General features: G+C 40.7%; 3 protein-coding genes across 4 annotated transcripts in view; all 3 read right to left on the reverse strand.

The window, feature by feature from the left end:
• Positions 1-31,943: 31,943 nt before the first annotated feature.
• On the reverse strand, positions 31,944-58,370 carry LOC132255553 (nephrin-like). Of its 2 annotated transcripts, XM_059751637.1 has the most exons (18): positions 57,959-58,369; positions 50,415-50,547; positions 50,150-50,358; positions 47,668-47,781; positions 46,102-46,302; positions 43,203-43,354; positions 42,568-42,712; positions 42,216-42,346; positions 40,234-40,393; positions 39,043-39,257; positions 38,752-38,833; positions 38,417-38,576; positions 36,538-36,677; positions 35,280-35,570; positions 34,438-34,625; positions 34,248-34,379; positions 33,225-33,410; positions 31,944-32,560 (listed from the first exon to the last, which is right to left on the reverse strand). In XM_059751637.1, exons 1-18 carry the CDS (start codon positions 58,059-58,061, stop codon positions 32,462-32,464), a joined length of 2,841 nt encoding a protein of 946 aa, XP_059607620.1. In that variant the 5' UTR covers positions 58,062-58,369; the 3' UTR covers positions 31,944-32,461. The 2 variants fall into 2 exon arrangements, with proteins under 2 accessions (XP_059607620.1, XP_059607621.1); XM_059751638.1 differs by lacking the exon at positions 31,944-32,560 and having other exon boundaries at positions 33,314-33,406; positions 57,959-58,370.
• Positions 58,371-63,290: 4,920 nt separating this feature from the next.
• LOC132255991 (sodium-coupled monocarboxylate transporter 2-like) lies at positions 63,291-64,727 on the reverse strand. The gene is made up of 2 exons (XM_059752168.1): positions 63,696-64,727; positions 63,291-63,641 (listed from the first exon to the last, which is right to left on the reverse strand). Exons 1-2 carry the CDS (start codon positions 64,725-64,727, stop codon positions 63,291-63,293), a joined length of 1,383 nt encoding a protein of 460 aa, XP_059608151.1.
• Positions 64,728-65,333: 606 nt separating this feature from the next.
• LOC132255992 (sodium-coupled monocarboxylate transporter 2-like) overlaps positions 65,334-72,089 on the reverse strand; it is an 11,562-nt gene continuing 4,806 nt past the window's right edge. The window contains exons 3-4 of the mRNA XM_059752169.1: positions 65,755-67,112; positions 65,334-65,696 (exon numbers count right to left, since the gene is read on the reverse strand). Of these exons, the coding sequence (XP_059608152.1) occupies positions 65,334-65,696; positions 65,755-67,112 (1,721 nt within the window). The remainder of the gene's footprint in view (positions 65,697-65,754; positions 67,113-72,089) is intronic.

Here is a 72,089-nt window from a genome sequence, read left to right on the forward strand (position 1 = left end):
TTGTATCAATGAGTGAAGCTCTGAAAATTGCTTCTAATTAATTTTTATTGGAAACGTATACTTTCGCAACATCATCGAACACATTAAATATTCTCATCACAGCTTTATGTGCCATTTTCGCACTCTTTCGCTCCGCCACGTAATTTTGCTTCATGAATTTTTATCCGGACCGTCGGTGTGCGTGGATGGGGATTAAAAATCACTGGAAACTCTGTATTAATTTTCATAGGACGAAACAGGACGTGGAAGAGTATCAAAATGCTGGATTGAATGGAGAATAGATGACTTTAGAATTTACAGAAACCTTTCAAACTCTGCTTTCAAATCACTTTTCACGAATGCCAACTTATTGATTTATGCACTATTAACGATGCAATGTGCCTAATGTAAACCATGATGAACTATGCTGTGGTGAAGGTCTAAACACAGCGATGGTTTTAATTAGCATCGGGGTTGCAATTGCATAATTTTTGCCACCACAAAAACACCCCGCGCAATGGTGAACGCGGAATGCCCTAGTGGGCTGGAAATCCCTTTGATGTCCTACGGATTGAAGTGATTACAACAAAATAATCAGTGTCGCACTGAATGTGGCGCGAAAAGCTTTGGCAAACTCGGCCATATTGGACGTTCATGTGAAGTTGAAATAATATTGCAAGTCTCAAGTATGAATACATTCTGATGCCGGTGAAGTAATTCACACAGATTAATTGCCACTTCCTACAGAAGCACTTAAAGTCAGACATGGGAATTCCATGTGTGAGTTTGAACAGAACTTTCCACTTGTACAGCCGGGCTTTGCATACGCGACAGTGTTCAGATACTCCCTCATCCATGGAGAGGCGCTCCACATTATCATTCTCACATAATTTCACCATTGTAATCATCCCGGGCTCATCTTCCAACCCACTCGAGCCCATTCGCAAATTGTCTCTGTTTTGCCAGTAACGCTTATTGATTGCCCGCAATAACAATCTATCAAGGGGTCCGTCGCGCTCCACCTCTCGTTCATTTGTCAGGGAAATTTGAGAGGCAAGCAAGAGCCAACCCCCGTGGAAAATGCTGCAAAAACACAATACATCACACAATTGACCCAAAATCCATTCGCCGAGCGCGTGAGCATCGCATTGAAAAGGAAACTGAAGTGGCAACAACTTGAATGCTTTTCTCCGTATTCAAATCTCGCAGTTGGATTTTTAATTCACATGTACTTTTTCACGCCTTGGTTCACACTTTTCCCACACACACACAGAGTTTTCTCTGCTGAAGCCCTTTCGTATTGCGAGAAATTCTTAGAAAAGAGTCATAAGCCGTGAGCGCCATTCCATACTTTTTTCCCGTTTGAAAACTGTGTGAGGAGAGCTTATGTCGTGTCCTTTTCTATTTACTTTTTTATAATGGGGAAAAATCATCGGATTTTCCGCACATGAAGGCGGATTTGCACATGCATCCGACTCTTCTCTCACTCGCAATGTTATATTGACAGACAACACCGAAGCGATATCGCATTCGTGCGAGAATTCACAGAATGTTGGGAGGAAAATGGGAATCAACACTGCATCTTTCCTTCACGGAAAAGACCACCCCTGATGTGGCATCCCCGTCACTGCGGGTCGCCCGGAGGGGCGAACAAGTGCTGCAATTTGCTGGCAGGAAAGCCACTGAAGGCGGGGCTCTCGAGTGGGCGGAGCCAGAGGAGAAAGTGTCACAATTTGAATTTAAACGAATTTAAACCACGAGAAAGACGCTTAATCTCCCCTTTGGTATCCCACATCGTCTCCTCGACATTCTGCCTCTGCACCTTCTTCTTCCTGTGTTGCCGCAGCGCAAAGCTTTGGGCGAAGATGTAACTGAGTGAGGGAGTGAATTGAAAATGCGATGAAAGCACATTTTCGACAAGATAAGAATAAAGAGTAATTGAGAATGCCACTGATTGGTATTTCAAATTCAACAAACGAAACACTATTCCATCCACTCTCTCGGCCCAAAATCCCGGTGAATCTCGAGAGTTGGCTCGAATTTGAGTTGCGAAGTGATTTCTCTTGAGTGCAATTTTCCCAATTTCACCCCCCCAAAAAACCCGCACCGCAATTTCGTATCGGGTGGCAACATGAATTGCTTACATTTCTGGGGGCAAATGCAAGTAAATTGATATTAAAATCAGTTTGCACACACATACACACATCTTCATGGTGATGTGCATTCCGCACTTCATTAGTCGGTGGACCGATATTGGGAATTGATGAAAACTTATATCGCACATGTATTATTCAAAGCACTCTCGTGGTCACAATGTTTCATTCAATTAGAGTGTAATTAGATGTGTGTCAACATAATTCCACGGAAATTTAATTATGCTGTTCTGTGACGTCCATTGTGCATGGCATGAAAGCTCTGCGGCGCATCCTGTTGGTCACTGATAAAGCTGCAGTGTTTTCCATTCGGGAGTATTGCGATATATCGCAAATTGAAATTTAAAGCCCCAATGAACACAGTAAATACACCGCAAGTCATCACAAACGTGTCATTTTTACATACAGAAATTTCTCTGGGATGATCGTGAAGAATTGCTCCTTTAAATTCTGCCACCACGATTCACTGCACGTGATGGCATTTTGCCCAATCAAAGTGAGCAATCACGGTGATAGTTTCAGCAGGATATCCTCCGTGAGTTGTAACCTGAAATTAGCAATTTATGTGGAATTCCTCCTGTTATCTTGTGCTATATTAATTTCCTCAATAGACTCGCAGCATTTGGAAAGGCTGCGACGGTTGATTTTCCGTGATGCTTTGGCCCCGGGATTGAGTTCAATACAGAGGCCACATATTTATTTGGAGCGCCTCGATTTCCCACCCCGCGCCTTCGCAGGGTTGACATTGGGGGAGACAATTTGGCATGTCTCACGTATTCAGTGTGGTGGGCTAAATATGACGACATGGGAATCTAAATGAAGAATCTTATCGCTGATTCGCAACGACACAACCGTGAAACTTTCCCTCCATCAGCTTCCAAGTGAATATTTTGTTGTGCTCCACGCCGTCCCCCCATTGGCGAAAGGTACACCATGTCGTAAGTTATGAGTTGGGAAAATCGTTTCATGCCACCAACATCCCACTCATGAACATTGGAGGCAAATGTGAGCTGTTCCGCATCGCAAATAGTGACGCAATCTGCGGCTCTGCTTGGTCCATTTTTTGCGTGCAGACTGTGCACTGCTGCACGTCGTGTTCTTTCTCTTCTTCTTTTCTTCTATTTTGTCCTTTTCATACCTTCCTGATGCTTAATTGTTTCTCCTTGATATTCTATCCTTGATCTGTCTTTTGTATGTTCTGATGTCGTTGAGGTTTCTCAGCTTTCTTATCGAGGTTCCATTTCTTTTATGTACAGCTCAGCAGAAGTACTTAAGGAGTTGAAGTGTTGAAAAACCTACAATATTCCATTCCTATGTGCTTCTTTTACTGACTAATCTTTTTTTCTAGGTTATGTAACAAATCAAGAACCGATTTAGTGAATAATTTGCATTCTAGCATACCGATACTGCTAGTCATTGGCTTAATGAAGCATTTGCAAGCAATTAACAGTGCTTTTTTTTATCCTTTGATGCCAAGAAACAGTGCAAATTGTGTTACGATTTAACATAACCTCCAAAATGGTCACTTGCACTTGAAAAATGTTCATTTAGAAAACTTTCTGAGCAATTTTGACTGAGAATCAGTAGTTTTAAGATCATTGGCAAATTTTGAAGATCTCTTAGTGATATTTTGAGGTTATGGTCTGAAAAGACATCCAAAAAAGCGGTTTAAGTGAATTCTTACATAAATATCAGATGGAAACTAAATACAACAGAATCTTTCCCTTTAATTGGGACTCTTTTGATGCCAAGAAATACATCAAATTGTGCTAAGATTGTAAGCACAACAGATTTAAGGCATATTATCTTCCCTTTGGTAATAATTCTTGTTGTGTTTTCTCTGAAGCTTTCCGCGCCATCATTCTGCACACGAGTCTGTCTCTTCCAAGCAGCACACATGACTGCCACAAATTGTCACTGTTGCTGTGCGTCTTGGGAATGTGGATGGGGCAAAAGTAGTTATTTGATAATCACAACTGAATCCACCTGAACACAAATCCTACTAAATTATTAGTTGGAATTCCTCCGTCGCCCCTTCACGTTGCAAAGGTGTGTGTATGTGTGTTCACTAATGTGGAAAGTTCAGGACGATGAGAAGGTGGGACCGAAATGGAACTTTCCCAGATAATTATCAATTTTAATCGTTTGGATTAGTCACTACCAAATGATTCTGTAACCCATTCTGATACCCTTCTTCTCCTCAGGGTCGAGAATTTATGCACTCGTGTGAAAAGTGAGTCGTAAATTGGACAAAGTCCCGGGCGAATGTCTGGGGATGATTTTGCAATTTGACACAAATTCTCAATCAAAAGGACATTAATCATTTTATTAATTTCCGGTAGACCAGAGCGAGAGTTTGTCCTTTGCGTGCGTGAAAAGGCTGCGCGATGTTGAGAGTATTTTTCATATATCACTCGCTGGCGGATGAAAACAAGAAGTTTTCCAGTTTTCCTGAAATGCTGTTGGGGGAATTATTATGGTAAAATACAACTCATTATAATGCTATTCATTCGAATGCTTCTGAACTATTTTCAAGTTGTTTACAATTAATGTAATAAAATTATCACATTTACACACACAATTTATTCATATTCATTGCACTTGTTATTTCAAACAAGTTTGAAATATCAATGCAAGTTTGAAGGGTAAATCAACCTTAAATCACACGAATTTAGGGGAGCTTGTTTGGGCATAAAAAAAAAATCCTCCATGTTTTCATAAGCTCATTGAGTCAGACATGAAAGTTTTGATGATCGAACTCAATAATTATTGTTCGCAAAATTGGCTATTAAAAGCTCTCTATTGGGGGGTGTTATGAGCCCCTGTGCGGTCAAAGCTGCACAGAGAGAATTGAAGAGAGCACGAAATGAAATATAAAACATGTAATAAAATTGGGGATTCCGCACTGAAAATACTTGCAAATTGCAGTGAATTTAATCAATGGGCATCAAAATATACATGAACATTCACTATTTGCTTTTGATACACTGCCGCGCACGTATTTCCCGTCTCTCGCACGCAAAATATATGTACTTATGAACCCCATTTTAATTTGATTTTTGCCCCCAGAAGCGATTTTCCTGGGAGGAAAATCCCGCGGATTCAATCAATCCTCGGGAATGCTGATAGATCCCCGTGGCGCTGGGATAATGACGGGGTGTGCGTGGGGTTGGGGGCTGATGGAGACGCCAGAAAATGACATCACGAGCTGAGGCAGATGCACAGATAAGGCGAGAGTGAATGGGGTTGAGATCTCTTGAGGATTCTTGTGGCTTTCACCTCCACAAGCGAAGATTGTGGTGCTTATGCCAAGTGATTCATCGCAATGATTCCGATTTTGCAGTCTCGATTGATGATTTTCGGTGAAACAATACCCACAAATCCATCGAGGAAAAACCTCAAGGGTGGAAAATCAGTCTTTTGATTGCTCATCTGTCTTATAGACGAGTTTTCAGGGATAATTTTACATTGGAAATGTGATTGTATTCAGAAATGATTTAATAAAAATGCTGCAATTCTCAGCTGAATTCTTTATTTATGGCAATAAAAGCAAACTTTAAGTGCAAATAAAATATTTTTGCATGAACTCAACATGCTAATGACTAATATTATTGCTAAAGTCTCAAAATATTCATCAAAAGCACAATAAAAATTCAGAAACAAGTTGCGATTAAATTTTATTTTCATACAAATAAAACGTAATAAACTAAAAAATGCCACTTAGACATTATAGATGTTGATATTTTGCTTCACAAGATGATTTTCATGTGAAATTTGTCTCGTCAACATTATTTAGTACACCAGATTGTCGATCGAATACTGGAATAAGTGAAGAATAAACAGTCAAAACAGCATTAAAAGTGGAGGAAAACGAGCAAATGAAGTCTGAATTCATTTTAAAAAGCAAGACTGAAGTTTGCATAGCGAATTCTTCTTTGCAAGGGGAAGATAATGTGGCTAAATAGTGTACATCACTTCCTAACACTTCACAGATTCCGTGAGGAAAATCACAGACACTTTCAGAACTTCAGCACTTCTTAAAAAAAAGCGTTTTCCTTATTTTCTTCTCCCTTTTTGATAATATATAGATTTTTCTAACCGTCTAAAGTATCATAACCTCAAATTTAGAAGTTCTTTGACTCACAAAGACGCGATTTTTTTTTACTTGTGTGACTCTGAAAACTCAGAGAGAAACAGTATTTAAGAAATATTTGAAGTTTTCGGAAGATATTTTGATATGCTCAAATTTTCAAACGTTCTTTGGAATGCACTTTAGAACATAACCTCAAAATACTTAAAATAAACTTATTCTATAATTTTTAAAGGCTAATCTGGGGATTTTTAATCTGTTATAATTCGATAACAAACAGAAATTTGCTATTTCAGAGTAGAAAGTCAATCAAACAGCTCTTGAAATAGACAATATTGTATTCGGAAACAGTGTATTTTAGAGGTTATGATCAATCTCAGCATAATTTAGACAGTTTAACATTGAAATCTTGTGATTTTTATCAGATTTCATTCTTATTGTGCCAGTAAATTGCAAATTACACCAGCATAGACGCAAGATTAAATGATTTTTGAAAATACTGAAGCTCTGCCACTTGCAAGTACTTCAACTGAACTGTACACCACTTCTGATCACAATATCTCCTCCTTGCGCCTTTCGAATGACATCGGATAAATCAATGAATCAGTGAAGAGTGAAGACATAAATAATCGGAATATTTTTCTTTCTTTCCAATAGAGACAAGAAGAAGAAGCTATTAAATTGAATCCCTTTTAAAACAATATTCTCGGGCGTGCGATAGTGAAATAAATTTTGTAATAAAGAGAGTCGCCTTTCCTGCAAACTTGCAAGATATCCAATGGAGAGTGAGAAGAAAGAGTGCGAGAGACGAAAGTTAATAGAAGCTGAAGTTCCAATTTGTGTTCTTCATGGCTTGAAGAATTGAATGGCAGAGACAAGGAGTGATATTGCAAAATATATAAAGTGAAGATTCCACTTTCTGTATTTCTGTGTAATTTAACATTCGATATAAGACATTTCCGCTTTTATTGTCTTGTACTTCCTGGACTCCTCCAAGCGTCGGACATGTCAATAGAGGGTGGAAATGTAATAATATAGAAAAGCCATAAAATCGAATCAATGGCTCCTGTTTGGTGGAAAATCCTTCACATACAGCAGCCTCACAATGCTGGGGAAGTGCGCTCGGGTTGGAGGAAAATCATTTCGCCCGCTGGTCAATTTTCTGTTTTGTTATATTATAAACCCATAACACGGTTCAACACTTTTTCACTGCAATTTATGGTTGTCGCCAAATACAACATACACACACATACACACGCTCACAACCAACTAGACACCACTTTTATCCTCTCGTCCATTCAGCCACACAGGGTGTCTCGCACTGACAGCTTTGGCGGAAGTTGCGTCGACGATTGCGGAAATGACTCGCGCTGCGGTTATCTCGCTGTCAATTCTGCGAAGAGAAGAAGGGAAGAAGTCAGACAGGTGCTTATGCTCTGGACAGCGAAATTTCCACCCTTTCACGCGCTGCACTTTGCGCGAATTGCCCTGTGCGCGCTGTGCGAAAGCTCTAGAATATTTGTCGTGCTCGTGTTATTGACAATGCATCGTAAATCATCTGCATTGTGAGAGTCACTTGCCAAGCTCTCCACCTCCCAGGATATTGAGTAATAAAGTCAGCATGATTGAGAGTCCAAAAGTGCAGCACAGAGTGCACAATGTAGCACAAAAGCTCGCCATAATCGCCGATCTTGTGCGTTCTGGGCTGGATTCTGGGCTGTTCCTCCGACTTTGTCGGTTGGTTTCAAATTTAACGACGCGCGTGGGCCTCCTTGTCGTAAAGCCTGTCGGTGTGAATTTTAATGACTGTTCTGGGTGATAAAAAAAAAGTGTTGTCGAGTCAGGATTTTTTTTGGATTATAGGGAAACATTGCGACGCGAGGGGAAATTGTGTCCTGAGCCTCGTGATGCGCAGGGATGATAGAAAAATAATTTCCTCCTGGAGTCAAGATGCGTGAAGACGATGAGGACATTACAAATCCCTCACTCATCGTCTCTCATTGCATCTCCGTGGAATATCTTTCCGCTCCATTCGCAAGTTGCTATATAAATATTGTTTATGGCCTTCTGATCGCAATCAGAAGTCGCTCTGGCGAATCAATTTCACCCCGCCAGAATCTTCGTCTTCTCCAGGCGGAATAGAAGAGTTCGCAATGTCACGACACCCACGCAAGTTCCACTTTTGGGGCCCTCAAAGGATGCAATGAGACAAAGGGAGACATTCCAGAATTTCACGTACACATTCCTCAAGTGAATTTAATTTGTCTCCCATTATGCAATATACGTCACTTTGGAGTTCCTGTGATATTCACAATTGACATCATCGCGAGAAAACACTTCAAAGTCTGGACAAATCGTGTTGAAAGAGTCAAAAGACTCGCTGAAGGTCTCTTCCAGAAAAAAAACAATATAAGAAACTTTATAAACTATAAAGTATTTTTGTAGACCGAAAGATGTACAAGTGTTGCTCTTCAGTTACTCTCCAACATTGCATCAGAACAAGTCAGAAAATTGAGATGATGGAAGTTGTGGACAAAAGTCAATTCACTCTCTTAGATTATTCGTTCTTCGTGATTGTGTTCTTTGTTTCCGCCGCGATCGGACTTTATTATGCCTTCAAATCGCGCAAAACCGCATCGACAGTCGACGATTATCTTCTTGGCGGCAGAAATATGGGACTTTTCCCTGTGATTTGCTCGCTAATAGCTACGACAGTCAGTGGGACATCTTTCATAGGTATCCCAGCGGAAGCTTATGCCTACGGAAGTCACAACTGGGCATACACAGTGGCTATGGCAGTCATGCCTTTGGCAGTTCCATCGATTTTCCTGCCTATTTTCGTGGAATTGAAACTGACTTCAAGCTTCAAATACTTCGAACTGCGCTTCAATCGTCGAGTGAGACTTCTTGCAAGCTCCATTTTCCTCTTCACTGGGCTTATTTTCCTTCCACTGACTGTCTACATTCCGGCTTTGGCCTTCCAGAGAGTCACTGGCGTCGACACTTACGTCACAGTCGCGACGCTTTCGCTGCTGTGCGCTTCTTACACCGCGATCGGCGGATTCAAGGCCGTGCTCTGGACGGATGTCGTGCAACTCTTGCTCATGATCGCGTCGTGCGTCGTCGTGGCCGCGATCGGAATACGAGCCGTCGGAGGAATCGGAAACGTCTTCGCGGCCGCCAATCGCGGAGGAAGAATTGTCATTGCGAACATGGACTTGAATTCCAGAAGTTCTTTTATTGGATATCTTTCCTCAACACCACTGATTTGCATCTACCACTTTGGGTTATGCCAACCCATTTTACAAAGATATCTCTCATTGCCTAATCAAAGCAGAATGAGAATATCGGCATGGGTACAAGCGACAGCTTTTTCTATGTTTGTTGTATTTGCTTCCTTCTTGGGCATAATTGCTTACGCCAACTACGAAACCTGCGATCCGGTAAAAATAGGTTTAGTAAAGAAAATGGATCAAATTATTCCACATTTCATCCAAGAGAAGGCGTCATTATTTCAAGGATTCAACGGAATCTTTATTGCTGGCGTTTTTGCTGCAAGTTTGTCAACAACTTCTTCGTATTTGAACGCCATGAGCGGAATTATCTTCGAAGATTTCGTCAGCAATTGGCGTCCAAACATGAATCAAAACAGTGCGAACAGAACAATGAAGATTATCGTCATCATTCTGGGAATTCTTCAAATTTTTTTTGTGTTTTTCGTGGAGAAAATGGGAATGATTGCGCAAATATCAACTCAATGTATGGCATTGAACACAACAGCACTTCTTTCTCTTTTCATACTTGGTGCAATTATTCCTAAAGTTAATAGTGTGGTGAGCTATTGAAAAAATTAGGAATTTGAAGTGAGCGAATGATTATTGTCCAATTATTAATCTTTCCAGGGCGCTCAAGCTGGAGCTTTGACTGCCATTTTGAGTGTTCTGACTCTGATTATTGGAAGCATCAACAATAAACCCGAACCAACTCTTCCTTTCCGAACCGACGGTTGCACTGATTCTTTTAACTCAACGATCGCAAGTTTTCCTCAATCTTCAAGTGATCAAGAAGACATTTTCTGGCTGTTCCGAATCTCTTTCGTGTATTACAATTTAATTGGACTATTCATAGGCATCAGCGTTGGATATTTGACAAGCATTTTAACCGGCGGAAATACAGTTGAAGATCAGAGACTTTTGGCACCTTTTCTGCGAAAGAATGTGCTATCTGAAGAAGAAATCAATCTCAGACATACTGAGTAAAAAGTCAAACATTACTTAGTTGCCCTTGTTTTTGGGCAACATAAATTTTCTCATGACATATTAAATAATGAAAAAATTCGTATTGTAAATCTTACACTTTTATTTATTCTCTAAAGACAGAATGCCAACACTGAGTTATTAAAAATCATTTGGCAAAAATGAACTTTCATGAAACATAACTGAATATATGTCAATGTAAAATTATAGAATAAAAGACTTTAACAAAAATTTTATTCTGAGCAATAAAGTTTTTTCGTTAAAATATTGCAAAACAACAAGTCTATGGCGTTAGACATGCGCGCAAATACAAATATTTCTGCAATGTTTAAGCACTCAGTTGCTTCTCGCCAGCGCATTAGAACGGATCTGAAGCGCAAGATGATGGAAGTTGTGGACAAAGGTCACTTTAGTCTTTTGGATTATTCCTTCTTCGTGATTGTGTTCTTTGTTTCCGCCGCGATCGGTCTTTATTATGCGTTGAAATCCCGTAAAACCGCATCAACGATTGATGATTATCTTCTTGGAGGCAGAAATATGAGCATTTTTCCGGTTGTTTGCTCGCTAATCGCAACTATTATAAGTGGATCAACAATTGTGGGAATTTCAGCGGAAGCCTACGCTTATGGAACTCATCCTTTGATCTATGCTATGATTATAATCGTCATACCTTCTATAGTTCCACAAATTTTCTTACCCATTTTCGTGGATTTAAAACTGACATCGAGCTTCAAATACTTCGAACTGCGCTTCAATCGCCGAGTGAGACTTCTTGCAAGCTCGATCTTCCTCTTCACTGGGCTTCTCTTCTTGCCTGTGACAGTCTACGTTCCGGCCTTGACCTTCCAGAGAGTCACTGGCGTCGACACTTACGTCACCGTCGCGACGCTTTCGCTGCTGTGCGCTTCTTACACCGCGATCGGCGGATTCAAGGCCGTGCTCTGGACGGACGTCGTGCAACTCTTGCTCATGATCGCGTCGTGCGTCGTCGTGGCCGCGATCGGGATCCGAGCCGTCGGAGGAATCGGAAACGTCTTCGCGGCCGCCAATCGCGGAGGAAGAATTGTTATTGCGAACATGGACTTGAATTCGAGAAGTTCGTTTACTGGTTATCTTTTCTCAGTATCGTTGACTGGCATCTACCTTTTCGGATTAAACCAGACCACATTGCAGAGGTTTCTCTCATTGCCAAGTCAGAAGAATATGAGAATATCGGCTTGGATGCAAGCCGTTATATGTTCCTTGTTTGTTGTATTTGCTTCCATCTTGGACATAATTGCTTACGCCAACTACGAAACCTGCGATCCGGTAAAATCAGGTTTAGTTAGGAAAGTGGATCAAATTATTCCACATTTCATCCAAGAGAAGGCGTCATTATTTGAAGGATTCAACGGAATCTTCATTGCTGGCGTTTTTGCAGCCAGTTTATCAACAACTTCTTCGTATTTGAATGCCATGAGTGGAATTATCTTCGAAGATTTCGTCAGAAATTGGCGTCCAAACATCAATCAAAACAGTGCGAGCAGAACGATGAAGATTATCGTCATGATTCTGGGAATTCTTCAGATTTTCTTAGTTTTCATTATTGAGAAAATGGGAATGATTGTTCAAATAACATCACAATGCTTATCGATCATTACCTCAGCAATATTCACTCTCTTCTTTCTCGGAGGAGTCGTTCCGAAGGCTAACTATTTGGTAAGGCTTTATGAGAAATTGTAAGTAAATTTACTAGAAGTGTGAATCTTTCCAGGGCGCTCAAGCTGGAGCTTTGACTGCAGTTCTGAGTGTTTCGATTCTGATTTTTGGAAGCATCAACAATAAACCCGAACCAACTCTTCCTTTCCGAACCGACGGTTGCAGTGATTCTCTGAACTCAACGATCGCAAGTTTTCCTCCGTCTTCAAGTGATCAAGAAGACATTTTCAGTCTGTTTCGAATTCCCTTCATTTACTACTGCTTCATAGGAACGTTTTTGGGCATCAGCGTTGGATATTTGACAAGCATTTTAACCGGCGGCAATACAGTTGAAGATCAGCGACTTTTGGCACCTTTTCTGCGGAAGAAAGCTCTAACAGAGGAAGAAATTAATTTTAGAGCTCCAAACTGCTAAGCAAACTGTGAGAATTGTAACTCTTGCTAAATATTTGTCGAAAGAAGGTTTCACTTAAAGCTGTTCGTGATTGAAATTTAAGCCCAGGCGCTTCACCACAATTGCTGAGTGTTCTTCGGCAAATCCTCGGGGGCAATCTTTGAACTTGCTGTCGTGTCTTCTGGGCCATTTGCTCGCCACTTTGGAGAGCTCAGCGGACCTGGTATACAAATTTCTAATAAAGTTAGACCATTTATCACGACGGCCAAGGGGTTGGGCGGGAGACAAGTGGCGAAAAGCCACCCCATTTCTTCGTCAAATTAAAAGAGCACCGCTCGTGAGGATTCATGTTGAGAATTTTCTAACCAATTAATTCACCCTTGTGGCGTCATCATTTTCACTTTTCCCCTGTTGAACATTTCTCCCAACGCTTTGGATTTTCTTAGCATAGTGGCATAATTAATTTCTGGTTTCCACCAATGAAATTTCATTCAATTAACCACCACCTTGATTAGATCTGGCGTCAAATGGTGAAAATGCCCTGTATGCAGGAAATTCAATTACCCCTGCATAAGTTGATTAGTTAGTACCTGCTCAGTGTCGCTAAATTGTGCCATTTTCCCCACTGATTCGCCCAGTCGGATGATACAAATTCTCAACAAAGTCTGTCTCTCTGGATCACTCTGCATCATTAAATTTCTATTCCACTTGATTGAATCCTTCGTGCTTTCCTCCCTTCCGTGGGTTTTTTTTTTATTTTCAATCGCCCTTTTTGCCGTGCTTTCTTCCTCTCAATTTGTGTCGGCGCCCAAGAAGGGGCACAAAAAGAGGCTCCTTAGCGCGTGAATGTTAATTTATCTGCGGAAAATTCTGCAACAACCCCTTTTCTCTCTCGCTCTCGCTCTCTTGAATTTCCCACCCGAAAATGTATTCACTGCAGACTCAGGGCTCCTGAGCGTGTATAAATTTCACACACATCAGATAACTCTTTATTATTCCTTTCCGGCATAATAATGCCTCAACATCACATGAGAAAATAAGATAAGCATAAAATATGGGGGATGAAACTGGCCGGCGCAGTTTCGGGCCTTCAGGTGAGACGCGCGCGGGAGGGTGACTCTGAATATGGAGAAACAATATGCTTAACGGTCCATTATTTTTATTCATTGCAACCCCCGGGCGCTTCCGGTGCCCGGAGAAGTCCAATAAAATTTCATGTTCAACACACACTCCATTATCGCAGATCGACAGAATGGCTTGGAAGGTGTTTAATTTTGATGGTGTTTCCTTGCTGCTGATGTGATTTGCATTCATTGTGCGAGGCAGAGAGAGAGAGGGCATTGATAAGAATGATGCTGTGCAAATGCTCTTTGAGACAACAGCTAAGCCGTAAAATACTTGGCAGACTTTCTTCGTTTGCACACTGGAGCGCTGCGCTCTTGAGAACTGCAAACTTCTCAAAGAAACATGAAGGAGTTTATGTTGCAGAAGAGCGCCAAGCGGAGATGAGCTAATCAATAACCATAACTCTCCCTTTGCTACCAAGGGGGAGATAATACGGCTAAGTAGTGTACACTATTTCCTGTCACTTCCACAAATTCCGTGGGAAAAGCACAGACACTTCCAGAGCTTCAGCACTGCTTAAAACATGCATTTTCCTGCTTTTCTCTTCCGTTTTCGGAACTTTATAAATTTTTCCAACCGCCTAAAATATCATAACCTCAAAATTAGGTCGTAATTGTCATAAAAGACTTGATTTTTGCTTGTATGACTCTTAAAAAAAACTCAGAGAGAAACAGTATTTAAGAAATATATTAAGTTTCTAGCGGATTTTTGATGTGATTAAATTTCTAATCGCTCTTTTGAGCACACTATTGACCATAACCTTAAAATTACCTAAAGAATCACTGAAAGAAATTTATTTGTGTACTAAAATCATGCGGAACAATCGAAAATTCACTGATTTCCACCAATATTGCTTCGTTATAAATTGATAATGAGATGAAATTGGCAATTTCAGAGTAGAGAATCAATTAAGCAGCTCTTGAAAGACAATTTTGCGTCCTGTAACTATATTTTAGAGGTTATGATCAATCTTAGCGTAATTAACACAGTTTAACATTTGATTGCAAACGCTCAACTTTGCTAAGGAATTTGAATGATTCCACTTTAAGTGCATAAATTGGCATTTTTCGATGTTATTCAGTCACTAAATTTAACTTAAAGTTAATTTAGATACTCTAGACAAGCACAAAAATTTGTTTTATTGCGAAGAAAATAGTGTATATATTTTCAAAGTATTGCATTAATTCACTTGTGATCACAATATATTCCCCTTGTGTGTTACTTCATTGTCGAAAACAGTGGCACACGATGAAGAAAATAGAACAGCGCCTGTGGCAATGAAAAATTCATGATTTTTCTACAGCATGAGAAACTTTCCATCCAATTCATTGAACCGTGCGCTCGTGTGAAGGCGGCCCCAAATCCTGGTCATATGTTGCCGGAATGCGACGGTGGGGGCGCCGTGTACATTGTTAAGTGATGAACGAAGGCATATTTAATGCTCGCCCCCAAAACCATGCTAATGTCATGTTACAGTTCGCTTCATTAAAGATATTCACTGGGTGAGCATCACGGGTGGGTTTTCCACCCGGCGAAACTGCTTTATTACATTGCCACACTCGAGCTCAAATATTTATTAATGTGCTGGTTATGTAAAAACCGTCACACAGCCTCGATTCTGGGTTTGTCTTGATTGCAGGAAGTGTTATTAAATTTCCCGACCTCTGGCGCTGCGTGAAAGCTTCCTGTGATGCTTTGATCCACAAGAAAGCGATGGTTTTGCTTAGGCTTTAGAGGCAACTTGTGTCGATGAAATTGATGCTCACAAAGCTTATGTCGGTAATTCCTTTATTCTGAGATTAATTTCTTCCTCTGTTGGAGCTTTTTTCCGCAGAAAAGGCGCCAAAAGTCGCTGATCTTCAACTGTGTTTCCGCCGGTTAAAATGCTTGTCAAATATCCAACGATGAGGCCCAAGGCTGTTCCTATGAAGCAGTTGTAAATGAAGGAGATTCGGAACAGCCAGAAAATATCTTCTTGATCACTTGAAGACGGAGGAAAACTTGCGATCGTTGAGTTGAAAGCGTTCATCAGAGAATCAGTGCAACCGTCAATTCGGAAAGGAAGAGTTGGTTCGGGTTTATTGTTGATGCTTCCAAAAATCAGAATCGAAACGGTCAGAACTGCAGTCAAAGCTCCAGCTTGAGCGCCCTGGAAAAAATACACTTCTTTCAAGCCTTCTTAGTTTTTTGAATCAATAAAAAAACATACCGAACTATTGGCATTAGGCATCATTGCACCAAGAATAAAAAGAGTTATTAAAAATGAATTAGCTAAGGCCATACATTGCGATGATATTTGAAGAATCATTCCCATTTTCTCTATAATGAAAACTAAGAAAAATTGAGAGATTCCCAAAATCATGACGATAATCTTCATCGTTCTGTTCGCACTGTTTTGATTGATGTTTGGACGCCAATTTCTGACGAAATCTTCGAAGATAATTCCGCTCATGGCGTTCAAATACGAAGAAGTTGTTGACAAACTGGCGGAAAACACTCCGGCAATGAAGATTCCGTTGAATCCTTGGAATAAGGACGCCTTCTCTTGGATGAAATGCGGTAGAATTTGATCAATTTTTTGTATAATTCCAGCTTTCACAGGATCACACGATTCGTAGTTTGCGTATACAGTAAAACTTAGAAACGCAATAAAGCATATAATCAGTCCAAATGTTACGGCTTGCACCCAAGCCGATCTTTGCATTTGTTTGTGACTGGGCAGAGAGAGAAACCGTTGAAGAGTAGTTTGATTTAGTCCAAATTGGGTGATGCTTATTATTGACGCTGAGATAAGATATCCAGTAAAGGAACTTCTCGAATTCAAGTCCATATTCGCAACAACAATTCTTCCTCCGCGTTCGGCGGCCGCGAAGACGTTTCCGATTCCTCCAACGGCTCGTATTCCGATCGCGGCCACGACGACGCACGACGCGATCATGAGCAAGAGTTGCACGACGTCCGTCCAGAGCACGGCCTTGAATCCGCCGATCGCGGTGTAAGAAGCGCACAGCAGCGAAAGCGTCGCGACGGTGACGTAAGTGTCGACGCCAGTGACTCTCTGGAAGGTCAAGGCCGGAACGTAGACTGTCACAGGCAAGAAGAGAAGCCCAGTTAAGAGGAAGATCGAGCTTGCTAGAAGTCTCACTCGGCGATTGAAGCGCAGTTCGAAGTATTTGAAACTTGACGTGAGTTTCAATTCCACGAAGATAGGCAGGAAAATTTTTGGAACTACCAAAGGTATGGCAATTAAAGTCACTAAGTATATCCAGGTGTGACTTCCGTATGCGTATGTTTCAGCTGCCAATCCTACAATCGTCGTTCCACTAACCGACGTGGCAATTAACGAACAAATCACTGGGAAAATGCTCATATTTCTGCCTCCAAGAAGGTAATCATCAATCGTTGATGCGGTTTTGCGCGATTTGAAGGCATAATAAAGACCGATCGCGGCGGAAACGAAGAACACAATCACGAATAACGAATAATCCAAGAGAGTGAATTGACTTTTATCCACAACGTCCATGTTGCGCTTCTGTTAAGTAGTCAGAAAAGAACTGCTTGCTAATCATTTTGCGATGTCTTAAATAAAGTGAGACTTTGTGATGTTTGTATTCAATTAAAAATAAGTCTGAACTTTGTAACACTCATAAAAATGGTTTATAGGCATATTAATCTTTTTCAAATGGTTTCGTTATTGTTTTATATTATATATTTTGTGCTTAATTATTTTACTCTGTATAATTGTTGTGTAGTGTGTAACTCTTCGAGCTGAGAGTGTTATTATGATGAGAAAAGTCTGTAATTTAGATCTATTTTTAATAGTATTATGACAATATATGTGAATTAAGTAATCAACCCAGCATTCTTTTCTGTATAACAATAATAAGGAGAATTCTATACTTATCGTATTGCGTAGATATGAAATTCATCGATTATGTCAGTAAGATCAACGAATGCTATTTTATATCAAATTTTTGCTAATTAGTCTTTTAATTTAAGAATTATTTCTTCTTCACAGAGAACTTTCTTCCGCAGAAAAGGTGCCAAAAGTCGCTGATCTTCAACTGTATTTCCGCCGGTTAAAATGCTTGTCAAATATCCAACGCTGATGCCCAAGGAGGTTCCAATTACCGCAAAATAATTAAAGGGAATTCGAAACAGCCAGAAAATGTCTTCTTGATCACTTGAAGATGGGGGAAATCTTGAGATCGTTGAGTTAAGAGAATCAGTGCAACCGTCAGTTCGGAAAGGAAGAGTTGGTTCGGGTTTGTTGTTGATGCTTCCGATTATCAGAGTCAGAACACTTAGGATGGCAGTCAAAGCTCCAGCTTGAGCGCTCTGAAAAGAATAAGAATAACTATATGGTCATTTGCCTATATTGAATACTAAAATCATACCGAACTGTTGGCTTTAGGAAAAAGCACACCAAGAATGAAGAGAGTTAACATAAATGAAGAACCCAAGGCTATACATTGAGCTGTCATTTGTATAATCATTCCCAACTTTTCGATGAAGAACACCAAGAAAATCTGAAGAATTCCCAGAATCATGACGATAATCTTCATCGTTCTGCTGGCGACGTTTTGATTGATGTTTGGACGCCAATTTCTGACGAAATCTTCGAAGATAATTCCGCTCATGGCGTTCAAATACGAAGAAGTTGTTGACAAACTGGCTGCAAAAACGCCAGCAATGAAGATTCCGTTGAATCCTTGAAATAATGACGCTTTTTCTTGGATGAAATGTGGAACAATTTGATCGACATTTTTTATAATTTCTGATTTTACTGGATCACAAGTTTCGTAGTTGGCATAAACTATTGCTCCAAGAAACGAAGAGAAGCATATTATGATTCCAAAGACTAAAGTAGCTAACCAGGCAGAAATTGTGATCTTCTTTTCTGTAGATAGGGAGAGAAATCTCTGCAAACTAGCTTGATTTAACCCGAAATGGTAGATGGAACTCAGCGGTATTGAGAAAATGTATGCAGCAAATGAACTCCTAGCGTCCAAATCCATGTTCGCAATGACAATTCTTCCTCCGCGATCGGCGGCCGCGAAGACGTTTCCGATTCCTCCGACGGCTCGGATCCCGATCGCGGCCACGACGACGCACGACGCGATCATGAGCAAGAGTTGCACGACGTCCGTCCAGAGCACGGCCTTGAATCCGCCGATCGCGGTGTAAGAAGCGCACAGCAGCGAAAGCGTCGCGACGGTGACGTAAGTGTCGACGCCAGTGACTCTCTGGAAGGTCAAGGCCGGAACGTAGACTGTCACAGGCAAGAAGAGAAGCCCAGTGAAGAGGAAGATCGAGCTTGCAAGAAGTCTCACTCGGCGATTGAAGCGCAGTTCGAAGTATTTGAAACTTGACGTTAGTTTGAGTTCTGTGAAGATCGGCAAGAAAATCGGCGGAACTATCAAAGGCATGGCAATTACAGACACTGCATACATCCAAGTGTGACTCCCGTAAGCGTAAGTTTCAGCTGCTAATCCTACAATCGTCGTTCCACTAACCGACGTGGCAATTAACGAACAAATCACTGGGAAAATGCTCATATTTCTGCCTCCAAGAAGGTAATCATCAATCGTTGATGCGGTTTTGCGCGATTTGAAGGCATAATAAAGACCGATCGCGGCGGAAACAAAGAACACAATCACGAAGAAAGAATAATCCAAGAGAGTGAATTGACTTTTGTCCACAACTTCCATCATCTTGCGCTTCTGATCCATTCTGAGGCGTTGCTAAAGAGTTACTGACATTGAAACATCGTTTCCCTTATCATGTCTGTTATTTGATGTCTTTTAAGCTCTCATTTAATATCTTTTTCGTCTTTATAGACCGTAAAACCTTATTTTTTGAGTTGTTTGCTTGTACTTTGTCCTGTGCTTAAGTCTCTTAGTTTATTGACTCTTCCGTGCAACAGTCATAGAGTGACGCATGGAAATGCAATATTCGGAACCGCACAATCAACTGTGAATTCCTCACTATGAAGTTATTATTTTAATAATTACTAAGCCATGGTCGGAAGCATGAACTTTCGCTTGGAATTTTGCATGCAGTGCCAAAATGGAATTACTCCACAATGCCGCCGTGTTTGAATGCTAACAAAGCGAGCATATGTGCTCGTTGCGAATTCACGGAGCGACTGCACTTCATGACGGCGAGTTCGCATGGGAATTTATCTTACGTCCGCCTGAATTAAACAGAGCGAAGCGCCACAAAGATGAAAGATCGCTGACAGAGGGTTGGGGTTGATCACACGCTGATTGACCTCGTCATGCCGGCCAATCAAGGCTGGAGAATTAAGGGTTTTTCGCCGCCGCTCATTGCATATCAATTCACTGTGAGGTAATTCGATAATAAATGATATTTCGCATTTACATTTCCGCCTCATTGAGCCACAAAGGCGTGTGCCACTTTATCACACGCGAGCGCAGCATTTTCGCTGGGCTTTCGAGCTGTTCTGTATTTAACAAGCGCCATCGAGCTGAGCTGCCACTGACTATATACATATGCGGAGAGTGACTGAATTACTAACAATTGCGGGGCGGCAATAGAAATATTCAATTGCATGCAAAGAGACCGAATAATAGTTTGGAATTAGCCTCAACTTTCGACAAACTTTGTCCAATTCCATGCACTTTGCACATGAAATACAGCACAATGAAAGTTTCATTAACGATACAGAGCTCATCTCGGCCGGAGAACAGACAACAGACACTCTGGGAATATTTTCACGGTAAATTTAACAAGTTGACTCTATAACGTTTATCGAAATGCTGAAAAGTTTCCATCTCGACAACATGTTAATGCTTACGGAAGTTCTTTTTTTTTTAATAAACTTGTAATCTTCATTGCAAAAGGGAAAGAGAATCAATTATTTGCTTATTATTGTGTAAAAATATTTGAGTAGAAAAAATCGAAAAATCATTAGGTATTTTTAAGAGAAATTGATAAATAATCAAGAAATAAATATTTCCGACCAAGTATTTAAATAAATTTAGTTTTGTGAAAAACAAATATACATTATAAATAAAATTTAGAGATTAAATATTCAGAAAAAATTCACAATTTCAATAAGAATCACATAAAATAAAAAATAACTAATTGAAACCTCTTGATAAACCAAAAACATACTTAAGTGGCAAAAAATCACAAAAAATTAAGGGCAAGTATAATTCTTTTAACTGCCTATAAAACACCGTACAATTTGCTTCTCGTAATGAATTGTAGAGCTTTCTTATACTGTTTTATTCGATTTTAGCTTGTGATAAATCTTAATTAACTTCTTGTTCGGATGTGATAAACTCTTTTCCTCCGTAATATGGAATTAATAGAAAGATTTGCAGTTTCAAGACTCTCATTGAGTCCATGTTTATTAGCATTGACTGCATATTAAAACTTCAAAGTGACAATTTGCAATGAAGCGCTCTGCGAAAGCTCATTTGTCACATTCTGCGGCTCTGCAGCAGTTCGGAGGACTTTCGGTGCCAACATGCGAAACTGTCTGTCTTTCACTCTCTGTATGCACTTAAGCAAATGGTGGCAGCATTTTGAATATTTAATTAAAAGCCCTCGCAGTCCATGGAAGGATCTTAGCACGAGGCTAAGCACTGTGCAAACAAACGAGCCGAGTGCATGTTAAATCTCAACCGCGCGGGCTTTCGCCCCAAACCAAAAATGAATGGAAATGAGCGAGGCTTGAATTAACCGAATGTCGATCGTGAGCCAAAGTCTGGATTTTGGGTGGAAATTGGACTTGTGCCGAATTGGCATACATTCTTCTCCTTCTCCCGGGGCGTTTTTCGCTCTCTTGCGAGAAGGAATAAAATGCTTATTTATGTGCGTTCTCAGGACATCCATGGAAAAGCCCATCAGCAAAAGTATAGTGGACCACAGACTGGGAATTTCTCTTGTGCATTCATGCAAATTTCACACGCGATATATTCATCATGCCAGAGACGATATATTCATTCGGCAAATTTAGCTTAAGCCATTGACAAACCACTTCCACAGTTTTCCATCAGCTTCGCCCAAAAGTTTCACTGCCACCATCAGAATGCACATTTTGCAGATAGTCATAAAGTCAGTTTATCCGCTTCCGCTTTTTCTGGCCTCTTCACCACTATTTTTGCAAAATTTCGAGCTTTCAGCTGAGCTTTTTGCTCTCCATTTGACGCAAAGGGCAGCATGTGCTGTTTTATTTTAAAATAGTAAATCAAGGGGGAGTTAATAACGTCATGAGCGTTTCTTTTACATACAAATTATCCCGATTCTTTGGATTCCTTTTTTTTAGGTTATGTGAGGAATTTGGGACAAATTTAGTGAATAATTCGCATTCCAGCACAATAATTCGTATACTCTAGTCGAAAAGATTTTATATTAATAGCAGAATTCAGAGTTTGCATGCAAAAATATTGATATTCTTTGTTAAGGTCAAACATAACCTCAAACATTGTTATTTAGACTTAAAAAATGCTTATTGGATGATTATTAATCTGAATCAGCAATTTTGAGATCATAAGGAAATTATAAGGGATGATTTTGTAGTCCAGAAAGCTTCCAAACCGAGTCTTTAAAGATTTCTTAGTGATATTTTGAGGTTATGATTTGAAAAGATGCACAGAAAAAGCAGTATCAAGTGGATTTGTTCATATCAGATGGAAACATGAGAAGTTAAAAATTTCAACTGCTGGTGTACTGATTTAAAGGACATATATATCTCATTGTTACTAATCATGAAATGCGAGGAAAACAATGTTGGATTGAACTCTTTGAACTGTAATGGACGTTAAGAGCATGCATTCTCTAAGAGGCTTAAAAATGTTTGAACAGAAATAAACCCAACATGACTTTGATAATACTTTGCAATATTTTCTGTAGTTGGAAATTCGCATGAAATTCCTGTTTAGCATACCAAAATTCGTTCATTTCTTTTCCAATCAGTCTCAATTTAATCTATGCATTGTGATCATTCATTCAATAATGCTAATTGGATTTATAATGCATGCCAGGACTTCAATGTTAATTACCTCTTCTGTTTCTGCTATTCGATGTGAATCCAAATGCAAAATCTATGTCTCATATTCATCCTCAAACCACGAAAGCTGCGCCCACTGACCGCCCACGGGGTGATCTTAAAGAGCGCCACTTTAAGGCGATGAAGAGTCCCTCGTTGACTCCAGAAGATTCGTCAGGAGTGGAGGCCTTTGGAGGCTCCGCACACAAAAGAACTGAAGGACATTGTGTGTCCTTTTGTGTGTGGCTGAGCATAATTTGTGTGTGTGACGATGTCGAGAGGTCACAACAATAATAAAAATTTAATAAAGCATCTCGTCCTGCCCCGAGGATGGGTCAGGACGAGATGCCGCATTGTCGGGGACTAATTGTACAAGTATCCTGGCCACTGCAGCCCCGGGGATTTCGCCTGGTGGCGACAATTGGGCTGCAATCGGAACGTTGCAGGCAGAGAGACCGGACGAGAGTGTCAAAGAGTGCACAAAAGGTCGCTTGAGAGGTTGTATTGGGGCCTGATAGGGAATTATGTGAGTCCTTCTTCCCTCCGAGGGGCAGATATTGTGGTCGGAAGTGGTGTACAGCATTTGCGGAAGTGTTTGGAATTGGAAATGGTGAAATATTTAGTGTATTTTCACTGCAATAACTCCGGTTTTTGAACAAATTAAAGCAATTTCAAGTAATTATATTGCTTAGAAAACCCCTTTTTTTCTTTTCTAGGTTATGTAATTGATTTCAAACAGATTCAGGCGATTAAATAACCCTCAAAATCAACAAATTTGTGTTTGAACAGTTAATATTTCTCTTCAGAAGCTCTTCAGTCGGAAGAGCTTAAAAGTCAATCCTAACCTAAGAAATTACATTTTAGTATAGAATGTCTTTTTTGTCAATAATTTCACTAGGAAAATTAGGAAATTAAGACTGAAATTATTCATAAACTAATCCTGCGACTTTAAGATTAGTTCTTACGATCTCAAAACTAGCATTTGAAGAGCTTCAACTTAATGAGACGGAAAAATCTTGACTAAATTTGCCTTTTCTAAGCGTTTCAAAGCGTCTGAAGTCTCAAAGATTCTGAACAGAAGCTGCAGAAGTGCCAGGAAGTGGTGTACATATGATGGGCACAGTCTCCCTCTCTTGCTTCCCTTCTCATCCAATATCAGGGACAGTCTTTTGACGATGCGGCTTCACACATACACACATTCTACACATTCTTGCTCGCCCTTTTTTCGGGGTGAATTCTTATTCCAGAGCGAATTTATATGGAAATTCTCCCATGTGACTCTCGCGTGTTGTAGCAATTCTCTGCATTCTCTGTGGCTGATGTAATGAATGTTCAATGGATGGCAGACGAAGGATGGGAAATCGCTTTGAAACAGTCAAAGATATCAACACCAAATGCTCCCTTTCTGCCCTCTTCACACAAACAACACTTCACGGTGAATTGGCAGCTATTTTCTCAGTTCTTCCTCAGGAATGCAACACTTTGTGCATTGTCGATGTTGCAAAGGGGCGCCCTTTGACTCTCTTGCATAAGTGAAACTGTGTGCACATGACGACCCAGACCCCCAAAGTGACTGGGGGAGAGAGGGTGGATATCTCCAGCCATGATGATTTACCCCATGTGCGAAAATTGAACAAAATAAGGGTGGAATTTTTCCCCCTGCCCAATATCACTGTTCAATCTCACACAAGAGCTTTCTGTGCACGAAAGCTCAGCAGCATTCTAATTTCCGCAAGAGCTGAGAGTGAGGAAGTGGGTAAAAAATGAGCTGAATCCATCTTTACGCTGGTCTTCCGCTGTGACAAATGTCTTTAATTTTTCTCACCATCTCCGTCCGTGGATCAATTGAAAAGTTACACTTCAAGCGGAAACATAAGAAGTCGCTTACAGTAATTGCCGAAGAGGGGAAAAGCGTCTCCAAACAGTGGCGAAGAAGATTTCTCCAAAGGCAAACACTAGCGATGGTTGGCAATAGATGGCAATGAAATGTGGTTCAGCTTGAAATCTCTAGACTTTTTCTCTATTCTTAAAGGTTTTTCCTCCCGAGAAGCACTTCGGGATAATATTTGTTTCAAACAATCCTGACCTCTTTGTTAATGTTATGTAAAGTATTTCATGTCAAGCCAAGGGGAAGATAATATGGCTTGAATTTGTACAGCGCTTTTGGACATTTCCACGATTTGTATGGAAAGTATTCAACACTTCCTAGCACTTCAGACAGCATGGATTGTTCATACAGAGACTAAAATCAGCCAATAACTCAAATTTAACCGAAAAATAACTCAAATCTAACCGACAACTTTAAAACTCACGTTTTCATACAATAATTTATGATTTTCTTCCGTTAAAATTGCCCTTTTTGCTCATTTTTGTTGATCATAATCCCCTAAACTAATTTTTTTTTCAATGTTTAACTCAAAATCGTATCAGTTTATTTAAAAAAAATTGAGGTTATGTTTCATTTTAGCATTTTTTTCTCTAAAATCACGATTTTCAATGAGTAAAAATATGCAATTCTTCCAATAAAGTTAAAATATCTTCTATTTAGGCGTAGAAATTCTACTTTAAATATTATTTAGTCTTAAATCAGTCACATAACCTAGAAAAATACGTTAAAACGTGGACTTGGATAAAAATTTATTTCTTCTACTGCTTTGAGAAAATCAAAGCTGTTGATCAAATATTGCATAAATTGAAACACTTCTGTACACTACTTCTGACCATATTATCTCCCCCTTGTGTCAAGCATGGAAGTATTCTAAGTAATATTTTTGCTCATTGAAGCAAAGAGAACAGCGTGATTCTTCATCGTGACGCGCCGTGATGTATTTTGCAGAACAATTAAGATTTAGAACACATTTGCGCCATAGATTTTCGCGAAAAACCTCCTCTTCGGGGAGTCCTTGAGGAGTTAACAGTGAAATGGCTGCAGCAGCTTCTTGGGCGGGGGGGGGGGGGGGGGAAAGGCGAGCGCCCGAAGCGTCTCTGTGCTGTGCAAGTCGAGTCAAGGAGCCCGAAGGCGAGGGAGAAGGAATTTGAAATGCGTTTCGTTGGGTGCACATATCCGCTGGCTGATGAGTGAGAAACACATAATGGGAAAAGTTTGCATATTTATGTAACTTCCTCCCTTGCGCCCGCGGGTCCGCTCACACTCGAAGGGACACTCTCCGTGCGCGGCCATAGACTCAAATTACAATGTTGAATTGCAATTCTCACCCGCCGGGTGGCCCTATATTTGATTTTAATTCCGCCAGGCCATGAAAGTTGTGCGACGAGCGCCGAGATTCTTTCCACACCCCAAACGAAATGCGGGTGAGCGTCTGTGGGCGGCGCGCTGGGGGTGAAATTGTATATATTACACACGCAGGGGCGGGAAATTCAATTCTTTTGCCCTCAAAGGGAAATTTGATGTCGCACAGTGTGGAAAATTATAAATAAGAATTCGATTAAACTCGCATCTAACTTTTCTGTGAGCAATTCCACTGCGACTTCCTTTCATCTCATAATTTTCTTTAACTCCCTCATCTATAAAACTAATCTATGAAATACAAGTATTTCACATTATTAACACCAATGACTTTAAATTGAGTTATTTTGTCGTTCATCTTCACAACTCTTAATTGAATTTATATTCTCACGACTTTTTTCCGTCTCCTTCTTCTGCCTTCTTTTGCCTTTAGCGCACATTTTGCTGGGCGAATTGAGAATAAATGCCATGGCTTTTAATGAGGCCAAGGAGGTATAATTGGTTTAGAAAATATTTGTCTTTCGGGCATCCTTGAAGAGGATCACTGTCGCGATGCTGCTGTATTTCCTCTCCAATTGCTCTCTTCTAATCCTTTGGACGAGTGATTACACATTTTCAATTATTCCATTGCGAGAAATGTGATTATTTACATTCTGACTTAAACTGGGCGGAGCATTGCAGTGGGTGGAGCTTAAGTGCGTGACTGTGCAGAAAGAGAAATAAATTTCTACATGAAAATTGCGCCCAGAATTCTCACGTAGAAGATGAAAGTAATTTCTCAAGACTTATGCTTTTATTTCCATGACTTACAAACCTTTTTCCTCGGGTGTGCGCACAATTCAAATTCCCGTGCAAACATTTATTCTGCCAACAAGAAAGGTATTTTGTCACCCCGGAATTGCCAATACTGGAAATTCATGTTAATCCCGGAAGCAGGAAAACAATGTTTTTTTTTCTTCTTCATGCAAATACAATTATGTACTGCCCGTGAAATATTCAAGCGATTTTTGCCTTTTCAAAATTACATTTCATTGGCAAATACGGGAAAAAAAAATTCCCGCGAGTAATAATAAAATAATAAATTCAATCGCAATAAACACATTTTTCCAGTCTGCTTTTATTTGCCGAGAGCACTGAAAGCGTCACGCAAATTGTGTGTCATGGAGTATTTGACAATTTTCCAGGTGGAAAATGCATAATAAGGCCAAAGAGAGCGCTCTGGCTGGAGATTGAGGGCAGAATTCGTCAGCCGGAGATGTCGGAAGCTGCAACAATGTGGCTGAGGTGGTGATCAGGAGAGCTTTCATGGGGAGATGCAGCAAAGCTCCTCCTCCAGTTGCTCATCTTGCTGGGCAAACAGTGACTTGCAAATTGCGGTGATGTCGTGGCCTGAGACCATCGACGGAGCTCTAATCGCGCTGAAAATGACACCACACGACTTAACACTTGATCTGCTGGGCGCCAAGGGAGTCTCCGAAGAAGCAGAGTTAATTGAGGTCGAGCTTCGCTCGGGATTACGGCCGGCGTTGCAAGGGAAGGCAGAGCTTGTCAGCGTGGCTTTGGAGGATCTGAGCGAGAAAATCACGGCCAGGCGGCGAGATGTGCTGAAATACACAGTGAGAAATGAGTTTTGGTTCAACAATGACTTGCTAAGAGCCTCAATTTTCATCCCTGGAAATCCCACAGCGGGACTGAATCATTAGAAATTCACAATTCTCCGCCGACTCGCCTTCGTTTGGCCAACAGATCAAGTGAAGAAGAAAAGCCCCGAAAGGCAAATTGCAGATACTTCTTGAGCAACACAAAGATTTCGATGGCGAAAGTGAAGCTTTCCTGAGGCTAGAAGGAGTCTCAGAAGTCGATGCCGTGCAACAGATTCTTTCCTCTCCGTCAGAGGCACGTCTTAGCGCCTTGGCGAGCCAACAATATTCCACAGACGTGCTGTTGAAGGACAAGCAGAGATTCCTCTAGTTCGTGCTCTGCAATCGCCTCAACTTCTTCAAGGCAAGAACTTGAGTGTTTCGTAGCTGAAATTAATGCGGTCAACATCAATATTGGAGTTGCGCTTCGGGGTCAAAGGACAGTTGCTGATCGATGACATTCGTCTTGGCTAAGCACAATTTCTGCGACGAGGCGCATCTGTTCCTTGTCAAAGCCAAGACAAAGCCAAGACGGGAGAAACTGTTGAGTTTTACTGTGATAAACTCATGAAAATACTTACGTTTGCGATATTTCTCTCTGATTTGGTCAATTTAGCGGTTTTAGCTATTTATTTACAATCTTCACAATAACTTAAGGTTCAGCTTTAGTGCAATGCTTTCAATTTGAAGAGAGTTTCTACATTTAAGGAGTGTTATTTGAATTTCAATTTAACAAAATGTTTATTGTAAGTAAATCGCGAATTTTTTTTAACACAAGTGGTAAATTTTTAACACTAACGCCATTTTAATCCTTGAACGTATGACTTTAAGCAGCAAAAACTGTTTTAAACTAATATAACACATATTTAACATGTTTTGTTTGAGTGGGAATCGCTCGAATTAATTGCCAAATCGCATTTTCTTACACGTAACGCCATTCAATGATCAGGAAAATTTGCTAACTCCTCTTCATCGCCAGTGTCCATCGAACCGAGGCCATCTTGAGGCTCTTCGGCGTCTTCAGGAGCTCCCGTGGGCGCGCTGGTCGCCCGCCTTGGCGACAAGGGACCTCTCAATTGCCGTCATTGAGGTTGTCGTGCAAGTTTGGCCGGGAAGTTTGCGGTAAGTGTTCGACGGGGGAATTTATGATTTCACTTTATGCTCGGCACACAGCAACTCCTTCGCTCTGTGGGCGTCTTAAGAGGCGCTCGGCACCGTTGCGGGGGTAAATAAGCCGTGAGTTACGATGTGGTGTAAAAGCGGGAGTTGAGCGGCAATTCTTGAATTTTCCATGCTCGCTCTTTACGCCAATTATTGGATTTATTCATGAAACGGCGCCTCATGAGAGCCACTCTTGAGGTGATTTGGCGCAAAGACGATGCAAAGATGCCGGGCGAAAGGAATAATATATGTATATGCCCACATATAGTGGCTCTCGAGGGGCGGCAATTTATAATTAAAATCGCGCGAGAAATGCGGTTTTTTTTTATCCATCGTCGCGATGGCAGAAAAAAAAATTATTTCATATTACCTTCAATCACAATTTGTCGACTTTTACGACGATGAGCCACAAAATTCGAGCGAAATGTCTCAAAATCACCTCATCAGAGCCAATGACATCCATTCTAATCTAACCTTTACTGCTGCGCTCTTTCTGCCAAAAAGAACTTCACCAGCTCAATTTGTACTTCATCTCACGCATGCCGTAAAAAAAAATCTCATCGCTCCGCGATAGCGTTCAATATCTGGCGCTGCTGCAGAAGAAGCTGAAGGCGTGGGTGGGCGATTGCCCGCCGCGTGGGTGGAGTTTTGGAGCAATCCAGAGTGACGAAGAAGTGACTTCGGGGCAAATTGATAGACATATGAATTTGTTGGCGCGCAGAGAATGCTGAAAAATTGACGTAAACAAGCAATTTGGGTGGAAATTCATCATAAAATTCTCATGTGATGTCTTTTGGAAGGTGTATTTGACATAAAAAGCCGTGATATATGTCACTGAATTGGTCTTTCCCCTCAAACCACCCGCCCAAAAATGACTCAATTAATCTCAAGAGTAAATCTATTTATTTCAGGTTGCCACATCCATTGACCCAAAATTATCTCCAACTATCACACTGTTGGACCCTCTTGTATTCATTGCAGATGAATTCTGTCGCGCACCCCAAAGCGGGAAGGGCGAGAGTCACCTCTTGGGGTAGGAGACCATCACATTAACTGCCACAATATTTACATGATTCCACCCTCAAGTCCATTCACAAGCCACCCATTCGGTGAGTGCCAATAATTTTCGCACGGAACATTGCCCTCGCACCCGAGCGCACACTTCAGGTGCCACGTCGAGCCCGCAGGGGGTGAGCAGCCAAGACACAGTGCCGCGGCGAAGGGTGAGAACGAATAGAGCGTGGAATGATCGTCACTAATTTCCACCATCATTTGTCGCCTATTTGAGGGGATTTAATTCAAAGGCTGGAGGCAAAGCATTGTTATGAAAAGCACAATTTACTCATTTCTTATTCTGTTCATTTTCAAAGGGATTCTGCAGTCGGTATTATTTAAAATGTAACATTATTATCACTATGAAATGTGCTAAATTCATCTCAAATACCTTTTTTAAAAGGTTCAATACAGTGCAAATTGCTCTATAATAATTATTTTGTGAATATTTTGGTTTCAAAGTAGATTTTTATAATGTCTTCGATTGCATTTTATCCAAACAAGTTCAAAAAATCAATTTTTCTTCAGAGTTTTCATATGAAAAAAATTAAAAGACATGATAAATAATACAATTTATTCAGAATCTAACAAATTTTTAGGAAAATCTAGAAGCTATTAAGTTGAGATAAGTTAAAATATTTATTTTTTTTTAGTAATATAAATATAAAATACATAAAACGCAAGCTATGAAAAATCAACTTTTTAACAATCAATTCACAGTGTAAGGAATGACTTTTTCTTTCTGTTAAAAAGAGAGAAAAAAAAATGGTTTGGGGGAGAAAATATCTTTAATTCTGTGTTTTGCCCGGATTCGAACCGGTGATCTTTGGATTTCCAATGCAAAAGTTCCAGGAAATTCCATCGCCTCTGATTCTGTGCTCCAAGAGTTGCTCTGAAGGCTCTGAATAATTCTCTAAGCGATTGTGAATTGTGAAATCAGGTGTTCGCACACTTCCGCCGGGCAGTGTTGGTGGTAAAGAGTACGCAAATGGCGCTAAAAGATTACAGAGGTCAGAGTTGGGTTGTGAGAGCAATTGGAAAAGTTGAAAATTTATTATCATCGCTCCCCACAACTGAGGGTCAGTCCACTTCAATCCCCACGAACCCCGTCCACTCCAATTAATTACAAATTACAACAACTCCCAGGCACTAATGAGTCTCCGATGCTGTGCCAAATTTAATTCCAGCTTCGGCAATTTCAGCTCTCGTCACAAATGGATAACATAGTTGTGCACTCGTCTCACCTTCTGGTCAGTGGAAATTGCATTTGATTAGCGACCGAGATTGAATTAAAGAAACCAATCGAAAAGCCACGAATGATTGAAATTATTTGTGGACGTATAATTTCATCCCAGGCGCCGATGATGGAAATGGGAAACCCATATAATTTTCACGGTGAATTTGTAATTGAATTCGGGGAAAATTTGACGCGATGAAATTGAAAATGGGGGTGAATTTTCGCCCAAACCTTGCGATGCTGAGCGCTGACAGAGCTGTGAAATATGAAATTGCTTGATGATGAATGATTGCTATGGTCAGTTTGCTCTTTGCCCAATTGATTGATTAATTTCCTATTTGCATCCGCACACAAACGCAATGGAGTCTGGCAAAATCACTCCCTTATTTAGGCTTAAAAGAGACCCAAAATTAACCTACCTGTTCGTCGAATGCAGAACAGCCACAATCGCTGAGCAGAGCGCGCGTGGGGGTTGGAGAGCTAACGATGGAATCGAGGCCTTGTCGCATTTGCTGTGTCTCCTCTCTTGCGTGAAAAGCGAGGAAAATACAGCCACCCCCGAAACACGAGAAGGGAGGGAAAAGTTGGCGGAGGGCAGTTAGTTAATCCTCTTTATCTCGGCCTGCCTTCGTGTGCCATAAGGGTTAAGATATAAGCCATTTGCCGCCCTTAATAGGTTCGCCAGGATGTTATAAAAACAGGGAAATGCTTACCGTGACGCAGATAAACATGATTCTCGTGACCAAGTCGACATCGTTCATGTGTAGTTATGGACAAAAGGACGAGTGCCATAGATTTGCTGATTAATCATTAAGATTTCCAGGGTTTATTTGACAAAATTTATATATGTAACACGTTTATACCTTTTTTTTCTTCTTCTCTTTTCCATGTTTTGTGTCCTTTACAAAAACCCAAAATGAAGAGGTCTTTATGGAAATGAAATTCAATTATACACTCACTTTATCGAATGTCACATTTTCCTATAGTTTAAGAGAGTTTTTCATCTCGTTTTAGATTTATTAGCTTCACTTCGTTTCGCGTTTATGCGTTTACCACACAAACACATCTTAAATATTCCAAAGATTAGTTCATTTAACTATTGAGCAGTCTCTGTACAAAAAAAACCCTCCTTCTTCATCAAATTGTCTCTAAATCTCTCCGTATTTAACAAATTACATTTGCTTGATGTTCGTGCGCCTTTACGTATTAGATTCGCCAGCCGATTCCCAAGTCATAAAGGGTTCAAAATTGATTTCATGCCTGCCAAGTCTGGTGGCTAATTAAGTTGCGGCGTCTTCAGTGCGGATGCGGAGCGTCTTGTAGGACGCCTCCTTGGGCAGTGTCACTTCGCTGTTGGACGTTATCTTCGTGAGAGGCTCACCTCAGCCCTGCCTCGGGGTCTGATGTCAAAATCTCGATACATTGATGCCACTCGAGTCGGTGAGGATTTGCGGCGACATGGGTGAATTTCTGTGGTCAGGTACGAGAATTTGGTGCACAGGAGCCTGCAAGAGAGCGTCCAGGTTCTCACGTATGCAAAATATGCCATGGAGACCCATTGCGAAATCCAGTTCGAGCCTTGTGGCAAGAAGATGAATACTCAAGCACTATTCCGAAGATTAAATATCACAGCTTCGAGATGTACTCTTAAGTTCATTAGGCTTTCATTGGATCCTAAATGCCAATGTCTTACGGAAATTGAGGAATTTGAGAGAAGACAGTAATACTTTATACTCTTCAAATTAACTTCTTCGTCTCAACATTGACATGTTAGCATTTTGTGTTCACAAGTTCAGTGAAAATGTCGTATTAACCATTAAGAAGGGATAAAAACCAACGTTTTCAATACGAAAAATAGGAATTTCTGCATGCAATTCTTGCATCTCTAAACTTAGTAGGATATTTATAGACAGTTTTTCATGCCTAAATATCATAAAACAGTGCTTTTCGTCATCTGCAATAAGTTCCCCATCTTAACCAGCATGATTTTCTAATAAATCAGTCACAAAACGTTCCGATCGTTTTAATAATGAAGCCCAAAAGTGAGCTAAGTTGGCGGCAGTCGCAGTTTTTTTTTCTTTCAAAAATCTCTTCTTGCCAGGCTTTTACTGCAATCTCACTGAGTGGATCTCTGAACAGGGGATGCACAATTGGAGACTGTTGACTTACCGATTCTCTGGTGCAGACAATCGGCGGTGGAACTCTTATGTCGAGCTGCTGCTGCAATTGACAGGAGCGCAGCGGGTGCGCCTGATTCACTGGAATCCACGTGGTGGCCGATGATGATGGCGATTCGCGATACGCGACATTCACCGTTTTTCCATTAGGCGATAGCAGATTGTGTGCTAAATCTATCTGTAAAATGTGCGGTCGGCAATTCATTGATTGCAAACTCATTCGCAAAACCATTGCAGCAATTGAGAAATTGAAATTGAACCAAAAAGCTCGTCACGGAATTTGCGTGTGCGATGGTGAGTGAAAAGTTTAAGTGGACGAGTGGATAATCGTGTTGAATTAATTCCCGAGACCACGCGATTGAGGATTTGGTCACTGGCTGTTGCCAAACAGTGCACTTTCGGCGCCTTCAAAAGCTGCCACTTCTTACTAATGAAGCCACCGAATTTCGGGCCACAATTTTATGGATGCACTTGAAGCATGTAATTGAGTTTGGTACTCAAGAGAGCGCTCGATATTGACCTGATGGACAAATGGGTCTGACAAGTACGCCAGACAATTCAAAGCCACAGCCATAATTTACACAAATTTTGCGCCTTGATGCTTGTTATGTAAATTACTTCAAATTCTTTCATCTCACCACACGCACAAATTCACAAATTAAATTTTTTTTTCAATAAATTAATTCTCACAACTTTTTTCCCGTGTCGAAATACAATTAAAACACAAATTGGGCAAATCCCTTTTGAATGTCATCGGGTGGGAAATCATCATGATTGGCACATTGAATTGCAATGATATACAAAGAAAATGCAATTTCCATCCACTTAATTAATTAAAATGTCAACAGTGTGTGAAATATGTGGATTTTCCCGGCTTTCCACTCATGGCATTTCACGGCATTTCACGGCATTTCGCGTCATTTTCGCTCCAATGACAAGCGTTGATTGAATAGTCCAATGTGTGCTTATCACCTCGGCGTGCTGAAGCTAAGCCCGTGATTTCCCACCAACTTACTTGCGTGTAAATGTTCGGCTCCGCCAGTCGCATGTCCTTCTGGCGCGGGCGACCGAGTGTGGCGCTGGTGTAGATGATCTTCTGCTTCGCCTGGCCGCCGGGCGTCTGCAGCTCCGCGGCGTACGTGAGCGTCTGCAAAGGAGGGGGCGGAGCGTGAGGGTGGGCGGGGCTCCGAGGTGCACTTTGTTACCTGATTGTCGTGGCTGTAGTGCACCACCGGATGCTGCAGGATGCCACCGCCGCCGACGTCAATCTGTCCAGCGGCAAATTGCACCGGCAGGACGTTCTTGCCCATCGCCAGCGTGGCGTACTGGCGAGGCAGCGGTTGGGCGAATCGATGGAAAGCCCGTTCATCATCGAACTCTGAGTCCTCTTTGCCTGATCCCGAAGTGGAGCGACACAATAGTGAAATTGATTGATTACAAAAGGGCGCAGAATATTGGGAACAGAGCAATATGCTTTTCGGCAATATATGCTCTCTGTGCCGCAATTTTAAACCCATTTTCGAATGTTCATGATTTGAGAGTGTTTGAAGTTCCTTTCTTCCCCAAAATGTAATTTGAAAGCATTTGCAGTGATCCCAGAACTAAATGCATCAACATTAAGATCCTTGCCGTTTCGCTACGAAACTTTTCATGTGGATTCCTGAAATTCCATCACGCACTATTCAATGGCCAATGACGCCCTTCGACGGCGCCGAGCTTTTGCATAAATCCACCCCGGAATCAAACGGAAGCTCTCCGCTTCTTTTACGGCACAAAACCTTCATGGTCTGCCGGATTTGGGAAATAAAACGAAATGGGGAGAACTAATGGCTTTGTTGGGCAAAAGATGCGAAATTACAGCTGCTGAATTCACTTCGGCTCCCCCCTTTCCCACACCCCCTCTTCCAGCCATCCTTAATGCACCGAAGACGTGAATTCCGCCTCGGCATTTATCTCCTGAGGCAATTTTCATAAAAATATCGTAAAAGCTCTGTCTCCTGCAAGCGCCACAGCAGTGGATTAGAGGCATCTCAAGTGGTTCACGTACCTTGAGGTATAATATCTGGGTTTTTATCTAAACTGTCAGTGCTTCCCGTGGTGTATGAATCACCGAGCTGGAGCTGCTCTGCCGCTGGAATTGACTGACCGGATACAATTCTGCCATTTGTTGTTGTCGACATTGTCTCCTGGGACACGTTGCTCGCCTTCTTCCGCCTCCGTGTCCTCATTAGCAGCAGTGTTGCAGTTGTAATTAAGATAATGCCAAACACGAGCCCGGCCACGGCGCCCAGGAATAATTTTATGTGGAGCACAGAGCCGGTGTACGGCAGAAAGGAGTCTGCAAGAGAGCGATCACACCGCTTATTATGGGCACAATTCACGCCGAGGATTTCCTACAATCTTTTTTTTTTGCTTAGAATTCGTCCTCATCTGTTCCAAAGCCATCAGGCGTCTTGATAATGCTTCTTGCAAAGGGTTATAAGTTCTTGGCAAAATAGAGCTTTCAGACTAATTTAGGATTGTGGATATAAGGGAGTTTTCCCACCACGTTTACTAGGGATTAACTTAGCAATTTGATCTCAGCACAGATTTTCCTAGTCTTTTTTTCCACTAAATTATGGGGTTAAAATGGCTCAAATTGAAAGGCTACGATTTAATTAGTAATGATGAGCACGAATTGGCACACTAGAATGTGCTTTAATGCCTCAAAAGAGCAAAAGTTGCTCAAAAATTGACAATTTTTCACTAAATGAGCATTTTTCACAAAAAGTACAGTGCAAGGATCTCTTCTTCTTCACTTGAGCCACTCATTATCATCGGATTTCCCCGTTTCCGCAATGTGACACTGTGATCAACTGAGCAAATTGAGCAATTTAGTCGCAAAAGCAACGCTATGGTCAAACATAACCTCTAAAATATTTATGTTAGAAGCATTTATTAAATGAATAAACGTCTAAATGCATGAATATTTCTAATATATAATCAATTACTTGGGCAAAAGCGAATCCACACGAAAACAACCGCAGCTTCTGCCCTTATTTTATCGCCTCTTCGGCTTTGGCTGACACTTAATCTCGTTCCCGCGATTCGCGCACGGGTCTCAGCTTCGCCCACAAGCGGGGTTGAAGGTGAACTTCCACGGAGATTTATTGCATGTCATATTCCGATGCTGAATGGCTCGCTTTTTTCACCCCCAGAGGCGCGCGCGCCCCCGGCAAAGAGACACAACCCGCCCGTGATAAGGGATATATCACATTTAATAACACACTTTGTGCCCTCCTTTGCCACATCGTCACACGCCTTACCTGTGTGCTTCTCCGCGTTGTTGTTGAGCCGGTGAATGTGATGAACTCGCATTTCACTCGTTCCCTTCTTGTTCATGGCCGCCAGGTAGACTTCATAGCCAACTTCCGGGTCTAAGCCTTTCAATTCGAAGAATGGACTCCTGCAGGCGACAAGAATAATAAAATTACGCGACATTCTGGAGGGAAAAGTGAGCAGAAATCGCTGAGATGTGAAGAATTGTGCCATTTGATTGGGTCAGAGAGACTTTTGTACGTGCAATGAGGATAATGAAGTCATATAAAGTACTCCGTTTCTGCGATGCTAAAATACACTTAACTACATCTTTTAAAGCGAGGCAACTTTTCTGCTTTTCCTTCTGCTTCAGATTGAATTGCCATGTTTAAGGAATTAATATAATATTTTGAGCTTTCCTTCAATGCTATCCTTTTTAAATTCTCTCTTGTGGCGCAATTTGTAGCATTCCTATTCAGAGTGTAATTTATTGATATGTTTTCAGTTACACATAAGGCAGAGTGCAAGGGTTGTGGACAAAAAGATTGTGTCTCAGTGATACGCTTCGTGTTATCTAATATGATAGCAAACGATTTTGGGAGTTGAAAGGGAAGCCAAAATGTGCAATTTATCGCTCTATATCTCGAAAGCCCGTCTCGAAAGCATGCGAGCTGACTTTCCCATGTACAAGCGCGATGTGCAATTTGTCTTCCGCCACTTCCGGCGACTGGCAGAAGGAATTGTCAGCAAATTGGGTGGGTCACCCCACGAATCCCCGGCCGCACATCTCCGTCCACTTCCGCAAAAATTATCGCGCGGGTGTGCAAATGGGATAAAGTGGGTGTGTGTGCGCTGAATGTGCCACCGCGAAGACGCATTCACTTGTTAGGCGTCGCCCTCAGTATGCATTCGGCGTCGCCTGAATAATTTACTGTGATATTCATACATAATTCCCCAATGGTATCATCCCCCCAAGAGCGCGCGCGAGGGGGGGGGGGCTGAAGAAATTCCACGTAGATCCTCAAGGCTCTGCACCTCAATCTCCAGCGCGACGAGCCGCGTGACTCACTTAAAATTCCGCAAAAGTAAGCCACCAGCTAATAAATAATGTAGCCAATATTTTCATTGTATCCCAGCCGCCCATGCGAGCCTCATCGTCTCGGCCACAATTCATTCCCACACTTCTCCTCAGCGCTGGATGATTCTATTCCCCAGCGTCGAATCCTTCAGCGTGACTCTGAGGCTCATAAAATAAATCTTAATGGCAGAGAATTCCGCAAGTTCTCACACACACACACACACACAATTTGCTCAACTCCTTTCTCCGCGAGGTGGAATCAATTCCGGCTAATGTCCAGCTTCGGCAAATATTGAGTGAGTGTGAATCTCTCTCGCAAATGGGATAAATTTTAATTGGAGCGCTGGGAAAATATTTGCTCCTGATTTATTATATTGATTCAAGCCAATCGAATGAGCTCAGTGAAATTCAATTAAATAATTTTTTGCGTCTCCACACGATCAATTGAAAATTATTGCAAATCTCGCCAATAAAGCAAGCTCCGCCCACTCAAATGCCACGCCCCCAAAAGTACTTCAATACGTCTTTATTACACAATTATTTTATTTGCTTCCGATTCGTTGATGATTTCAATCTTAGAAAATATGCTCAAAATAAAATACTCAAGAATTTTGTGTGGGATTTAGAGAAAGGGTGGAAAAATGAGAGAGTAAAATATATTTTAAGTGTTAAATTTTCTCAAAAATTTAACATTTTTACAAAAATTCCCCATTTTGGTCAGAAGTTGGAATATTTAAAAATAACTCTCCGTACATTCAGGCTCCCGAATTCGCCGGCAAATCAATAAGGAGTGAAACGAGCGCACTTACTTTGAGGTCTGCGAGGCGATCAATTGGTTGGAGCGCGTCGTGTAGACCTTCACGATGAACTCCTGCGGAAGGCCGCCGTTGTAGCCCTCGATGCACTCCAGCTGGAGGGTGTCCACCGTTTGATTGAGCACCGTGCAATTGGACAGTGGATCTGGCTTTCCTGCGGAGGTGCAGAGGACACATTGTGAGAAGAAAAAATATTCCCCACCTTATTTATGGCTCTTTGCAGAGCCACGGAACTGGGCACTGCAGAGGATTGGCTCAAGGTTCGCTCCGGGAGGGCTTTTGGGGTGGTCTGGGAGGGTGAGAGGGTGGGAGAAAGGGGGAAAAAATACCTGCAGGATTTATCGTAAAAATACATGGTTCCAATTGAAAACCTAATTCATTGCTGCCCCAGCACAAAAGTGTCCCATAATCCTGCCATTTTTCCCACGCCGCCAGGATTTTCCCGGGTGGTGTTTTTTTTTTTGATGTGCAGCCATTGGCGAAGGACGCAAGGAGGAGAGAGAAAAAAAAATATTTTATTGATGTCAATTAATTCAGTGAATTATAATGGCAGATACAGCACAAAGAGGGGCGCAGATATAATTTAGAAAATCCACTCTCAGCCCCATAAATCGTCTTACCTGTTCCGTCATTGGTGTGTAATGCATAATGCTCTTGGCACGATCCACGAGAATGAGTGAGACGGGCTGATCTACATATTCAGCTGCGGAGTTATTAAACTTCCACGTGAAGTTCAAGTCGTTGGGATTTGCCTCCAATTCGCATGATATTTTCGCCAATTCGTGGCGCCCAACGCCGTACACTTGATTCTGGCCAGGACGACAAACCGGAGCGACTGGAGAATTTATTGGCGATATTGAGGAGCGTGCAAAGAAGGAAGAAATGCCATGAATTACTCGCTCAGTGCGGATTTGAATGGGTAATTTGACTTTTTTCCTACAGCAGATCCAATGAAAAGCTGCATGAATTTCTTTGGCAAGTTTCCACTCAATTATTTATTGGCTTAGAAGTTTCAATCTTAGATTTGTACTGTATTTTGAGACGTGAATGTCTTTAATTTGCACAAGAGGAAAATCATGTTGAATTATTAAGATTTTGAATAAAAACAGTTAAAAATGAATAAAATAATTCAAATTTAAATATTTACAATTATATTTAAATATACAGAAGTGAAAATTAGTTTAAGACACCACAGAAAATCAGGTAAATTTTCCTTTTGGAGCTAAAAATTCGGTATTTCTTTTAATTTTTCTTTGGAACTCGTTAAAAGAAAGTTGCAAAATATTGCAAAAATTCACAAAATCAGTAATTCAAAGAATTATTGTAATATTCACAAGAAAAATTGTCCGAATTCACTAGTAATTTGCCCCTTTTTTTACTTTGTCTTAAACATTTTCATACATTGAATGCTTCTTTATCCATTTTGATTATCTCTTGTGCAAACAAAAGACATAATTTCATCCCCCTGAGTGTCTTCAGAACATGTCAAGTGTGCTGGATTGCAGTGGAAGAGGAAGAACAATCAACTTTGCAATTCTTCTCATCTGTGACATGGTTTTTGGGACAGAAGTTTTGCCAGTCAATTAACTCTCCCTTTATTCGAAAATTTCCCCAGTCATTAGTACTTTGTCCCACATTATTGATTCACTCTCTTCTCATCTGTGCAAGAGAGAAAAAAGCTTAATTGCATCTCTGGGTGGAGCTCGGAAAGTTGGTCTCATCATCCCGAATTGCCCCTGATCGAGTTATTGGGCGACTATCGACAAGTGCTAAAGTTTAACGATTGGCTGAAAAAGGGTCCATTGACTTACATTTAATATCAAGACTGACGACGTTGCTCTCACCGTCGCCCTCCTCGTTGCTGCCAATGCAGGTGTAGGTGCCGCTCCTAGCTCTGCTCACATTCTGCAGCACCAAGCTCTGATTAGCTACAATTATGCCGCTGGCCGCATTATTGTACAGGTATTTGCCCTGTTGGAAAAATAATTGGACTCCGCTTCAGTGGTGAATTAATTGAGACATTTTGCCAATTCACAGCTGAATTGAATCACGTAAAGTGTCTGACGGAGAAGGACTGGCAATTGGACGAGAGCACAAGCTTGTATTGGCTTCTAATTAAATTTTACTCACTGTGCATTGGAAAGGCGAAAACCATTCTCTTGACTCACCCTTGACTCTATTAGTCACCTTCAGTCCGTGGCTTTTCTAAGCGTGAAATCGTTTGCGTCATTTGCAGCGCAATGTCAAACCATGTTTCCCATGTGCGAGAAAAACCACATATTTTCATTATGTTCCCGGGTGGAAAAAAAGAGAAAACATAGATGGGAGAAAAACCGAAATTCAAAGACAAATTTCAGTGTCACTTCCCGGCGCTTTGGCTCTTTGTGGTGCGACGAAGAAAAATCCAATTTAGCTTGCTCCCCAGATGCAATGCGATGCATTGTGTGGAATCTGGTGGAGAAAGGCCGTGTTTTTGCGTCCGTTTGGGAAATGCGAAAGGATAAAGGCGCGCCCGCAACAATAGTCACATTTGGCCCATTTGGCAGGTCCCAGGAGGCAACACTCAGACATCCTGTGAGCGTTCACGGCGGGAGTCGGATTGCAAAAAGCTCATGAGGCGAAAATTGGAGCTTTCTGCGAGTCCTGAGCTCGCCATTAATATCCCAACCCCGTCAGCAGGTGGATGAAATTCAACCAACTCTCCCTCTCTCTGAAATGCTGAAACTCGCCCTCGAATCCTGTCCTGGGGCATCTCAAATGTGGCCTCTTTGGAGTTGTGTTGCGTGCTCAAGAGGGCGACAAAAGGAACTTTTTCCCTTCCACGCCGGCAAAGTCGCATTTGGAGACAAAAGGAATTTTTGCAGCATCTCGAGCGGCAATTTGCCTGCATGCCACCCAAATCTTCCCGCACTTGTGATCCCCAGAGTCACTTATTCTGGTCCTCCGCCATTCAAAGTCACTGCGGATGCATGGCGAACAGGAACTCTCATTCGCTCACTGCATGACGAAGTCCCGCAGGGAAAGAGTTGCGAGTGCACTCGGAAAAACTCTGCGAGTTTTCAGTACTTGAAGTGGCAAGTTTCATGATGCTTAAGTGTATTGAAGAAAAACATGGAAATATCATGGTATTTCACAGAGTTTTGGAGTGAAAATTACAGCATTTCTTAAATAAGTGAGATTTCACGGAATTTAATTATGTTTCCTTGATGTGAATTTGTTCAAAATATTCACTATAAATTACTCAAAAACCCGCAATATCTTCTACTTGACAGGGAATTCTCAAAATTAACTCAGAATGAAAAATATGGGTCAAGAAGAAAACCGGAAAACATCTTAAAATAGAGTGTTAAAAATACAAAAACATCAGAAACACGTACATAATCATTAAAAAACCACACAAACCTCAAAATAATGCTAAAGAAAATTAAAAATAAAACATATACACATAAATAGATACCAAATAAATAAAGTGACAAAACAAACAAAACACTTCTAAGAACTTGTAAAAGCATAGCTTTTCGAAAGAATAATTGAAATTGTGTCAAATCTGGCGCGATGATCGAAACTCTGCGATTGTAATGGAAGTAATTGCCGCTAGATGTCAGAGGCATCAACTATTTCTCCTTTTGAGGGGCATTTCATCACTTCCCATCGAATTTTTCTTAGTTAAACCCTCTAAGAAGCCACATTTTCTAGGGGAACCCAAAGGGAAAGTTGCCAGAATCTTGTGCTCTCGCCCAGTGTGCAATGTTTTCCTGAGTGCATGAGTATAGGGTGCTTGTGCTGCACTTACATTGTGTCGCCAGTTGACTTTATACACCCAGGGGTTGGATTTAATGTTGCATTCGAAATACACGTCAGCACCCTCGCGTATTGTTGTTATGTTCCAATTACTTCCAAGCTCCAGGCTAACAACGGGAACATCTAATTTGGGGCGTTGCGTTGACGTGCGCACGGTTGAAACGTGTTTACAGCGTTGCGAAAGGCATTAGGAAATTAATTTCACCATTTTTTTTTCTTCCTCCTTCTTCATCTTCACATCGCACAAATAGCATAATAATTTATGGGTGGGAATTGCAATTTTAAAAATTTATTGGCAATACGGAGAAAGGAAAGGGCGAAAGTGTGCGCGGTTTTGTACTTACGATGAATATCCAATTTCCAGCCATCCTCGAGTCCTGAATCGGGTATTTGGGGTTGTTCGCCGCGACACGAGAGAAATTTACCACCATCATCAATTGTTGGGACAAAGGTTAACACGGAAATCGTGGTATTTCCGTCAGGACTGGTCTACAGAAAGAATTTATTATATTTGCTATTTGCTCTCGCTCCAAGCTCTCTCGCTGCTTGTTATTAACAATAGAATGTCTGAGCTGTTTGTTATATGTGGTGAAGGTGAGGCCATGAGGGGTGTGGGGAGCCCAGAGACCGCACCATTGAATCCCGGATCTCGCTGCGAGGGATGGGCTTGAGGTGGGCAAAAAGGCAATTAATTTTACTACACACACACACACAACATGCAAAACCATCTCTCGAGTGGCGGAGGAGCCAAAGAACCACCCTGGCGGGGGTGTTTTGGGGGTGTGGGAGGAAAAAAGGGCGAAGCGAGAGGCTTTGAACTTAGAATTTACGAATGAATATTTTTCACTTCGTCCCTCGATGACTTTTTCCGGTCGTCTTTGGGGTGGTTTCTGGGCTGGGGGTGGATAAAAGGTTCTCTCGCGCGAACACATTCCGTTGTGGGCAGAATTCGCTCCCATTGATTTATGCCATCTCTCACCGTTTCCCGGGTGTCTCTCATCGGGGTACTTCCCTTCCACCACGTCACAGTGGGGGCCGGCCTGGACCCGACCACCTCGCACCACAGCTCGTACGAATGGCCTGCAGATAATGGCCGGTTCTCACCTTGGAGCTTCACCCACAGCGGCCGCACTGTGAAAGACATTACGCCATTCAGCGCGATTCCGTGAGAAATCGCGCCATTCATCTCAGTGGCGCCGGAAGCGCGCAATTGATATTGCTAATTGCACTCCGCGTTGACTGTTTAGGAGCAAAAGCCTTTGGCGGCGAATGTGTGGATTTTAGGGACATTTTTCGTGTCGATTTGACATTCAAGACCCTTTCCATGTTCAAACCAGATACAAATTTTAATCAATTCCTGATTATGTCGCCATTTATTTAAATGTTTGATTTAAATTTTAATAAACACTCAGAACATATTAAAATTTGAAATTATTCAAATTTTTATTATTTGTTTTTTTTTTATTTATACAAAATAATAATAAGGCGCCTAATTAAATAGTGACAGTAAAAGCTGTAATTCAAAATCTTCGTGTGTTTTTATCTAATTATAATAAATTAATCTGTGCATTTTGAGCATTCTTTGACTGGAATGTATTTATTTAATTCATTATCTCAGAATGAGAAGCAAATTCTTTGTTCGCTTTAGCCATCAAAAGTATTCGTCAGTTTTTTTATAGAATTACTTTGATTCAATATTCCTAAATTCCGCATGACAAGTTCCAAGATTGAAATACCCTCGGAAATACCACAGAGAATCTGTTCAATCCTCAAACTCACCTCATTCTTCCTCAAACAGAAAGAACCTTTGGCCTTTTTTTCATCGGCTTCTTGAGTTTTTCCTCCACCCTAAAGTGTCCTTGTCAAAAGTCCTTTCAATTGGAAATGCAGAAAATGCAGAGAATTTCCCTCTATTGGTGCGGTTTGGCTGCCTTTCACTCAATTTGTTTTCAATATTTTGCCCCCCTCGATTCTTCCGCACTCACTCCATGGAAAAAAGGCGGAAAACTTGCATGAAAACACGATAGTTTTCCATCTCGTCCTTGCCTGGCGGAGACCAGTTTCAAAAGACTAAACTTTCCACCCATGAATTCAATTTCGGCGGACATTTTCTCTGCACAAACACATTGTACACGGAGTCGCGCTGGAAATATCTTTCAATTGACAATTCCAGGAATGTTTTCCGGAACATTTGGAGCAAAGTTTTATTGTTCCTCACCACCCACGCTCGTCCTTCTCGTCATCTGACGCGGCCATCAAAGAAAAATGTGCTCCTCAGAGGGATGTTCGGAGGTGAGGATTGCGTAACTTTTGAGCACTGAGTTGAAATGAAGCATCTCGGGTGAGGAATTAAGCTCTGAGAGACTCTTTTTTCATTCTCTCAGGCACAATTCAATCGAAAACTGAAGCTGAAATTATACCAAAATATGGCTGAAAAGTGAATTGTGATGTAAAATGAATTTGAGAGTCTTTTCCACCCCCGCAAGAGGCGGAAGATTAAAGCAGATTCCCAAGGGATACTCATCATGGTATCGCATCCTATTTGCTGAGTGAATTTAATTTGACCGTAAGCCTTTTATCTCTGCACATCCCGAATTTGCTTCCTTGTCCAATTTCATCCCTCCCTCACTAGAGTGGATGTTTCGTCTCGCAATTTTTGCATCATAATTGCTTAGACAAGTTTTCAGTGGCTCGCGCTGAAAGATTAAAGCAGGTGCGATGCCGAGGACATTAAGTGGGTTCCATTTCACTGCACGACAAGCATTGGCCGCTGAGGAGGAAATGCTTAATTTACCATCAGAGTTATTCTCGTGTGGGTTTCACCAAGGGGAAGATAATATGTCTTAAAACTGTACATCATTTCAGACACTTTTGATCGTTTGAAAAAGCTTTTTCCATCACTTTTTACTCTCCTTCAACTGTTTCTTGTCTTTTTTCAGTTTCAATAGGTTTAAATTCTTCAAATGTTTAGCTTTTCCAGGCCATAAGAACTTATTTGAATATTCCAGGATTTGTTTATGAACAATTTCTGTCTTGATTTTCTAGTTTTGTCTTCGGAAAATGCTTAGAAAAAATCTGACTAAATAGTGAGGTTAGAAATCTGGCTTTTAAAGTCCATTTTGACCTAATTTGAATTGTTAATTGCATTAAAATGAGTAAATACAACAAATATCATGGTTTTTCCACAAGATAATGAAGTTGAATTTGCCACTTTAATGCTCTAACCGTGAAAAACCTGAGAAAAGAGATATTTTTCTAGATTGAAATGACATTTTTGAATTAAGGATTGATTTTTAAGCTCTTCTGGCTACTTAAATTTGACAAATCTGAGGTTTTTCGAACACAAAATACTCAAATCTACTGAGAAAAAGACAAATATTCACAGTTTCAACAGAAATTTGATGATTTTGAGGGTTATTTAACCGTCAGAATATGTTTGAAACCAATTACATAACCTAGAAAAGCAATAAAATCAAGTTTTCTAAGCAAAATAATCCTTTTAAATGGCCTTTATGTGTTGAAACAGAAGTTTTTGAAAAAAAAAATATTCCACCACTTTCAATTCAAAGCCAGTACACCACATTCGACCGTATTATCTGCCCCTTGTATTTGACTCTTGAATGTGGAAACCAAAGTCATCAGCAATTGAGTTTTCGGGGCGAGCTTTCAATTAGAGCTGCGGATAAACTGCCTGACAAAGTATGCGGATGTTTAGAGGCGGAAAAAGCATCCTTGTAAATTCACAGTATTTTTGCAAGTTATAATCCTGGCTCGCATGTTCCTGACGACGGAACAGCGTGAGGAATGGAATTAATTGCGACACTGACAAAGTCCCCAAAATCCACAGCGCAATCCGCGACATTCGCGATGCTACTCACAGTTCATATCCAGCGTGATGGCGCTGGAAATTGGCGTTGTGACGTTGTTGTTGGACGCTTGACAAGTGAGAACTGTGTGCAAATGATGGCGCTGCAATTTTTCCAGATGCACCACATTCTTCACTCGCTTCTCCGTCGCTGAGAACGAGTCGTCCAACAAGGAGTTCTCCTGGAGCCACACAAGACGCGGCAGTGGACGACCTGGAAGTTGAAGATGTCACACAGACTTGTCACATCTCTTCGCGGAGAATCGCAAAGGCAGAAGTGTGGTTTTGACGGAGATTTTGCCACTGACTTTGACGAGGAATGCAAAAATTTCTGAATTCCCGACAGGACTTTCTGTTCTTTCTCTTGGCTTCACTTTGCCGAAGAGCTTCGCTAGTGGTTTATTTAGTGGTTTGATTGACATGAAAGAATGATTCAGAGGAAAAGCTCCTCGAGCTTTCAGTCACAGTACACTCGAAACTGTTGATTGTGTGCTGTTTGCCGTTTGAAAAGTCCAATTGAACTTTAAAAACATTCACTAAAACTCATTCACAACTCGCTTTGTGTACCAGAATTCATAGAATGCTTTTTTTCACACAATATTCAACTCTTTCTCGCACAATCACGCGAGTTCCTTTGCATCGCAACGTGAGTGAATTTAATAAACACAACCTTGGCAAATCCCACACTTTCCTGCGTCGTTCCATTGCTCCAATATTAATTACAACACCTTTCGTGTCACAATTGGGATTCACCCCTGAATGACACTGTCGCGAATTTCGAAATGAAAAGATATGGCATGTCAATTAAAATGGCACGATTGAAAGCTACAAAATATGCAAATTACTCTGCGTTTCCCTTCAATTTCCATTACTTTTTTCCACCATTTTCGCACCGGGACGCCAATGGATTGGCCACTTTTCCGGCGCTCTCTTTGTCTCGCATTCCGTTCGAAGTGAAGAGATGCGGAGATACTTGTGCAATTTAGCAAGAACACTGAGAAGAATGCATGGCAATTTCTTCCCATGTGAGCTTTTTACGGCAATTTTTCAATACACACGATAAAAGCAACCGTAATCCTAAATTTTCCCTTTCAGCAGTTTAAGACAGTGGCGATTTTTATTTTTAGGTGAATATACATCAGAATATTCTGAACCATTTTTATGATGAATTCTATACGTTTGGAGAAGAAAATTGCCTTCAAAGTTGGTTATATTTTCCAATATTGAATAGTAAATCCTGTGACTTTTATTTGGAATTTTTCCTAAAAGTTTTGCACACAATCTTATAATTAAACAATAAAATGAATAGGAAATATGTCCAATCACTTTACGGTAAATCTGCCGATGTTCCACGCAATACAGAAGATTTTCCCACCAGAAAGGAAAAGTTTTCCACCTAAAAGCTCATATGGCAAAAATTGCCGTGTATTTTTCTCAGTGCACAGGCAAAGTGTGGCAGCGCAAAAAGTCCTGGTTGGGGGGAAATTCATTGAAAAATTCATTTGACCCCGTTCGCGGCGGGCGGCGGGGGGCGTTTAATTAAAATTCTGTCGCCGGACTCAAGGGTGCAGCCACTCACCTCCGGTGGAAACACAGGTAAGATCCACAGAAGCGCCCTCGTTGTACGGCCCGAGGATGTAGTGGGGAATGTGATGGCCCTTCTCATCCAAAATTAACACATTTTCCGGTGGAACTGCAAGAGGGAGACAGAGAGAGAGAGAGAGTGTTGAAAGTTGCGCGTCTTTGAGAGCAAAAAAAAGAAGAAATCTCCATTGAGTGAAAAAAAAAAGTTCGCAGATTTATGAATTATGCAGTTTATCTTCTCTGCATTCAGCAAGGAATCACACTGGGAGATAAGAAACTTTTCTTCCCCAGTCTCTCCATTGGGGATTTTCATGAGAGTGCTACAGAACTGTGAGTTGATCATTTAACAAATATTTCTCATCTGTTTTGCATCTCTCAACTTACTAAAGCGTGAGAAAATACAGGCGTTTGCGAAAAGGAGTTTTTTTTCTTCCTCCCCAATTTAATCAGTTATGCAAAAGAAACATTTTCAGGACTTTCAAACTGTGTTTAATTGCTTCAGTATACGAAGTGTCTTCTTTTGATATGAAACAACTTATCCAGTTTATGTTAATTGGAAGAATTTAAAAGAAGCGCGAAACATGAGAATAAAGTGTTTCAGCTGAATGTCACGATGGAAGGGAAAATTTCCATGCCCTTCGCTCATTCTGCTACCAGAGCCACAATTTTTAACCGATTTCATCGATCTTTCGTTCTCTGCAGAGGCTATTAAATTCTCTTTAATTCATATAAAGTATCAAAAATTGTGGGATGAATAGAAATTATGTAATTTCAGTGCTACTCAGTCGTTAAACACGCTCGACTAGCGCTCTTGTGGTGTTGAATTGATAATTATCAACCTGACCTAAGCAAATATTTGATGTCACATTTGTTGTCAGCGAACGTATAATTCATTAATAAATAAAATTAATTCCTACATATATTGTGGCTTATCAGCTGATTCATTGGCTAAAATGGGCATGAAATACAACTGCGTGAAAACTACCAAAAATACCTCGCGAACACTGCGAATCGATAGTGCATAATTGCAATTTAAAATATGTCCTTGTGAATAAATGGATTAACGACATAGTCGGAAAGTGCTCTGTGAGGGTGAGAATCTATCTCAAAATTGCATTAAAGATTGCGCTGCAGAAAGTTTTCCCGAGAGCCGCAAGAGATGCACTCAAGTTTCTGTACTGGGGAAAATGCTCTTTCACTCTCTTGCATCTTGTAAATTAACAGCCAAGGAAATGTGAAAAGGGGAAATTTTCTTCGGCAAGATTGCGCTTCATTGAGTATTTCGTGCGCGAAGGCGAGATTGAATGAGAGTTGCTCGTTAAATCCCCCAACGATTTTGTGTGTAAGTTGAAAATGAGAAGGAAAAGTTTTATAAATCAATATCAATATTGCGGGCTGCACACTTTCACCACCCAAAAACCATTTAATGCCGCACTTCTTCCGCCCCATCGGGAGGCCACTAATTAAATTTCACCTTCGCACGCGGGGTGACTGATAAGGGCTGCTCGCGGCAATCACTCGAGCGTGTGTTATCAGCGGATATGTTAATGACGCGCCCTCGATTGCAGCGCGACAAAGACAGGAGGAAAAAAATGGCCAAGTTTGGTGTACTGGAAGTTTTTCCTCAATGTCGTCGGCGCTTAATTAAAGTAAACAAGCGAGATCTCAATTGCGAGTAAAAACTTTTCACCATCGCCCAAGTTTGTGGCTCGCGAAGGAAGGGCGCCGAGCCACCCTTAGAATTCATCTCAGATTAATTATGGACCGTGGACTTTTTGTCGCTCAACCGTGACATATTAGGTATGATATAAAACTAAAAGTTGCTAACGAGAGTCAAACACACACAACTTCTTCCACATTCACTACCCACTTTGGCTCTCTCCATCGGGAAAAGTAATACTTTGTGTGCCGTTTCTGCAGTCGTGAACTTTTATATACAATCAACCCCCAAAGATTTCACCACACTGAGCTTTATCGATTCCGACAGAAAGCACACTGAAGGAGCACCGCATTGTCATAATTGGTGGGATATTTTCATAAGATATCTTATGGCAATTGTAATGAGAGAAAGCAGAGATGAAAGAATCATCACAAAGCGTGTGTTTTCATATTAAAAATATCCTTCAGTAAGAATAGCTATGCAACTCTAAATTCTTGTCTTATAAGATAGGATGTCATTTTTAATTATTTGGATAAAACTATTCAAAATGTCTTTATAAACATTGAAATGAAACAGATCACATTAAATACTTTGCATTAAATACTTCGTATTTAAAGCAAAAATGAAATAATTTGTGAATTTTAAATTTTATTGTGACGTTGAATGTCAAATCTCTTACTTTATGGCGAATTATAGCACGTTCTAACTCAAATTGCCACGAAAGTTTTGGGTAAAAACTGCATTTTGTGCTATAAAATTGAAAATAAACGATGAATTTGAAAAGAAACCGTTGCAGTAACTGAAATGAGATACTCACTTATGACTGTGAGATTGACTTTGGAGTTCCTCGTGGGGCTCTTCTGGAAGTCAACGCGACACCTGTAGATGCCAGAGTCGGAGCTCCGCGTGGATTCTAAGGCTAAAATGGCAGGCTTGGTTTTGGCTTGAAAGAAGCCGCGGCCGGCAATGGAAGTGTCGTCCGACCAGTGCGAGCCGCCGTCCAAGTGCGATCCGCGGGCGTCGAAGCTGCAACAGACAAACGCCGTGAGCGCCAAATGGCGACAATTGCGCGCAGCACTTACCTATAAATTGGCGTCACGTAGCCGTCCTTGTACCAAATGACAAGTGTGATTTTGTCGTCCGGAAGCGGGGGCGTTATGTTGCATGGCAGGCGCGCCATTGATCCCTGTACTGACTCCGCCAGCGAGATGGGCACTGCAATGGAGGGAAAAAAAATGCTGAAAATTCGCCCTTCGGCCATTTCCTCTTCGCACACAATCATTTGCCATATATAATTCCGCTTTTCCCCATCATAATAGTCGCGTATTTACCTTACCCCGCTTCTCGCTTGCTCTGCGAAAACACTATGCAATTCTCCGGGCACTTTTCGCATTAATCACTTTTCATTATATATGGGGGAAAATTGTGGGGATTGTGAGAAAATTGCTGGGTTTTCATGCAGAGAAAAATCAGTGTGAGAATTGTATAATTTTTCCCAACCACACTATCATTGTCATGGCAATTTCACTCAAGGGGGAGATAATATGCCCCAAATCAGTACACCACTTCCTGACACAACGTCTATGCAGAATATTCAGCACTTCACACACTTCTGAATGCCTTTGAAGGCATATTCCAGTCATAAAACCATCTTAAAAATCCTTCTTTGACCAATTTTATTCGTCTTGAATCTGAAAATATGAGTAAATGTAGCAAATATTCGACTTAAATAATATTTTTTGAGGTTATGTTTGACTTTAAAGCTTTTTCTCAACCAATATGAAGTTTTTTTTCGAAGAAAAATGCTCAATTTTGGCAAGAAAAAGACAAATATTCACAGTTTAAATACAAATTTGATGGTTTTGACGGTTATTTAACCGTCAGAATAAGTTTGAAATCAATCACATAATCTAGAAAAGCAATAAAACTGATCTTTTAAGGACAGTAATTTAGAAAATGCTTCAATTTATTGAAACGGAAGCTTTCTCAATGCAAATATTCTAAATATTTTGCCACTTCCAATTGCAAACACTTCCGCAAAAGCTGTACACCACTTCCGACCATAATATCTGCCCCTTGGTTTCATCCACTCTTTGCCACACACAGGAGTATTGTTTTGTTTCCCTGTGACTTGGGAGAGGCAAAATGGTGTGAATCAGAGATGAAATGCAATTTGCAGAAAAGCGTCTCATTCAATTTGGCGCGATGAACGATTTGAGACCCGGTGTGTTGTTGATATGATGGGAATTTGTGCTGAATTGCACTATCGGAGAATATCAATCCCGGGGATTGCAACTTTCCGATTGCAGCATATTTTATTTACGCCAAGAGAATGCATCTTGACTGTGATTCACTCCGGAACTCTTCCGATTCGTGTGCAATCTATTCTCTGCTCAGAAATGCAATTCACCATGTCATTCTTCATTCATTGATACTTCATTCCCTGCAGGAGTTGCACCGATTGGGTGAGTTGAGCAAATCAATTTCCACGTTTTCCACATCGAGTGCCTGGTGTTGTTTCTCGTGCACTGACAAATTTTGGGGTTGAAGTGGCACAGATTGTCTGGCAGTCTTTGCCAGCGAACAGCCACTTGTGCTCAGCTTTTGTGCTGAACTTATGTGGGAAATTCACACAGTTTTCACTACGAATTTAGCTCGTGTGAAATCTATTAATTAACCATTGAGTTTGAGTGTCAGAAGCACTTTTCTGTGTCTTTGCAGTCTGACTTCATACACAGAAATCACTGTTCTAGTTAATATTATCAAAATTAACAAGAATTGAAGTGAATCTACACAGAGAGAGAAACGTACTAATATTCAGTACAACGTATAATTAAATACCTTAACTTAAATATAATAAAACGCAAATGTGCTATAATAAAAAAAAACAGTATTATCTTTAAAGACATTTCATCCGATAATTTTTTTTCAATGTTTTCCTTGAGAGATTGAGGAAAAATGTAAAAACGCCACAATTTTGAGACTTTTGGCGCGTAATACCATTGAATTCTGTTGGAAATTTTCTTTTTCTCTGAACTATCTTTAGGATTGTCCTTCAGAAACAGAAAATTCTTTTATAATATTGCAACATAAATCTACTTTCAAAGACTTTTCTTGGTAGTTTTGCTTGAGAAATGCAGAAACACTACGAGTGAACTCAATATACTTGTCTTGAAAACTTCTTAAAGATTTTGCGGGGTCTAAACTTTGAATCAATTTGTACTTCGCCATTATAATATGTGTAGTTAATCTCATACATCTTGGTTTCGTCTTTTTCGAGTATACTTTTGATTTCTCAGAGATTTATTACGAATTCCAGAAGCTTTTTGAAGCATTATTTATTATCCGTTAATTGTAAATGAAATTATTAAAAGTAAATGTCAGATTCAATCAAGAGATCTTCCTCTCAAATATCACACTTAAGCTTATTGAGTTTTCTTAAGAAAAATCCTTCTTCCTTTCTTTCAACAAGTCGGTGAATAACAGAACTTTAAGCTTTGTCTCCAAAAATACACCCAAGTTGCTTAATTACAAGTGTTATGCAAGGCGTTCATTGCTTCTTCGAGCAATTAAGGTGTAAAGCCGATTTCCATTGCCTGGGAAAATGGGAATTTTCTTCCATGGGGCATGATTAAAATGTTGAGTGTATAGTTGTAAATGCTCTTATACCTTGTGCACCAATTAGGGCGCCTTCTGGCCGGGGTGTGGGGTAAAATGTTACAAATTGGATTTCACGAATTGGTCACACATTTCTCCAGGCAGGGCTTTTCCAGCGCCGCCACTTCGGATATTCAATTTCACACGCCGATTCACCTTATTTGTTTTAATACTCATTTGCGTGTGCTCACATGCAGAGCCTCTCGGGTTAACCCTTAAGCCTTCTCCACGGGGTTGCGATTATCAATCCACCCGCTGAACTTTGGGGTTTCACAAGTGCACACAAATATTTTCCATTTCCCACCCATATTAATTGGATGACTGCGTTGCCCAGCGCGAGATGGTTTTTTTCTTTCTTTCTTTCTTACACAACAACAACAGCCACGAAATTATATTGTCACGCATTAATAATATTCCCGGGAAACGCAGAGGAATTTGATGAAGTGAAATTTCTGCTTAACACATCGACAGAGAAGATTATGACAGAAGAAACTTTTGCCCCGGGGAAAATTCCCTCGGAATTGCACGTGTGGCGCTGAGATGGAAAGAAATGAAAATTACTTGCATGGTGGAAAGTTTTGGGAAGTTTGTGACTGTGTAAAGTTTGGTAAATTCTTCAGTATATGTCTCGAAGCCATGGGCGATATTGCATTCTCAGAGAGAGAGTGAAACAGATGAAATTTCAGGAGCTTTTGAGAGCTCGACAGAGCAAATCAATGGCAAAAAAAAGAGTTAAATTAGCGCAGTAGTCAAGAGCTTTGTTTCTGCATTTTCACCCCCACCCTGGACTTTGGGAGACACGCGAAGCTTCTTATGGATAATATTTGCGTTGCGGGAGAAAGATAAGAAAAAGGCAACACGGGGTGTTTTCAGTCAATTAAGACATATCTCGCTCACGATGTCTCATTTTCGCGTCTGGTGCGGAAGGCGAAGCGGAAGGCGTTGGCGTGAGAACTTGCATGTTGCTCCGCTGATGCGATAAAAGTGCTGCGGGGTTGCAAATTGCAACATTTCCCACCCATTTTCCATCCCATTTTATTTTATTTATTTCATTACGCCGAGGCCATCGTCAGGAAGACGAAGTGAGGCAATTTATCTGTTGAATCGACTCACAATGGCTCGTGGTGAGATTTACCACTTAAATTTTACGACGTCTTCATTAAAAATGCTGTGTGTGTGTGTGTGTGCGGGAAATTTAAGGGCTCTGCAATATGGCCTCGAAATTGCCCAACTTCTAAAGTCTCTTCTTTGGCCATTTCAACGGCCACTTCGAGGAGATTTCTCTCCGTCCACCCAGAATCAAATGCCTCCAAGGCTGAGAGGGAAGTTTCTGAGGAATTTCAGCTGCTTCGTGTTGATTTCTCGTCGCCATTTGATAACCTCACAACATCACCAGGCAAATATATCGCAATTGTAGCACTAATAATCTAATAAATAACCAATTTTGCCAACACAAATTCCATTCAACCAGACGGAAATTCATGGATTTCAACCTAATTAATTTCCATTATTCCAATATTTGCCGGTGCATTTGACGCGAAACACGATCTTTAAACGCAAGATGGTTTAGCATCTCAAAATATTTGCATGACTGTCTTCAAACACCTGTTGGAAGGTGTTTCGGGGGAAAATTCCCATGAAAACGCCTCGCATTTCACTTGTTTACCTCAATAACATTTTCAGAGAATATCTTAAAATAGAGAGCATCAATTCACGATGGTTACAATTTGGTCGCTGCTCTGGAAATTCCTCCATGGCAATGCTTTGTGGCGAACGTGGGATGAAAATTGTTTTCAGCTGTTATGATATTATTTTCAGATACATTTAATGCTGTTTCTCTCTGATGAGAATGCGAAACGAAGTGTTAAATACTGAAAGTATTCTATTTTCAGCGCATTTTCCATTACCTTAAGTGCCTTATACTCATTAATGATGTCATGGTAAAATTTGTATTAAATTGAATTTCATTACATGTTGGCTCAAGGGGGAGATAATGTAGTCAGAAGTGATGTACAAGTCAGCAGGAGTCTTGGAAAGTGTTCAAAAACTTACAAATCATTCCCTATTCATTGAATTTCTTTTGATTTTTAAGCAGAAACAATCACAATAATCTTTTTCTAGGTTATGTAAAGAATGCAAAGCAGTTTTTGTGAGACAAATTCGCATTCTAGCACATCAATTTTTATGCTCAAGTGCATTTTCTTGCAGAAAACATTATGCTGTTCTGAGCTTGACATCAAAGGATGTCAAGAAATACTGAAAATTGCGATCAGTTCGAATATAACCTCAAAAATTGTTATTTGGCTCTTTTCTAGACCAGAGAAATGTCTGTAAGGACAACTTCCTGGGCGATTTTGGGACTGAATGACCAATTTTGAGTTCATTGGCAAATCATAACCAAACGATTTTGTGATCTAGAAAGCTTCCAAAGATTTTTTTTAATGATATTTTTAGGTTATGATTGAAACAAATGCTCAAAAAGATCGATTTTCAGTGAATTCTTACAGAAATATCGGATGAAAACTTAAGAGATTTACTATTGTTTGTGAATTTATGCACACTAAGTCTTAAAATTTGAAGTTCTAGAAATGTAAGGCAAATTATCTCCCCCTTGTGTTTGCTGTGAGCTTTTACTGAACTTCTTTACCTCAAATTTATAATCATTCCCAGCAGGATTCGGAAATAACTTCTCAGAAAGTCTCATTAACGCAGCATAATTACACTGGCTCAACTTTGAATCGAAAGACCTTCGAAGCAAACTTATCGTTCTATCGCTTGATGGAATAATTTTTGCAGAGACACGCGAGAGTCGACAGGATGTTAAACTTTGTCCAGAGGCGTTTCTTTTCCTGGGAATTGTGCCACATTCTGTGCAGAAGAGCCTTTAAGGACTCTTCCGCTCAAGTGACACAATTCTGCGGCACAGAATTCGTCATTTGGCGAACGGCGATGGTAATTAACACGCAAGAAATGACCATAAGCACGTCCACCACAGCGGTTCACCACTTCCGTCCAAAACCTGTTGGACAGCAAACCAAGGAATGCCCGAAATCTCCACAAACTCCTCGGAATGCATAAAGTCCCGGAGTTAATTCAGCCCAGCAAACAATTGTTTGAGAATGCAACAAATTTAGTGATTTTAATTAACAACTGTTGCTTCAAATAAACATTCGCATATTCGACCGAAATGTCAAGTTTGCAAATGCAGTGAAACTTTTAATTACACTCACAGAAGATGGAGAAAGTTTTGGGCAAAAATGAAGCACATGTTATGATCATCAGAGAAGAGGGACAAATATTTGACTTGACAGTGAATTACGGTTCCAGAAGAGTCTTTCATACAGCAAAATTTGCTGCATAAAGGCAAATGAGAGGCGACATGAAGGGTTGAAGCTTGATTATGTTCACCACAAAATTGCAATTAAGTGTGTGAATAGGATGTTTGACCTGCAACTGACATTTTCACACTCTCCTTTATATGCTGCGAATGCTCTGTGAAGGATAATTTCTATTTAGGACATTAAACTACACCGCGTTATTCATGCAATTCATAGCTCTCGGAAGCTCAAAAAGGCTTTAGAAAAAAATTGCAAAGGGGGAGAGATTATGGTCAGATGTGGTGTACAGATAAGTTGAAATGGAAGTGTTTCAATTCATCTAATATTTCGTTCACAGTTTTGGTTTTCTCTTGACTATTTTACTCTCAGCAATTAATTTTTATCCAAGTCCGCATTTTGACATATTTTTCTAGGTTATGTGATTAATTTAAGACTAAATAATATCATAAAGTAGTAATTCTTACGTCTAAATTGAAGATTTTTTCTCCTTTTTAGTAGAATTACGTATTTTATCTCATTGACAATCATAATTTTAGATAAACAATGCTGAAAGTCAAACATAACCTCAGTTTTTAAAATAAACGGTTGAAATTTTGAGTTAAAAATAAAAAGATAATTAGTTAAAGGATTATGATCAAGAAAAATAAGCAAAAGCACAATTTTATCGGGAGAAAATCATAAATTATTGTGTGAAAACATGAGTTGAAAAGTTAGATTTGAGTTATTGGTTGATTTTATAGTTGGTTTAAACAATCTATGCAGTCTGAAGTCCTGAAAAATGTCGAAGATTTTCCATACAAATCGTGAAAATGTCAGAAAGTGGTGTACAAATTTAAGCCATATTATCTTCCCCATGATAAATTGTTTCCAAAACTTGTATTTAGTGTGAATTTATTCTTTGAATCGAATTAGATCACATTTATCCTATTTTCTCTGCAACACTGAATGAAGTTTGAGCAACTCAAAATTCTCAGAACTTCCCTTCATAGATTCCTTTTGAAGTGTCTTCGCAACAGCTTAAGTAACTCAAGCGAGATCTTGAGCACTTCTGACTGCATTTCGCTGAAAAAGCCGAACACGTTGCCAGGCAAATCACGCGGCGAAGTATTTTCCATTCAATTAATTAACCCGTTCAGCATGATTGCGGAATGCTAAGTCACTCAAAGTGAAGCTGCAATTTCTCAATCAATCACCCAGCAAGCTCTTGGCCGAGGGGGTGGGCTTTTCTTGCAACCCTTTCGCCCGGCCGGATGGATTTATGATTACGGCAATGGCACCGTGATAGATCGCAATGATTTCACATGGGGAGTTTCTCAAGAGGATTTTGTCTCCGGGGGTAAAGTTTTTTTTTTTCTTCTTCTTCTGCTTGTGCTTTATTTTATTCGCCCAGAGAAATGAGACACATTCGCCCAGTGCCGGGGTGAAGATGGGACTTTTATAAGACGATGGCATTCTCAAGTGCCACAGCTTCTTCCCTATCATCTCAGAATGTGCTGAAGAGTGGGCGGTGGGCCAGACACACACACACACACAGACACACACGATGACCAGAGGCGATGTTCGTGAGGATGGCGAAAGACGGAGGGCAAAAAAAAATGGATAACAAAATGCCTGGGAAGGATTTTTCCTACCATTTTCTCCTTCTATAGTTTTTACGATGGATGCTGGTGATGCGAGAATTAATAGTTTTGGGAGAAGAAGAGCACATGTCCACAACCAGCCACTATAATTCATTTTGCTGATGTTGAGGATGACGATGGTGGTTTCTTTACACTTTTATGATAGAACCAAGAACACTCACAGCACATTTTCCTCCACTCTGCACCATCTTCACCACCAACAGAAATTCACGCTTCTGCCTTCACTGTGTGTAATTTCTTATGCCGCTCAATTCACAGAAATGCACGCCGAGTGAAGAAAGTCACCCAAGCACGACAGGACATGCTGTCAAGTTCTCAAAACACACTCTCAAAGCTCTCGACCAAAGTGCCTGTGTTGAAGCGCCGAAGAGCACGATTGACCGCGTCTGCGAAGCGTTCGACATTTACTAACTTCACAGAAACGGAGCTGAAAGTGTGCGAAGGGCAGTTTGCTGTACTCTCGCACAAGTGCGTGCTCTGTGTGGATCGAGGGGTGGAAGGAAGGCGCTTTCCACACTATGCAGCGCGTGCGCCGCGCGGGGAAGTGCGTGGAAGTTGTGGAACGCGAAGGGGAAGCGCCAAACCCTTCGCCCAGCCATTATCGCCAGCGCCAGCTCATACATTATGTACAGGCGTTAAGGGAGGGGGAGAGAGAGTGGGTTTCCACTAATGACAAATCGCATTGATAGTGATGAGTTTGAGATTTTTCGGAGAAAACTCGCAAGTGGAAATGCAAGGCAAATCACAGAAGATTCAGTTTTATGAACATATATTGTTCTTAATGCAGTGAAAATTATGCGGTGAAGAAGAAAAGACCATTGTTGAACAGAAGAACACATTGGCTTTTATTCTTAAATGGACAAGAGAAGTATTGAAAAGTTTAAAACAGCTTTTGGAATTAAAATTTCATCAAAATCAGCACTTGTATTATAAAGAGATTTAAAATTCTGCTTCACAAATGTGTTAAATTATTTTGTAACGCCTAAATGCGGAATTTTAAGCAAAATAAATGCGTTTGTAATAACAAAAATTAAAAATTGTTAAGCGGATGAGTTCATTTTTGTGCCAAAATTCATGATAAATTTTACAAATTGCTCAATAATTCTGTCTTTCCCATAAAATAGGGCAATTTAAGTGTGATTTCATTGCAGAGATTGTTTAAATGAATGTGTCAAAAACAGAGTGACAGATGGATAAATCCGTCACTGTTACTTTAATTTTTAAGCAATAACATGACAGATATTTTCAGTGAATTCTTCTTGTCATAGATTTACTAAATGTTTCCCTGTATTTTAACAATTTTGGCAAATTTCACTATTTTGCTTCATTTACAGCTGTTTTAGCAAGAATAGAAAGTATGTTTTATTTTACTTATTACGAATGTAAAACTTTTTGATGTTTGAAGTTTAACATTCCTCAGTTTTCATGAGAATCATTCCAATTATTTGTTTTATTTTACAAATGATAAAAAGTGAAAAAATATCGACGCAAGAGGGAGATAATGTAGCTAAAATATGTACATCAAAAATTCCTAAACACTTCTCCGAAACATTCCTTCAAAAAAAAAAAAACGATTAATGAGGGAAATATGCCGATAATTTTGATTTTACGACTGAAAATCAACCAAAAACTAACCAAAATCTAACTCACAATTTTATAACTTAACTTATCACTGATTTTTCTAATGATTTTCTCTATCAAAGCCTTCTCTAGTCTCTGAAAAATCTTAACTGGACACTTTTAAGGTTCCAGAAACACTTCAAATTGCGCTTTTGAAGCACTTTTCCAAACCAAAACTATGTCCATAAGTAAGTGGAAGAAAAGCCACAAATCAATGCTAATTGGATGAATCTCCTTAATTGAATTGACCACCAAAATTGTGAGTCCGAGAGAAGAAACCCTTTTCTGTCGCTCAATGCAAATACCACTGATTTGTGGGGCACTTTAGAAAATTTGTTTATTTGCCTCCTTGAGTGCTCCTTGCGTGGCTCTCAAGATGTGCCTCCACATGTCTCTGAGTAAATCACCACCTCATTTAAAATGGACAAATGGTATCCCTGTGGGACGGTCAATAAATAATGCGCCTCGTCGCTTGGCCGGCGCATGCTGAATTATGAAAATTCTCATATGCATCGCAAGAAATATCGCGCGTGGAAACTTCCTCAATTTGCCTTAATGAAATAAATAATCCAAATATGGTCCGATTATGCAGATGTGACAGATAAATAAACTGTCCTCCGCTCTTCTTCTTCTGCATCTCTCTGAAGAAAAGAGGAAGAAAAAAAATCGGGGAGGAAAATAAGACGACGCCACAAGTTTTGTGATGATTTATCGAGAGTCTGGCGATTTGCCTATATAGAAAAGCGCGTCCAAGTGGGTGGTTTAATGCTGCGAAAATGTGCCTCCATCTCTGGCCTTTTTGCCATCAACTCTTGGCACTCACTGTACAAATGCATTTAGCAATAAAAGATGCATTTTAGCACTTTTGTGAGAACATTATTCGTATATGTAGACAGCAATTTTATTTCCTCTGGCCTTTCACACCCAGAAATTTATTTATTAGAAGACTTTTCACTCCGCACCTCAAAGAGAAAGTTATTCAGCACACAGACGGAACAATGAAGACACAACATCGCGCCCGTTTGCTCCCTTTTGAGCCATTTTACAAGACTTTCAGTCTAAATGAAATTACATGTCGAATTAATGTAAAATTATTCAGTTTCTCTGCGAATTTGTGCTCACAGTGGCACATATTGTATTTCAATATATGAATTACAATTGGTGGTAGAAATTTGAATTATCACTCATTTGCATTGCATCTCATGTGAAATACATTTCGGAGAAATGCCGCGCGTCAAAAAACTATCGCCCTCCTCGACGGGGTGCGATAGTTTTTCCACCCCAAGCGACTCTCATGGCATTTGATGGTGAGCCAAAATGACAGTGTAGACAAATATTTGCAATATCCCACCATTGTTCCGCACTAGCGAAGGAATTTTCCCTGGCTTTTTCATCCCCGCTCTCTCTCGCCGCACCAGAAAATCCTCTGTGTGCGCTCGGGAGAAAGAGAGTTTTGGGTGTGTTTTTCCGTGTTGAAATCTCTTGGCAGATAGCAAGTGTGTTGTCTGAATAATGAATGAGTGGAAAAACAGTTTGGAGTAAAAGAAGCATTTTGAGTGATTTCCCATTCTGACTCCACTTCGCCCACTTCCCATCAATTATTCTTAAGAAGTGCATCGCAAATTTCTTTTGTGGCTTGCATTGCAGCAAAATGCCGAGCATTTCCAGTTATTTTATTCATCACTAGGGATGGAATTTCGCAATCACACTCACTGGTGAGGAGAATGAAGAATTGAGAGCAACGCATTTTGTACCGTCAAAATAGGCAAATCTTGAAATCTTGATATCTTGATGGTTTGTGTCTCCGCTAAATCTCTCAAGACTGCGTAAAAGGAGAAGATAATTTGTATGAAACATCTTTAACATCCCAGAAAAATTAAAACAGACCAATATTTGATTAAAATCAGCGATATTCCGGGAATTATTCTATTAACTTTTATTTACCGACTGAAAATCAACTGAAAACTTACCAAAATTTAACCCACAACTTCAAAACTGAGTTTTTAATAATGATTTTCTTCCTCTAATTGTACTTTTGAGTATCTTTTTCAATGAATCTTCATTAGAATTCTTGAATTTAGTAATATTTTTTCATCACTCAGTTTGCAGAATCATGATTTTAATTTGAAAAATGCTTTAGTTGGGAATAAATAAGCTTCAACATTGGATGCTTTTGGACATTATTCGGTGCTTGAAAGCCTCAATCAAACTTATTTATTCCGATACTCAGATTAATCTTATCTCCGAGGCTCAAATTCCTGACTAATGATTGACCTGAATTCCGGAGGCGATGCCAATAATCGGACTAAAAACGGCTCCTGAGACAGCCTGGCAAGCTGGAGATGGTCTTTATAATTACACTCCAGCTCCTCTGCCCGCATATCGAAGTGATTGCTTGGCAGAGGAGCATTGTGGCCTGAATTTCCCCCCCCCCAAACGGAAGTGTTGAGACACTTTCATTTGGCGTGAGAAAGCGGGTCTGAAATGTGATTGATATAATTTCACATATGGAAGTGAGTGAGATCGTATCCATCAAGCGCGCGAGAGTGTGAGTGCGAAGCTCTTGTTTAGTCCGCATAATAGGCATTCTCACTCTCGGGCTCCATTTGTAAAGCTCCGTCTGAGCTTTGATATTCCACAGCTCCCCGAATCGAGTGATATGTGTGATGTCTTCATCATCATCAACTCATCCCCCATTCGCTCGGCGGCCGGCAACACCGGAACCCCAACATTTCTCGAGGCCCCACGCGTGGCAGAAAAAAAATACGTATAGCATTTCTATGTCATTCGCATTTGTCTTTCACAGTGTTTTGACATTGAAGAATAAATTGCCCCAACTATAATGGAGCCTTTTTGGGTGGCGATGCCAAAGAGAGTGAGAGAGATTCGAATCCCGATGAATCACTATCAATAATGGCGAAGCATATTCTCCGTGTGTATCCACATTTTTATTTATTGACGTTCTCTGATAAATCTCAAAATGATTCAAATGCCATATTTTTTTTCGTCCGCCACCGCCCCTTCGAATGCCACCCCTGCTGATTTATATATTTGGACAAGTCCTCAGAGCGCGCCGAATATAATCGAGAGGCGCATCAACTTTGCCATGCTCAAAAATTCTTCAGACGCCCAACAAAGGCTCTTGTCAGGCCCTCGCCAGGCCATTTCTCCACGGATATAACAAATGATGAGGTGAAACACTTGAAGAAAGCCACACACACAGCATATCAACATTTGCTCACGACTCTCTGCGTCTCCGCCTCTCAAGCATCGGCTTTTATTGATTAAAATAAAGCGCAATGCCTCCACGAAGCACTCAATATCTTCATCCCCTGCCATTGCTCAATATTATTATAAATATACAGCATAATGATATGCATAGTGAAGGCGAGCAGAAGAGGGAGAAAAGTTCTTGTCAGATTTATGACCGCAATATAAGATGTAATAAATTCTCAAAATTCTTTCTTCAATCTCCGCTTTAGCATACACATTCGCCCCTCTATCATGTGCAGGATGCTGTACATAATATTCAGGCTCTGACTTCAATCTCCACGCAATATTAAAGTCACACGCGATTTGCATTGTGACGTGCGATATTGAGAACGCTAGCGAAATCCTATATTTCCACTGAACACTTTTTATTGTATTCTCGATTACTATTGTTTGGCACAAATGAGAAAGAATGTGGCAAACGCCAGTAAAGCTACGATTTGAGACTGATTTGTTCTTCTGTTGGAGCTTTTCTTCGCAGAAAAGGCGCCAAAAGTCGCTGATCTTCAACTGTGTTTCCGCCGGTTAAAATGCTGGTCAAATATCCAACGCTGATGCCTATGAATAGTCCAATTAAATTGTAATACACGAAAGAGATTCGGAACAGCCAGAAAATGTCTTCTTGATCACTTGAAGATTGAGGAAAACTTGTGATCGTTGAGTTCAGAGAATCAGTGCAACCGTCGGTTCGGAAAGGAAGAGTTGGTTCGGGTTTGCTGTTTAAGCTTCCAATAATCAGAATCAGAACACTCAGAATGGCAGTCAAAGCTCCAGCTTGTGCACCCTGGAAAGATTCCTTGCTTAATAATCTCAAAACACCTTAAACCACATTTCTTACCGAACTATTGGCTTTAGAAAAAAGCGCACCAAGAATGAAGAGAGTAAGAAGAGCCGCAGCATTCAGAGTCATACATTGAAGTGTCATTTGCGCAATCATTCCCATTTTCTCAATAAAGAATACCAAGAAAATCTGAAGAATTCCCAGAATCATGACAATAATCTTCATCGTTCTGTTGGCGATATTTTGATTGATGTCTGGACGCCAATTGATGATGAAATCTTCAAAGATAATTCCGCTCATGGCGTTTAAATACGAAGAAGTTGTTGACAAACTTGCAGCAAAAACGCCAGCAATAAAGATTCCGTTGAAACCCAGAAACAGAGACGCTTTTTCTTGGATGAAATGCGGTAGAATTTGATCAACACTTCTTATAATTCCTGCTTTCACCGGATCGCAGGTTTCGTAGTTAGCGTACATTATAACGCCTAACGTTTGACAGACGAGCATTATAAACCCAAATACGGAAGCTTGAATCCAAGCTGATATTCTCATCTTTCTTTGACTTGGTAATGAGAGAAATCTCTGCAAGTTTGCCTGATTGAGTCCAAATTGATAAGTGGCAACCAATGGTAAGGACACAAGATATCCAGTAAAGGAGCTTCTGGAATTCAAGTCCATGTTCGCAATGACAATTCTTCCTCCGCGTTCGGCGGCCGCGAAGACGTTTCCGATTCCTCCGACGGCTCGGATCCCGATCGCGGCCACGACGACGCACGACGCGATCATGAGCAAGAGTTGCACGACGTCCGTCCAGAGCACGGCCTTGAATCCGCCGATCGCGGTGTAAGAAGCGCACAGCAGCGAAAGCGTCGCGACGGTGACGTAAGTGTCGACGCCAGTGACTCTCTGGAAGGTCAAGGCCGGAACGTAGACAGTCACAGGCAAGAAGAGAAGCCCAGTGAAGAGGAAGATGAAACTTGCAAGAAGTCTCACTCGGCGATTGAAGCGCAGTTCGAAGTATTTGAAGCTCGAAGTCAGTTTGAGTTCCGTAAAGATCGGCAGGAAAATCGGCGGAACTATCAAAGCCATAGCGTTTATGGTTATTGCGTACATCCAAGTGTGTGTTCCATAAGTATAAGCTTCAGCAGAGAGGCCAATGATTCCAGATCCAGTAACTGATGTGGCTATTAGCGAGCAAACAACCGGAAAAATGCTCATATTTCTGCCTCCAAGAAGATAATCGTCGACTGTCGAAGCGGTTTTGCGTGATTTGAAGGCATAATAAAGACCGATCGCGGCGGAAACAAAGAACACAATCACGAAGAAGGAATAATCCAAAAGACTAAAGTGACTTTTATCCATAACTTCCATCATCTTGCGCTTCAGATCCGTTCTGATGCGCTGCTAAATTGGCACTGCGTGGCAACAATTAGAAGATTATTATGTGACACTTCAGAGATGGTTTTGTGTTGCGCTATAATAATTATTACAGGAAAGTGGAGCATTTTGGGATTCCCTGTTAGGTTAAAAAAAAAGTTTGATTGTAATATAAAAATATGACGCTCTTAATGTGCCAGTTTTTTCACGTGATATTTTATATATTTTCCAGTCTTTTGCGTATTTAACATGCGTATTAAGTTACATAATAGTTACGCTTAGCTTAAATAGAAAATAAGGTGGAAAACGCCAGAAAAGCTACGATTTGAGACTGATTTGTTCTTCTGTTGGAGCTTTTCTTCGCAGAAAAGGTGCCAAAAGTCGCTGATCTTCAACTGTATTTCCGCCGGTTAAAATGCTTGTCAAATATCCAACGCTGATGCCCAAAAACGTTCCTATGAAGCAGTAGTAAATGAAGGGAATTTGAAGCAGACTGAAAATGTCTTCTTGATCACTTGAAGACGGAGGAAAACTTGCGATCGTTGAGTTCAAAGCGTTCATCAGAGAATCAGTGCAACCGTCGGTTCGGAAAGGAAGAGTTGGTTCGGGTTTGTTGTTGATGCTTCCAAAAATCAGAGTCAGAACGCTCAGAATGGCAGTCAAAGCTCCAGCTTGAGCGCCCTGGAAAGAATTACAAATTAGTATCCTCATTTTCCTATATTAAATACTAAAATCTTACGGAATTGTTGGCTTTAGAAAAAAGTGCACCAAGAACAAACAGCGTAAGAAGAGCCGCAGCGTTCAGAGCCATGCATTGAAGTGTCATTTGCGCAATCATTCCCATTTTCTCAATAAAGAATACCAAGAAAATCTGAAGAATTCCCAGAATCATGACAATTATCTTCATCGTTCTGTTGGCGATATTTTGACTCTTCGTTGGACGCCAATTACTGATGAAATCTTCATAAATAATTCCGCTCATGGCGTTCAAATACGAAGAAGTTGTTGACAAACTTGCAGCAAAAACGCCAGCAATGAAGATTCCGTTAAATCCTTGGAATAAGGACGCCTTCTCTTGGATGAAATGCGGTAGAATTTGATCAACACTTCTTATAATTCCAGCTTTCACCGGATCGCAGGTTTCGTAGTTAGCGTACATTATAACGCCTAACGTTTGAGAAATAAGTACAACTAAACCGAATACTAAAGCTTGCATCCAAGCCGATATTTTCATCTTCCTTTGGCTTGGTAATGAGAGAAATCTCTGCAAGTTGGCTTGATTGAGTCCAAATTGATAAGTGGCAACCAATGTTACGGACACAAGATATCCAGTAAAGGAGCTTCTGGAATTCAAGTCCATGTTCGCAATGACGATTCTTCCTCCGCGATCGGCGGCCGCGAAGACGTTTCCGATTCCTCCGACGGCTCGGATCCCGATCGCGGCCACGACGACGCACGACGCGATCATGAGCAAGAGTTGCACGACGTCCGTCCAGAGCACGGCCTTGAATCCGCCGATCGCGGTGTAAGAAGCGCACAGCAGCGAAAGCGTCGCGACGGTGACGTAAGTGTCGACGCCAGTGACTCTCTGGAAGGTCAAGGCCGGAACGTAGACAGTCAGTGGAAGGAAAATAATTCCAGTGAAGAGGAAGATCGAGCTTGCAAGAAGTCTCACTCGGCGATTGAAGCGCAGTTCGAAGTATTTGAAGCTCGAAGTCAGTTTGAGTTCCGTGAAAATGGGCAGGAAAATCGGCGGAACTATCAAAGCCATAGCGTTTATGGTCACTGCGTACATCCAAGTGTGACTTCCATATGCGTAAGTTTCCGCTGGAAGACCTACAATCGTTGTTCCGCTCACAGTAGTTGCAATTAGCGAGCAAATCACCGGGAAAAGTCCCATATTTCTGCCTCCAAGAAGATAATCGTCGATTGTCGAAGAGGTTTTGCTAGATTTGAAGGCATAATAAAGACCGATCGCGGCGGAAACGAAGAACACAATCACAAAGAAAGAATAATCCAAGAGAGTGAATTGACTTTTGTCCACAACTTCCATCATTTTGAACTTCTGATCCGTTCCGAGGCGTTGCGAAATTGACACTGAGTGTCAGCAATTGGAAAAACATTTTATAAAACTTCACGGTTTTGTGTTGTGATATAATTATGATTACTCGAAAAACGAGCTCTTTTTGCTCATCATTCGGAAAGGAAAGGTTGATTAGCAGTTTCACAATCTTATGACCTTTTTGGTGATTTTGAATTAAAAAATATTATTGGAATTCACAACGATTGAATTCAGCCAAACTCTCCTATCATTGGGCTTTATATAAAAAAAGCGTGTAATTTTGATATAAAAATATAACACTCAGAATGTGCCATGTTATTTGCACATGATATTTTTTTATATTTTCCACACTTATGCGTACTTGACATGCGTATTAAGTTACATAGAGTCTATTTGTAAATCCACACGTGAAAGCTTCACATGATCACAATAATAATGTTTATTTTTCACTACAATCAATTGTGGTGAATTTTTCTAGCATCATCGCTTTGTTTTGTATTCTGTAATTAGTTACGAATGTGCGGCATTTATTTGCATTGTCGCACACGGGAAATTATATAGAAGAAAAAGATGCTTTTCTCAGCTGTCTTGGGCTATTGTAGTAATTTGTAAAGTCAATCGTTCTCTCATTTACCTCAGCTTCATGGGGAAAATTCATAAGGAAGAAATCCCTGGAAATTGTCATTCTTCAGCGCTTCTCGTGCTGAATTTTGCCAAGGATATTTCTGCACACCGCAAAGAATCCTCAAATCGCGCTCTCGCGACGTGGAATTTGAGCTGTGCACGGTAAGACAAACATGATGCACATGAGCAACAATATTTGCAACATTTCACCAGACGGTTATTTATCATATATAAAAAATAATGCAGCCAAAGAGCAGATGTTGCCCAATGAATTTTTATTACGGGGAAAATCCTCTGCTGCTGCCGAGAATCGACTCGACTCCTCTCTGACCCAAGCAAGGAGCTCTCGAGAAGCGCCCAAGAAGTTTGGGTGCGGGTGAGGAAATGGGCGGGAAATCCTCCAGTGTTGTCGCAACACAGGACAAAAAAAGGCGAAGAGGGTTGGGGGGAAACACAGGGCGAAAAAGCGCTGATTCTTGTGGAAGTGGAACATTTTGTGACAGAGGAAAAATGCTTCATATTACATACGTTCATCAGTGTGGACATTGAATCGACATTTTCTTCCTCTGAATTAGATAAATTTAATATCAATTCCCAACTGTCCTCTGTTCACATCCTGTCCACGGGAAAATACAATTACAAAGAGGCGGTTTCGAGTTACTCAAAATGCGATTTTCCACTGTATCTCCCCGCTTTCCACCCCACCCAGCCAACGGCTCTCAGTCGATGGCTTGTGAGCTTTTTCTCAATAATCTCACACACTCGCACACACACACACACACACACACACACACCATTTCCGGACGAATGGAGGGAATTTTCAAACTATAAATTATTGCAATGTTTCACATATAATTTTGGCAAATATAATAAATTTTATTTCTCTTCATTTTTACGACTCCATATCCTCCAGCATCGGGCCCTCGAAAGTATTAAATTTTCAGTGGGTTTTTTTTTCTCCGCCGGCCGCAAAACTGGGAAAGAGTTGAGCCAACATTTTTCGGGCGCATGTTTCACTGGGTGGAGAAGAACATCTCTCTCTCTCTCTCTTTCTCCAGCAACGACGGAGAGTTATTTTAATGGGATTCATGGGTATAACCGATAAATATCAATTTTATGGACCTTATTAGGCACTATTTTCACATGCACTTCACCCTGTGTTGGGCAGATTTCTTAACATTTCAATCTTGACACTGTTTCTTGCGTGGCAAAGAAGGATTTTATTTAAAAAGGATAAACAAAAACTGTGTAATGAAAGCTCAATTTGTGCTTTATATCTTCATAATATATGAATATACACATTTTTCTCCACAAATTACCGCCAGAGGGCAGCAGTTAAAACATCAAAGGTATGTAGAAATTCCGATTCTATCTCGTCCTGTGGTTAGAGTTTGAATCCAGCTTGTGGCAAATTTTCTGAAATTATTTATAATTTTTTTTTAATATCGTGCCGAAAATACTCAATTTTTGGTTATTTCGCAATTTCTATGTGGAAAATATTTATTTTTCTTCATATTTTCAGTCATCTAACGCTTTTCATACTAAAAACACTTATAAATGTGCTGTTTCTCAACGGATTTCCAAGAGTAAGGGCATTTTGGAAAGAGGAAAAGATAGCCTACAACTGTTTAGAACTTATCACTTGCGACAGATCACTCCTTCACTATAAATTTTTACACGGTGAAATCAAGTGTAAATTACATTCTTTACCACGCAAGGACACAACTTAGCTCCACTCTAAAGCGCACACACAGCGCTCCTTGCTGGAAGTTTGTGGCCAATATAAGGATAAAAAGTGACACTTCAGCTATTGATGATTGTTGATTCTTCAGCTCTAATAATCACGTTATGGCAAATTATATCCTGGATTGTGTCAGTGCCAAGCTTTCGGGATTCCGTGTGGCACTTTCTCATGAATCAATGCTGCAATAAGCAAATATTTGCACACGAGCTCCGGGGGTATTATGTGGTGCAGACGGAGGAAAAATGATCAGGAAGAGAGAGAGAGAGAGAGAGAGCATCGATAAGAACCACTTGTATGCGGTTTGAGCTGGGAAAACCCATGCGATGAGTTCCGCAGATCATCGCAATCCCGCTCTCCCAGCGCCACCCGTCCGAAAGGGGGTGGTGGTGTATATAGGAATGATAAATATTTACATGGACGGGTGGATGGCGAAGGAGCAGCGCAGGAAGTTTGGGGTGAGAGCAAATTTCCTCCACGTTCTTCACTCGTCTTTTCCCACTTCGTGGCCCTTTTTTCCATGACGCGCACAAGGAGGAAAAGTCGAGTTTCACGAAGAATCACGTTCTCCCTTCATTTTACACCATTTCTCCGCCACCCTCGGGGCACAGCTCAGCCCCAGCCCCGCCGTGACATGCCCAGCATCTCAAGTTCCTCCGCCACTTGTGCGAACTGGTCACAATGCGCGTCATCTATGCACTGTTCTGACGCGATGAAAGGGTGGCTTGACGTCGCCGGGGCCAAAGAAAGCCACAAGCTGAGTGGAAATATCATTGGATCCGGAGAAATAACATTCAACACCAAGTCAAGGGAGAGATTTTCCGCCCGAATGTGGTGTACAGCGCGTAAGAAGTACGTGAAATTCTTAATTGCACAGAGAGAAATGAATATTCCTGAAATTAAAGTTAAAAAACGTCTTGAAATTAGCCTGAATCTAGAGAATTTCAAGCTTTTCAATCGTCATAAATTTATGTTTTCAACATTTCCTTGACTCGAGACAGTTTTCACATAAAATTAATATCTTTTTCGGTATAATTCCAAGTCTTTAAGGATATTTAAATGAAAAATAAATTCTTTTTCAGAGTTTCTTTTTCAATTCTGTTCTTTTCTTGAAATTAGCAACGACTAGAATTCAATATATATATACCACAAAATTCTCAATTAAATTAAGTCTTTTTGAAAATGAATTGAAATGATTTTATTACGGAATAAAACTTAAAATGCATGCAATTTTTAGTAGAATAAAAGCTCACAGAAATAAACACGAAAAGGAGAAGCTTTTAATTAACTATCATTTTACTTAATTCCACTTCACTCAATTCAGCATTGGCTCAATTTTGGGGTGGAAATTGAAGCTTAGCGTGTTTATTGTTCAAAAATCAGGCAATAATAAAATTTTCCCGCAATTGTTCAGAAATTTGCGAAAGCACAAAAATCACTGGAGTCTAAATTGTCTGAATGAGTCGTGATAATCACTTTAATCTGCAATATGGCATAAATAGTTGGAAAATCCTCGCGTGTCGACTGGCTTTTTTCGCGCGCACGCGAAAAACCCAAAATGAAAGGCATTAATTGTATAAAACCAGAATTATTTGGGTGTGTAATGCCAAAGAGGGGGTGGAATTTTATACTAATTGTTAAACACTGTGCCCGAGTTGTATGACAATCTACAACAAATTGTCCGTAATGTTGAGGCCGAAAATGGTCAGATGGGGGAGATTTTCAGTGAAAATTGGGTGAAATATGTTTAATAAAATTGTCAGAAAATCACTTTTGTCGACTGAGTGTGGGTGAAATGTATGGCAGAAGTGGGGATAAATTGAGGGTGGTTTTTTTTTTTGAGAATTTTCCTTTCTGCAGAAATTGTCACATTGAATATTTTCATTCCAGAGGATATTGAATTTTTGTCTTCTGCCTCGTGCCTCTGTGTTCTCATTTTATTAAATAACACTGTGAGTAAATTGCATTTACGATGCTCTAGGAGCTTTTTTTTTGCGCACTCAAACCCCAAAGTTTCGGGGCGGGATTGTCCATCGCGCGCCTCGGCATCCTAAACTTCGCACAGGACAGTGGAAAATTTATTCTATTCCCCACTTTATGGGCGCATGCAGAAAAAAAAAAACGGAATGGCAGAGCGGCAACGGAGGATGACAAGGACGAAAAAAAAGGAGAGAGAGAGCAACATCAACCACTCAACGCGTTTACCAATTTATTTAAAGTTTATCCGCATGACGGGTTACATCCAAGCATCAACTCGGCGAATGTAGCTGAAATGTTTATTGCAGCATTACTCAAATGCCACGGAATGAATGCGATGGGGAGGCCAGTTAGTTTACTGCTTGCTGACGTGCAGATGCAAAATGCGGGCGCAGTGGGTGGTGGGCGCTAATGCCGCGTGATGGTAAAATGTTGTTGCGTCAATCTAATAAACGACCTCCGCCATGGCGACTTCTTTTCAGCACACACACTTCATCCATGCATCACCTTCGCTTCACTTTTGATCCCCCTCGAAAAGCATCCGGTTCGACGAGCCAGATTGCTGGCAATTTTACTGCTGGAATTGATCAAAAATCACTTTGGCGTAATGATAATTGGGCCAAGTGTGCGAAAATCAGCTTGAAACATCTGCAAAACAATCTCTGCCGGC

Source organism: Phlebotomus argentipes, unplaced genomic scaffold (genome assembly GCF_947086385.1).
Source record: "Phlebotomus argentipes unplaced genomic scaffold, Phlebotomus argentipes genome assembly contig_5, whole genome shotgun sequence".
NCBI lineage: Eukaryota > Metazoa > Arthropoda > Insecta > Diptera > Psychodidae > Phlebotomus > Phlebotomus argentipes.

Coding starts and splice junctions, on each gene's coding strand:
- LOC132255553 (XM_059751637.1), bottom strand. CDS start 58,061: ATGAATTATAGTGGCTGGTTGTGGACATGTGCTCTTCTTCTCCCAAAA. Junction 34,380..34,437: donor ACTACAGCCACGACAATCAG/GTAACAAAGTGC, acceptor CCTCCTTTGCAG/ACGCTCACGTACGCCGCGGA. Junction 33,411..34,247: donor AGCCGAACATTTACACGCAA/GTAAGTTGGTGG, acceptor CACATTTTACAG/ATAGATTTAGCACACAATCT.
- LOC132255991 (XM_059752168.1), bottom strand. CDS start 64,727: ATGGCTTTGATAGTTCCGCCGATTTTCCTGCCGATCTTTACGGAACTC. Junction 63,642..63,695: donor TTTCTAAAGCCAATAGTTCG/GTAAGAAATGTG, acceptor GAATCTTTCCAG/GGTGCACAAGCTGGAGCTTT.